General features: G+C 45.4%; 1 protein-coding gene across 1 annotated transcript; it reads left to right on the top strand.

The window, feature by feature from the left end:
* The first annotated feature begins 21,054 nt into the window (after positions 1-21,054).
* KLHL6 (kelch like family member 6) lies at positions 21,055-50,678 on the top strand. Its single transcript, XM_024216839.1, has 7 exons — positions 21,055-21,328; positions 26,896-27,061; positions 33,631-34,080; positions 37,305-37,542; positions 43,285-43,487; positions 47,243-47,456; positions 49,624-50,678. Exons 1-7 carry the CDS (start codon positions 21,069-21,071, stop codon positions 49,923-49,925), a joined length of 1,833 nt encoding a protein of 610 aa, XP_024072607.1. The 5' UTR covers positions 21,055-21,068; the 3' UTR covers positions 49,926-50,678.
* Positions 50,679-55,792: the final 5,114 nt, after the last annotated feature.

Genomic DNA, 55,792 nt, shown 5'->3' with positions numbered 1-55,792 from the left:
AAAGGAATTCAAATTTTCCCGGGGCTTTTCCTGTGTGGCTGGTCAGAGCATCCGAGCTCGGACTGCTGTCCAGAGCGTCAACAGAGTGGTGCACTGTGGGATAGCTCCCGGAGCTATTAGCGTCGATTTCCATCCACACCAAGTCTAATTCGATATGGCCACGTCGAATTTAGCGCTACTCCCCTCGTTGGGGAGGAGTACAGAAGTCGAATTTAAGAGCCCTCTATGTCGAACTAAATAGCCTCGTGGTGTGGACGGGTGCAGGGTTAATTCGATTTAACGGTGCTAAATTCGACAAAAACGCCTAGTGTAGACCAGGCCTGACTGAGGTAGAGGGGTACGACGTGCTAAGGCTGTTCCACGCACTGATGGTGGCCCAGCTATGAATTGATTACACCTTTTATAAATTGACTTATAACCTGGACACTTTTCAGTTGATTTGACATCTTAACAATATTTTGAGTAAGCTGAGTGATGATAGTGCTTTAGTGACCCATGTTCAATGTTTGCTTAAGATGTGTTTTATTTCATTCATATCTTTCTTTATGTATATTGTGATTTTATAACATTTTAAAATAGTTTTCAATGTAATTTTATGTGAATAAAGGTGATTTTCATGTCATCTCTCTTTCCACACACACGCACACCCATGCACACCCACACACACCCCTGTCAGAAATTACAGCTGCTTGTCCTGCAGTAAATATCTTGTTGGGTTGCTATTAGCTGCTGTTGGCCTTTATTATTGCATTACCAAGCTTGTTTGGCATTTCTCAAGCTGTCCATAGCATTTCTCTCAAAATAAGTATTTGTATGTTGCCTAAGAAGTTGAAGTCAATGATTAATAATTACTCATTTCTATAATGCTTCATTAATTATTATTTTTCAAAGATCTAAGTAGGTGCTAAGCATGTAGGCCAACATTTTCAGAAGTGACCACTGATTTTGTGGCTGGCCAACTTGAGACAGCTGGACATGACAACAACAAAAATCAAAGCACATTAATGATACTCCTTTAGCAATTTTTTTCTGGTTAATTATTGAAACTAATACTTGCCTGCTTTTGCACAACAGTATAATTGGTTGACTTATACAATCATAATAAATAGGTAATTCCAAATCAAACAAAATTCCCAACCTGACCCAGTTTGAGGGTACAGTTAGGGTACAGAAATGCATTGAAGTAATGGGATTTAAGCACCTGCTTTGCTGAATTGGGGCCTTAATCTGAATGATTTCTGGGTCCAAAATATTTCCAAAGAAAATAATGCTCTGCTACCCTCAGCTCCCTTCAAAATACAGGGCCAGATCCTAGTCACTTCTGGACTTTACTCTTGAATAAAGCTTTGTAATATGAAGAAAGGAAAGAAAATAGCAGCTACACCAATCCTAGAAAAACACATTTAACAAAAGTGGGAATTTTGCAGGCTCAAATGCTGTAGTTAAGTCAATGCACCTTGCTGCTTTTAATATACAGAATTTGTGTTTTACTGTCTGATTCTACTCCTTCCTCAGATCTATCCAATACAAAAGCAGCCTCATTAGGCAGAAAAAGTGTAAAAATAGGATTAGTGAGACAGTATGGATTTCTGACAAAAAACACTACTTTGTGCTAGCACATTGTTTACTGCATGACTTTTCTACTATAAATGTGATCACTATGGTGCTGAATCTTTAGAAGGAAATGGAAAATAAAATATTATCACTAGGTATCAGAACTCTTTGGCTGTTTAAGCTATAGAATATTAACTTTTATGTACAGGTGAGAGAGGGGTTTTTAGTAGTTTTAGAAGGATAGGGGAAGTGAAATGAGGAACAGGTCATTACTGTAGACAGGAAGCAATAAAAAGGCAAATAAATGGCTGTGTTATGTCTTCTTTCTTTAGGTGGTTGTAGTTATATTTTTGTTATTTCTACAAACATTTTTTTGAACAAACAAAATACAAAAAAATCTAATAGTGTCCATCTCTTCTCCAATGAGGAAAGGTAAACAGGGGGGGGATCTGTCAGCCTGGATAAAATTCTCAGACTTTTCAATCTCTCGTTGTAGACAGCTATCATGGAAATGGACCGTCCACTAGAAGACCTTTTTTTTTTTTTTTTTAAAGCTCTCACTCTTACTTTTCAATGGGGAAAAAAAGGGTGGTATTACTTTTTAAAAAATCAATTTAAGTTAGGAGGAGAATTTTTATAGCATTTTTTAAGTATGGGGGACACAGATTAGAAGTGACGAGCCCTCAGAAATTACAAGCATTTTCAAGCCTCTCATGATTTTTCGGTCACCATTCTTTCTGGAATGAAACTCCTCCAAATCACACCTAGTCAGAAACACCTCTGATCGCTTCAGAGCATCAGCAACACTCAACGTAGCCAGCTGGCCCTGGAGACTCCTGTACTCCTGGAGAGATCTTAAATTTAAAAGTTCAGAGTACTTGCAGACCTCCTAAACTCCATAGTCTTTCCTTGACTTCTGCAGCCATCCTAGTGCTCCTGTTTACCTCCCTACGGGCTTCTTAAATCCACAAGATCTGGTATAGTCTTTAGTGGAGTCCCCATCAGGACCATAGTTCCTACTGACCTACTAAGGTTCTGCTGAGAACCTGTGGACTTCTGAAGGTCTACAGGGAAGCCAAGGTGGGTGGGAGGCAGAACAGGAATTAAGCCGTGCACTTGTGGGCAGGCATTCTCATATATTGTATGAAATCCTATAGCTTGTGTTATGCAGGAGGTCAGACTAGATGATCATGGTCTCTTCTGGCCTTGGAATCTATGAATCTATAATATCCATAGAATAAAAGCCTACATTTATGCTCTATTTAGGTTACTCTAATTAAATTAAAACATATAAATAATGCCTTACAATCTGAGAAATATAAAGTTAAGGAATTCTCAGATAATTTTCTTTCTATGCCCAGAAATATTTCAACCTTTTTCAGCAATTCTACCTTTAATTTTTGTATCAGTACATGTCCTTTAATGATACTAACTACTGAATTACAATATATTTCCAACCATGATCAGCAATAAGTCAGAATTCTGTATCATCAAGATAGTAATATTTCTATTATTTTGATAATTGGTAAGATTTACATTTCCACAGTGTATCCCCCACAAAGAATAATATAAAAATGAGTATGTGTATATATATTAGGGCTGTCAATTAATCGCAGTTAACTCATATGATTAACTCAAAAAAATTAATCGTGATTAATCACACTGTTAAACAATAGAATACCAATTGAAATTTATTAAACATTTTTGGATGTTTTCTACATTTTCAAATATAGTGATTTCAATTACAACACAGAATACAAAGTGTACAGTGCTCACTTTATATTTATTTTTAGTACAATTATTTGCACTGAAAAAAACAAAAGAAATACTATTTTTCAATTCAACTAATACAAGTACTGTAGTGCAATCTCTTTATCATGAAAGTTGAACTTACAAATGTAGAATTATGTACAAAAAATAACTGCATTCAAAAATAAAACAACATAAAGCGTTAGAGCCTACAAGTCCACTCAGTCCTACTTCAGCCAATTGCTCAGACAAACAAGTTTGGTTACAATTTGCAGGAGATAATGCTGCCCGCTTCTTGTTTACAATGTCACCTGAAAATGAGACCAGGCATTCACATGGCACTTTTGTAGCCGGCATTGCAAGGTATTTACGTGTCAGATATGCTAAACATTCGTATGCCCCTTCATTCTTCGGCCACCATTCCAGAGGACATGCTGATGATGCTCGTTAAAAAAATAATGCGTTAATTATATTTGTGACTGAACTCCTTGGGGGAGAACTGTATGTCTCCTGTTTTGTTTTACCTGCATTCTGCCATATATTTCATGTCATAGCAGTCTCAGATGATGACCCAGCCAGCACATGTTTGTTTTAAGAACACTTTCACAGCAGATTTGACAAAATGCAAAGATGGTACCAATGTGAGATTTCTAAAAATAGCTACAGCACTCAACCCAAGATTTAAGAATCTGAAGTGCTGTTCAAAATCTGAGAGGGACGAGGTGTGGAGCATGCTTTCAGAAGACTTAAAAGAGCAACACTCCGATGTGGAAACTACAGAACCCGAACCACCAAAAAAGAAAATGAACCTTCTGCTGGTGGCATCTGACTCAGATGAGGAAAATGAACATAGAATCATAGAATCATAGAATATCAGGGTTGGAAGGGACCTCAGGAGGTCATCTAGTCCAACCCCCTGCTCAAAGCAGGACCAATTCCCAACTAAATCATCCCAGCCAGGGCTTTGTCAAGCCGGGCCTTAAAAACCTCCAAGGAAGGAGACTCTACCACCTCCCTAGGTAACGCATTCCAGTGCTTCACCACCCTCCTAGTGAAATAGTGTTTCCTAATATCCAACCTAGACCTCCCCCACTGCAACTTGAGACCATTGCTCCTTGTTCTGTCATCTGCCACCATTGAGAACAGCCGAGTTCCATCCTCTTTGGAACCCCCCTTCAGGTAGTTGTAGGCTGCTATCAAATCCCCCCTCATTCTTCTCTTCTGGAGACTAAACAATCCCAGTTCCCTCAGCCTCTCCTCATAAGTCATGCACTCCAGACCCCTAATCATTTTTGTTGCCCTCCGCTGGACTCTTTCCAATTTTTCCACATCCTTCTTGTAGTGTGGGGCCCAAAACTGGACACAGTACTCCAGATGAGGCCTCACCAATGTCGAATAAAGGGGAACGATCACGTCCCTCGATCTGCTGGCAATGCCCCTACTTATACAGCCCAAAATGCCGTTAGCCTTCTTGGCAACAAGAGCACACTGTTGACTCATATCCAGCTTCTCGTCCACTGTGACCCCTAGGTCCTTTTCTGCAGAACTGCTACCTAGCCATTCGGTCCCTAGTCTGTAGCTGTGCATGGGATTCTTCCGTCCTAAGTGCAGGACTCTGCACTTGTCCTTGTTGAACCTCATCAGGTTTCTTTTGGCCCAATCCTCTAATTTGTCTAGGTCCCTCTGTATCCGATCCCTACCCTCTAGTGTATCTACCACGCCTCCTAGTTTAGTGTCATCGGCAAACTTGCTGAGAGTGCAGTCCACACCATCCTCCAGATCATTAATAAAGATATTAAACAAAACCGGCCCCAGGACCGACCCTTGGGGCACTCCGCTTGAAACTGGCTGCCAACTAGACATGGAGCCATTGATCACTACCCATTGAGCCCGACGATCTAGCCAGCTTTCTATCCACCTTACAGTCCATTCATCCAGCCCATACTTCTTTAACTTGGCAGCAAGAATACTGTGGGAGACCGTATCAAAAGCTTTGCTAAAGTCAAGGAATAACACATCCACTGCTTTCCCCTCATCCACAGAGCCAGTTATCTCGTCATAGAAGGCAATTAGGTTAGTCAGGCATGACTTCCCCTTGGTGAATCCATGCTGACTGTTCCTGATCACTTTCCTCTCCTCTAAGTGTTTCATAATTGATTCCTTGAGGACCTGCTCCATGATTTTTCCAGGGACTGAGGTGAGGCTGACTGGCCTGTAGTTCCCCGGATCCTCCTTCTTCCCTTTTTTAAAGATGGGCACTACATTAGCCTTTTTCCAGTCATCCGGGACCTCCCCCGATCGCCATGAGTTTTCAAAAATAATGGCTAATGGCTCTGCAATCTCATCCGCCAACTCCTTTAGCACCCTCGGATGCAGCGCATCCGGCCCCATGGACTTGTGCACGTCCAATTTTTCTAAATAGTCCCGAACCACTTCTTTCTCCACAGAGGGCTGGTCACCTTCTCCCCATATTGTGCTGCCCAGTGCAGCAGTCTGGGAGCTGACCTTGTTTGTGAAGATAGAGGCAAAAAAATCATTGAGTACATGCGTCGGTCTGCTCTTCTTTGGATCGTTATCGAGCAGAACACATCATCAGCATTGACGCTTGTCCTCTGGAATGGTGGTTGAAGCATGAAGGGACATACGAATCTTTAGCACATCTGGCACGTAAATATCTTGCAGCACCGGCTACAACAGTGCCATGTGAACGCCTGTTCTCACTTTTAGGTGACATTGTAAACAAGAAGTGGGCAGCATTATCTCCTGCAAATTGTAACCAAACTTGTTTGTCTGAGCGATTGGCTAAGGTAGGACTGAGTGGACTTGCAGGCTCTAAAATTTTACATTGTTTTATTTTTTAATACAGTTTTTTTGGTACATAATTCTACATTTGTAAGTTCAACTTTCATGATAAAGAGATTGCGCTGTAGTACTCATATTAGGTGAATTGAAAAATACTATTTCTTTTGTTTTTTTACAGTGCAAATAATTGTAATAAAAATAAATATAAAGTGAGCACTGTATACTTTGTATTCTGTGTTGTAATTGAAATTAATATATTTGAAAATGTAGAAAACATCCAAAAATATTCAAATAAATGGTATTCTATTATTGTTTTAACAGTGCGATTAGTTGCAATTAATTTTTGTAATCACTTGACAGCCCTAATATATATATATATAGGTGTGTGTGTGTGTGTGTGTATATTGTGGTTTAATTATGGTACTTACATTTATCAAAAACTTTAGGTATATGGAAGTTGTGAAATACTGCATTTGCTCCATCCTTTGTTGCACTGTTTTCTTAGTGTAGAGTCAGAGTTAGGGTTATAGGCTCAAATCCACAAAGGTATTTCAGGATTTAATGGAAATTAGGAGCCATAGATACTATGGATGCATGATGATATTCCAGTAATGAGCTCATGAGGAGCAACAATGTAACCCAAGGTCAAGTCCCAAAGTGTGTTAGATTCCTTGCAAAAGGGGGACAAAAACAAAGGAGACACTCTTCAGCAAAAACACTTATTTTGCAACAGGTTATTATAAACTTTCTGGAACTTGTTTCTTTTTGGAAGTTGTATAACCAAAACACCCAAAATCCACAATTATCTAAGAATGATAATCCGTTTTCATTGTATTAAGTTGTTATGATTATTTGTATTTTCATAGTGCCTAGGAGCCCCTGTCACTGGACCATTCTGTTCACTGTCGAGTTGAAGGTCTTTAATGCATAATGCAGTGCTTAATAAAATAGCTCTACAGGTAAAAATAAAATGAAATAAGCCATAAGTAGAGAATCAGACAGACAGACACACACACACTAATTAAAAACAGCAATTCTACCAAGAATTATCTGTTTATTTTTTTAAATATCTTAGGCTTCATGGCTGGACACGCACCCCTTCCCCTCTTTGCTCCTGTACTTTCCCCCAGCAATGACACTGCTGCAGCTTTCAACAGCCAGTCACCACAGTTACAAAGCTTGCAGTTTTCATTCTTTATTAAATCAAAAAGGGAAGCCAGAAGCATTAAATAGCCAAAGATTTGATTGTCCAAATAAAAAAAAGCTGACCAAGCGTGTTAATATCTGGAGAGCTGGTCTCCTTGTTTCTCAGAGAATGAGGCTGGAACTATGTAAGTGACCCCGAGTTAACTAGCACCACAAGTTAACTTCACTCCTACTGGGGACAGCAATTAAATATAATTAATGATGATGAAATTGGAAGTTATCATTAGTCACAGGGGCTCATATTAGCCTGATGCTATTCTTGTTGAATAGGAAAACTTCCATTTGGCTTCAGTCGTGTGAGATTGGGCTCCATGTGACCTTTTTCTTTGGTTCTGGTCCATGTGTGTTTGCACCAAGGCAGATTCAAGCATACAAAATAGAGAAGCCTGAGGTGAGTCAGTCACTGGTGTGCAGGCCTGGATGTTGCTAAGTGTGATGTTCTGATAGCAAATGGATCATTGCATTGGCCTCCCCTCTTCTTGCCTCCTCAGCAAATTAAGGTAATTGTAAATGTGTCTTAATAGCCTGTCTGAGTTGAAAACTTTTGTTATAAACTAATGAAATTCTATCAGCAGGCAACGACAGATCCAGCATTTCTGTGACACCATTTGAGCCTGTGGTCACATCTCCGGGCCAAATGAACCCCCAAAATCAAAGCAACATACAGGCAAAGCTTCTGAATTTCACTTTTGATGTGAACTCATCTGTCAGGTAGGTTTGCTCAGAACTAGCTGAGGTTTACAAACAGTAATGAAACTTAAAACTCAGCACAGGATTGATCTGCAGGTCTGCCATGAAATCTGAAACTGGGTATGTTTCCTGTGGTTTGGGGTTCCATTTCCAACACTTCACACAGCTGTTTATCACACAGTAGAAAAGATTCACAAACTGAAGTTTCAGTTTTATTAGTATCCCTTTCCCTCATTTACATCATACTCCCTCTTGAAATGTCAGACCTTCAACCTGGAACTACGGTACTTCTGTGCCCTTTTAACTCTCCAGCCTGGGCTGTCTCTCACAGTGCTTTGCTAGTGACAAACAGCAAACCCCTCCAGGCGCTGTTATCACTCAGCACAACTGCATGTGAAGCCCCACACCAAGCTAGATTGTACAAATGCTCCCTGAGCCACTAACATCCACAGAGAAAGGCACCAGCAAATCTCCCAAGCCCCAAGCCTTGCACCCCTGGAATATACCATCTTGCTCCGCTCAGAAACCTGAGGAGTGTAAATTTATTACCCCGTCTGCCCTCCCTCAATGTGGAAAGGAGGCACACTAGCCTTTGTAAACTTAGCTGAGATTTCCCTGCACTTCAAGCAAAACACACTGTTTTAGGTAAAATATAAAACAGATTTATTAACTACAGAAAGATAGATTTTAAGTGATTTTAAGTGGTAGGCACAAAAGGTTAGAGGTAGTTACCAAAGAAAATAAAAGGTAAGTGCACAATCTAAATCTTAAACCTTATTACACTAGGCAGTATTTAGATCAAGCAGTTTTTCTCACCCCACTGGATGTTGCAGGTAGGTTATAGTTCTTAATACACAGGCTTCCCCTTTATGCCTGGGACCAGCCTTCTCAGTTTGTCTTTGTCTTCCAAGCGTTCTTGCTGCTTCCAGCATGGGCGGGGGGGGGAGGGAGAAAGGCCAAAGCATGATGTGACTGTCCCCTATTTTATATCCTCAGTCTATGTGCCTGGAAAACACTAGCCCAGACATGTCCTGGTGGGCTTTGCTTAGGGTGACCATCCGTCCCGTTTTTAATGGGACAGTCCCGTATTTAAGCTCTATTGCAGGTGTCCCGCCTTTTTTTTAAAAACGGGCAAACTGTCCCGTATTTTCTGCTCCCCCTGCTGGTCAGTCAGTGCAGCCCCAGCTGTGTCTTGTTTGTGGCTGGCGCCCGCCCTGGAGCTGAAGCTGGAGACGTGGGACTGAAGCCCCAATCCCTGGCGCCCGCCACGGGGCTGTATCCAGAGCCGCAGGGAGGCTGAAGCCCCCAGTTCCTGGAGCCTGCTCCAGGGCTGAAGCCCTGATTCCCAGCGCCTGCCACAGGACTGGAGCTGGAACCGTGGGAGGGGGGTCTGAAGCCCCGATTCCCAGCGCCCACCACGGGGCTGAAGCCAGAGCCGCGGGGAGGACTGAAGCCCTGATTCCCAGCGCCTGCCACAGGGCTGAAGCCAGAGCCGTGGGGTGGGGAGTGGGGACTGAAGCCCTGATTCCTAGCACCCGCCGCGGGGCTGAATGCCTGAGCCCTGGCAACCTCCATGAGGCTGAAGGCAGGAGCTGCAGGGCTGAATCTTGGATTTCCGGTGCTCTCCATGGGGCAGAAGCCCCCTGAGCCTATGGGCAGAGTTGGGGGGCACCGGGAATGTTGCCACCCCAAACTGCAGTGCACGTGAAGGCGTATCCCGGGGGCAGCTCCACACCCCCCACACCTCCTTCTCTCTCTGCCCTCTGGTCAGTTTGGAGGCAGAAAACTGGAGCTGGGCAGTGTGGGGCAACTGCTCCTCTGGCTGGTGCCATGGAGCAGGCAGCCATGGTGTTCCCACCTCTCCTGCTAGCTGCTCCTCAGCTCCCAGCCCCCTTTTCTCACGCAGCCGCAGCCGGTAAGAGCCGTATGGGTGGGGCTGGCAGAGCCCTCAGGGAACAGGGACTGCTCCCTGCACCCTGAGCTACCCCCTGCCCACACACAGCCCTAGCTACCCCCCTCCCTGCACCCTGAGCTACCCCCATGCCTGCACACAGCCCTCAGCTACCCCTTCCCTGCACCCTGAGCTTCCTCCCGCCCCCACACAGCTCCTAGCTACCCCTCTCCATGCACCCTGACCTGTTTTCAAACTTTTTGAGCTGAACTCCCCCCCCACCTTTGAGTTATAATATTTGGTTGTGCCTCAATCCCGTCACAACCAAGACAGGTTGGGTGGCCTCCTGAGGTGAGTCAGGGGGTGAAGGTGGCACTCCCTCACCGGATCTGCCATGTGGAGCTGGCTTGAGCCCTGCTGGCCCCTGGCCCCCCAAAATAGAAGTCATACTACATCTATGCCTAAGGCTGCCACCCCGGGCCCCTGAGGCCCCCCTTTCCCTTCTGGGCTCTGGAGTTTTAATAGCATGTTGCGAGGGGGGGGGTACTACATTGTTCTGATTGATTGCTGTTAAATACGAGCAATTTTGCAAGGTGTCCTGTATTCAGCATAGGGAAATATGGTCACCCAGCTTTGCTGAGTCACAGGGTTGAGCAATCCTCCATTGTGTGATGCTTGGGCAGCCCTATTACAGTATTTTAAATCCCTTGTTTATAACTCTCCTGTTGATTAATGGTCACTTAGCATCTTCCTGGGAGTGGATCACCACCTAGCAGTGGAGGCTCTCAAACTTACAACATATTTTAGTAACAACCATACAGCAAAATCTCATAACTTCATACACACTAACGATATACATATTTTGACAGAACAATGGGTGTCAGCAGATCATGACCTTCCATATGATATCTTACATGGCATGCTTTGTATGAAACATATCATAATTATATGGCAGGGTGAATATAAGGGTTCCAGGGTGCTGCTACAAGGTAGAGTGGCACACAGGTAAGTTTGCTCAGAACTGGCTGAGGTTTACAAACAGTAATTAAACTTAAAACTCAGCACAAGATTGATCTGCAGCTCTGCCATGAAATCTGAAACCGGGTGCGTTTCCTGTGGTTTGGGGTTCAGTTGTATCAGCATCCCTTCCCCTGATTTACATCACACTCCCTCTTGAAATGTCAAACCTTCATATATTTCATCACAAACTGCAAGCACCTCCATTTACAGCTTTTTACACATACCGTCTTTTATTCATATGAATAGGGTGACCAGACATCCTGTTTTTAAAGGGACAGTCCTGTATTCAAGCCCTCCTGAAGGAATCCTGACTTTTTTTTAAAAACAGGCAAATTGTCCCGTACTTTCTGTCTCCCCCTGCCATCAGTACTGGTGGGTACTGCTGCTGGCCGGATCCCTGCTTGCCAGCCGTCCTACCACCAGCAGTGAGTGAGGGTGTCCAGTGGCCGATGAAGGGGGTGGGTGTAGAAGGCTGATGGTGGGGCGAAGATGCAGCGCACACGGCCAGCCGCTCCCCGTGCTGGTCCGTCAGCTCAGCCCCCGCTGCGTGTCAGCACTCAGCCAGCAGGACCCTGCCCCCCATCCCGTTTCTGGATGATACTGGCTGCGCGCTGTGAGCTGCGGTGACTGGTGAGTGCGGGCAGGCGCCAGGCAGCAGCCAGTTACATTTCACCTCTGCTGCCCACCCATCAGCCCTTTACGTGTTCCCCCTCTCACTGTCCTCTCCCTGCTTTGCTCCTTCGCCTCCCCAACCCCACTGCTCCTACATATCCCCCCCCTGGCAGGGCGTGCCTCGCTCCCAGCACTGTGCAGAGAACCAGCCCCTGGTCGGAGTTCTCAGCTCACCAACAACCTGGCCGGCAGCCTCCTTCCTTCCCCCACTGCCTCTGGCTGGGTAGGCACCCTGGGAAAGCCCAAGACACTGTGGGCTGGGGCGCTGACCAAGAGAAGCCGAGCCCCGCATGTACCAAAGCCCCGCACAGCGTGGGCACAGGACAGGGCAGCCTCTCTGCCCCTCAGCTAAGCTCTGGAGTGGCGGCGGGGGGCAGCGGGGGGGAGGGGGAGAGGAGAAGCTGAGCCACGTCTCTGGCCAAGTTTGCTGAAGCCCCTGCAGTCAGGTTCCCTGGGCCCTGGTGCACAATGCATCCATAGGGCTTCACCCCTTCCTGCCTGCGATATAGCCGGGAGACAAGAGGCGACTGGGTTATGTCGGTGGTCAGCAGCAGCCTGGAGGTGTTAGCTGCCTTTCAACATGTGTGGGCAGGAAGGGACAAGCTGCTTCCAGCCACAGGGGACAGGGGGGAGTGGGGGAAGAGATGAGCTCTGCAAAGACATGGGCCAGGTCATCCCTTCCCCCTCCTCCTCCCCTGCTGCTGGAAGCAGCTCCCATCCCTCCTCTCCTACACAGTGACGAAAGGCTGCTGCTGGCCACATTCTGGTGTGAACCCTGGCAGAAATCTGAGGAGGGGGACATGTGATCCTACATGCTCCCCTCAACGTGTTGTCTCAGGAAGACGTGGTGCCAGGTACCAGGAGAGGTGGGTCTGTCCCAAGGGCCCAGCCAGGCATGGAGGGCGGAGAGCGCTGGGTGGGGGTGGGGGTTGTGTGTGTTACCCATACCCTGTGTAAAATCTAAAGCCTTAAAGATAAGAAGGTAAATTAAAAAAATCCAACTACGCCGTATTTATTTTTAACGGGGGCTCAGCCAACTTGATGTTAATTTGAACGTTTGTAGTACATAGTTCTGATTGATTGCTGTTGAACTTGCATGAATACGAATAATTTTACCAGGTGTCCTGTATTCAGCATAGGGAAATATGGTCACCCTACATCCGAAGAGCTGCAATCCCTGTTCTGGTGAACGTGGTCAACTCAGTCACTAAACAGGTGGCAAAGCTGTACTTACTTTCCTTATTGGAGCTGTCTTTCTGATATTTCACTCTTGGGGCCAGAACCAGACTTCAATGAAAGTTTGAGGTGCACAAGGAATACAAAATCAAACCATTCTTGAGGACAACAGTCCTCTTTTTTCTGAGTGTGAGCTTTTTTTTGAGGTTTTTAAGGTCAGGCTTGACAAAGCCCTGGCTGGGATGATTTAGTTGGGGATTGGTCCTGCTTTGAGCAGGGGGTTGGACTAGATGACCTCCTGAGGTCCCTTCCAACCCTGATATTCTATGATTCTATGAACTCTTCCTGTCCACTTATAGAGATCAGAGGTGTCATTTATTTGGAGGAAGAACTATTCACACATAAGTGGCCATGCTCCAGCAACTGAGAGAGAAACAGCTGCTTTCAAATCCAAATAGATGCCATGGCAGCAAGCACTAGACCAGCATCTAGGGCTGCCAGTTTTAGTTGGATGTATTCCTGGAGGTTTCATCACATAACATAATCTTTAATTAAAGATTAATCTTTAATTCCTGGACCCTTCAAGACAATCCTGGAGAGCTGGCAACCCTACAAGTGTCCGAGACAGCTTGTTATTTATGTATTTAAATAAATGAAAGCAGGAGGGAGCTTGATGTTAAAGAGAGAGCCTGTTTGTGACTCACATAATGCAGAAATTGTTTGAAGAGCCACCTTTATGTTGAGGACTAGTTTAAAACAAAAGATGGCTGCACTCTTTTTTTAAAAGTGGCCCTCACTTTAAGGGTCTCATTTCTCTTCCTGTTTGCAAGTAGAAGGCCCACACAATTAGCCTCTCATATCACAGGGGATGGGGACTGCAGTGCTGCTCCTTCTCTTTTAAAGACCCAGTGCCCTAAAAGACCTAGGGAAGGGGAGAATCTATGTCTCCTCCTCAAGAATCTGTAGCAAGTCAAAGGAATAGAGAAAAGAACCTCCTCCTCCCAGGAGAAGGGACAGACCACTCTGTGGGGAAGGCTGGTAGGTAGGGACATTTGCTATCATATATTTGGCCCACGTTTCTTATTACTGTTTCCCTGATCTACCTCTGCATACCCCTGTTCTTTCCACCCACTTGTTGCATCTTCTCTTAGATGGTAAACTCTTCAAACACAGAGTAAAAGACTTTGACTGTACAGAACTCAGCACAATGGTCCTGGTTCTGAATGTGGCTTCTGGGAGCTACCGTGCTACAAGTAAAGCAATTAATAATACTATTCTGCTTCTTTAAATGTGAAAACAATATATTTTATTTCTATAGCAGCATTTCTCCCCACCCAAAGTGCTCTGAGTGCCATACAACTGAATAAAACAAACACTGTGCAATAAGAACCTCTTAAAATACAAGCATAAACAAACAGATGGGAAGGAAAGGGAATATAGGTAGGGCTGGCAATGCTAACTTATACTTTAAAAAAAAAGTTGTGCGCTTTTCAAAAGTGAGGAGGAGGGGCCAAAATGAGGTACAATTTGGGGCAGAGCGAGTTAGGGCCCACACCAACAAAAGCACAATTGCCTGACAACTTCAGACAATGACCAGAGGAATGGTGCAGATACTATCTCAATACAAGGTTCAAGAATCGGGTCATAAAATGGACAGTGACTCCAGGTTAGAAAGAGTAAACTATGAAAGGACACCAAGATGACTCAGACAAGCCAATTTACTAGTAGTTTGTATAAAGCTGGGTCCACAAGTTTCAGGTGTAATTTTAAAAACAATTCCCTTACAAAAATCCCATCAGTTTCCCCCTGGTTAAAATGGAGACTTCCTATTTTCAGTTAGTGAATGTTGGGTCAAACCTATCGAAAACACAGGCAAGGAACTCAGCAGCTCTCCAGTACTGACTGGATCATCTCAGTTTCCACCAAATTAACAGGTTCATTTAAATGGCAATTAGTTAATTCATGAGAAAAGAAGGACTGCAGCCAGAGCAAGTTATGAAGGCCAAAAAGAGACAGCTCTTTTTGGAAGCCATTACTAGAAAGAAAGCACAGAAAGAATGGGCCAGGATTAAGGAATATATCACTGTAGTGGTCTAGGATCTCATAACAGGGTCTCGTTCATTGAAATTACTGGTGATCTGTTAAACCATTAATAACCAGCCTGCTTTAAAGAGATCAAAGCAAAACCACATATCTGGATGGCTTCAGATATCTTAAAAATGGCTCTTTGATTATTTTGTTCCGTTAATCTACAGTCATCTGAAAACACAGCATTTGCCTCTCAGCTCTGTGTTACTGCCTGATGATACTAGTGCCCATGCAAGTAATGACAAAGCATGAACAACCAATCACTTAATTTGGTGTGAGTCTTTCCTCATGGACGAAGGGATTCTGGCACTATTAAGCACCTCTATAAAGGCAGACTCTTACTGTGATGAGGAAAAGAGGAGAGCTGCTTGGTAGAAAAGATAAGATTTGTAACAGTTAAAGATACAGCACATGTGTTGGCAATGGCACAGACAGAGATAAGAATGGTATGGAGATACCATTCAATGTTAGTGCAATTCAACATGGCCGAAGCTGCTAGGGCCTTCCCTGTGTCACCCATAATGGTTGGTGAGCTAGTAACATCACTGTTCTCCACTGACATAGCTATGGCATGGTTTCATTTTGTAGTGTTAATGGGACCCTAACCCAAAGGTCGTATTCACTGTTGCTCATCCTGGCAATTTAACTACAAGTCTTGCAATGTTTGGTGTTTTTCTTAAAGCTCCAGCTCCTGGGCTCAGGTGCTTACATGAGAATCTCAGCTTTCATTTTAAAAGAAAATAAAGTTTCTAGCCCTCATGGTATAGAGAAAAGCATGACAATGGGAATCCTAAAGAGAAATAAAAATAATCTAACATTTATTATGGTTAAAATATCATGATTTTTAAACGTGATTTTTATGGGACTGACTCATGATTTTTGAACACGTGGAGCTGGCAATACTGCATATTAGTGACACGGATTGGGCCTAAGAGGAGAGGAATTCACAGCCACAAGAAGCAGCAACAGCAACAGCAACAGCTGCATTTCTGCTCTGAGATCACGAAGGAGCAAATAAAGAATGAGTAGAATTATGCAGAAATGACAGACAATGAATGCAGCAGATAGGGGAGAAGAGGAGGGAGATTTCTGGCTTCCTTTCTCTCCACTCTTGCAGCCTGCACAAGGGCCACCCAAAGTTTAGCCCTGTCTCAGCACTATTGTTCATTTCCTTCCATTTGTAAAGTCAGGCTCCTTTAATACCATGGGTCCAATTCTACAGACCTTGTTGGAAGGAGAGAGAAAAACAACTAATGCATTTTGGAAACCTAAAAATGCTCTAAAACACCATTTCTGTAAATAACATTGTCACAGATTCAAGATGTGCTTATCAAGGTTAGAAACAAGTGTCATATCCCATTGAAATGGAGGATTTCCCAGTTCCCCATAGCTATAAAGTTCCTATTTGAGATTTTTCAAAGCCAATGACAGGATTTAGCCACCCAGCTCCCATTACTTTCAATTGGATTTTGTGGCTAAATCCTCCAGCTAGCTTTCAAAATCTTTCGCTCTGTTCCTAGTCCTTGGATCTTAAACCTGTCAAAGTCTAAGGCCTAATATTGCCTGTCCTGCATCTCAGAGCAGTAATTTTGGGGGAAATCTATTCCACATTGGAGAGGAAAGAATGAAACATCTCCTTGGAGTCTGTTTAAAGAAGCTCAGAGGTTTGGAATTTTAGTGGTAACTCTGGCAGAGATGGATTGGTGGACAGAGTGCAGGCAGGGCCGGCTCTGGCTTTTTTGCCGCCCCAGGAGCCGGGGGGGGAGGGCGGCCGGAGCCGGGGGGGGAGGGCGTCGGGGGGGAGGGCCGCCGGAGCCCTGGGAGGAGGGCGGCGAGCCCCGGCGGGGGCTCGGCTCTCCCCCCGGCAGCCAGAGCGCCGGGGGCAGGGTGGCGAGCCCCGGCGGCCGCGGCGCGCTCCCCCGCCCCCCCCCGGCGCCCGGGGGGAGGGCGGCCAGAGCGCCGGGGGGAGGGCGGCGAGCCCGGCTGTGGCCCCGCTCTCCCCAGTGGCCGGAGCGCCGCGCTGCCCCCCTCCAGGTGCCGCCCCAAGCACCAGCTTGGGTGCCTGGTGCCTGGAGCCGGCCCTGAGTGCAGGTCAGGCAATCAAAGCAATGCAGTTCAGTTTCAATTAAAAGCACAGAATGTTTAAAAAGCAGATTTTTAATAGCAGAAGTCTTACAAACAAAATAGGTTTCTCAATGTATCACTCTTACCAGTCTTCATCTTCTTGTTCATGAAGGCCTCCAAAGAGAAATGCCATTCTTAAAGTTCTTCCCATTAGGGATTTCTAATGTCTAAGCATCTTCAGGCCTTCTCTTTAGAGCTGGACAAAAAAGTGTGTGTGTGTGGGGGGGGAAATCCAAACATTTTTGAAATAGTTTCCATTTTGCAGGGTTCAAAACCACACACTTTTCCCCTGAAAAATTTCAAAAAAGTTTCCCATTTTAATTCTCTCCCTTCCTGGCACCAATACAATGAATTATGTAGAGGGTTGGGTTTTTCATTTTTAAGTTTGCTACTGTTTGTGACACTTCCTCAACTTTGGAAAAGCTTAAGTAGCAGAAGGAAAAATGGAAGAAAAAAAACAACAACCAAAAAAACCCTGGATATCACTCCCTTTATTGTATTCAGTGTCAAAAAGGGAAAGTTTTCCCTTTCCCAACCAACTCTATCTTTGACCTTAGCACAGACTTTGGATAGAAGGACAAGTGAAGAGCTCAGAGTGTACTCACTGCACTGTGTAGCAGTGAGTCTTCTGACTCCTTTCTTCCTCAGCTTGCTCCTATCCTGCCCCAAACCCCTTGTGCCCTGTGGGGCACAGAGTTGCATACAGTTCAGCTCCTGGTGTGCACTCCATAATCCTCTCCTCTCCTGAGGGGAAGCCACACCCATGTTGCTGTCAGGTACTACAGAGGCAGGAAGAGAATTTGTCTCTTACTTGGTAACTAAAAATAAAATAATTCTCAATGAGACTCTCCTGTTGCTAGGGGAAATTAGTGAACTTCTGGTGTATTTACTGAATCAGAGAATGTATTAAATGATGACTCTTCAAAAGAGCATCTGGAAAAAGGAAACTAACTCTGGTACTGGGTAACTTTTCAAATCTTCCTCTACTTTGGAAAAGCTACTGTGGCAAAAGAGAAAAGGAAGTAGAAAACCCCCTAGACATCATTCATCCTATTGCATTCAGTGACAGAAAGGAATAAAGAAAAAAAAAAAAGGAAACAAGGGGGAGGAAGGTGAAAAAACAAAACACTACAATTTCAAAAATTAGAAATTTCAAAATTCAAAATTTCAAATTCTAAAATATTTTGGTTTTGACAAAAGAATTAAAAAAATAACACCCTCCAACAACAAAGCTTTTCAGAAAAGTTTTCAGTTTTGGAAAAAGTCTTTTTTTCATCAAAAAATACTGTAAATGAAAAAATTCAGCCAACTTTACTTATTTGGTTCTTGTTCCCTCTTGGCTGGACTTCTGGGCTCCTCTGGTGTCCCTGATATGCTAAAGCAAGAAGACACACTGAATGTATGAATCTGTTCCATCAGTTGCCTGACAGCTTGACTAAGACGGGGACTCTAGGATGTAGTGATTTAATGCTCAACTAGTTCCATGCTCAAAATGCATCCAAGTATCTATCATTCCTGCATTATCCTAGGGGCAGATTTAGCCTCCCAATTCAGTGGGTGCACGTCTCCACTTTCTTGCCTTGCCGAGGGGGAACCAACCACCTGCAGCAGTAGCCTACGCTGTGACACAGCATCCCTAATCCCAGCCCAGTGGGGAGGGGAGGCCCTGGGGAAGGAGAGGTGCTGGAGACTGAACCTGCCCTGCACTCACTCCACAGCTGTGCCTCCTGTCCTGTGGGGCTGGACCCAGCTCCTCACTCCAGGTGTTGTGTCTGGTGCACAGGGCCAAAACACCACTCACTCAAATTTGGCCCGGCCAGCCCTCCGTCATGATGGAGGGGCAGCTGGGCCAAGCCTGGGATGGGAGCCCCATGGAAGTGCACCCTCTGCACATTGGTTAAACCGGGACTGATTTCTGTGGGTGCAATTGTACCTATGGACCCCCAGTAAAGCTGCCACTGTATTATCTCCTGTGTGAATCTGAAAAGGAAAAAATACTTTGGGTGTCTATGTACCTAGAAGATAGTGTAGTGTGAATACTTCCTTTTGGAGGGATTGAGGGACAGTTCTTTTGGCAGTCCTTTAATGAATGATGATTTGAAACCAATAGCACTATTTATAGTGAAATAACAACACTCTGTGTGTGTATCTATATATACAGTTATTGGTATTACCGTAGCACGTGTGAGCCCCAGTCATGGACCAAGACCCCCTTGTGCTAACTGCTGTACAAACACAGAACCAAAAGATGGTCCCTGCCCCAAGGAGCTTGCAATCTGGGTATAAGCCAGGAGACAATAGGTGCGTATAGGCAGATGAGGGAACACAGTGAAACAACAATGTGTGTGCATAAGCTCTCCAAGTACTTTACAAAATATTAAGCCTTAATAGCCACGAAAGTTAGGTATTATACCCATGTTACAGGTGGAGAAACTGAGGCACAGACAGGTTAACTAACTTGCTCAAGATCTAATGGCATATTAGTGGTAGGGTTGGGAATAGAATCTACAAATCTCAAGTTCCAATTCTTTTCTTTACTTCCTTTTGTAGATTTATCATCATTATTCAGAGATTTGAGTTAAGTGTCTCTTATCCAAGGGTATGAGTCTACAGTGAAGGAGGACAGCTGAATAACAATTTAAAGGTTGTATCACAAAGAAACTAATCAGCTATTCCATGGTCCAGCCCCACAGCTTCATAATAGCAAAATATAAACTGAGGAATTTACAAAGTGAAAAAACACGGGGTAACTCTTTATTGAGATTTTCTTGTGCTTTATGGGCCAGCTCTTCAGTCAGCCCAGTTCCATTGATTTATTTAGATTTATAAAAATGCTTAAAAAAGCACCTATCCAGGGGTTGGGGAGGGAGCACCACATAGCTCCACTCTGCTCCCAGCTCTGCTCCGGCTCTGCCCTCAGTTGTGGCCCTGGCTCCCAGCCCTGTGCCCAGCCTGCCCCCAGCCACGGCCCCCGACTGGTGAGGCCATGGCCCTGCACCCGGCCCCGCACCTGGCCCCGGCCCCAGCTCTGTTCCCAGGCCCAGACCCACTCCCAGCTGAGGCCCCAACCTCAGCCTCCTTACCCCTGTCCATGCCCCCCCCTCACCTCCACGGAACAGCAGCCCCGCTCCCAGTCCTGGTTCGGGAGGGGGGGCGTGGACAGGGGTAAGAAGGGGCATGACCCTGAAAAGTGTGGGGACCACTGCTTTAGACACTCTAGATATAGTTTAAAAATCCACCCTAAGTGCAGCCATTTTAGATAACCTACCATAGCTCTCCCTCAGAGAGTTCCTTACCCCTACAACTGCCGTCCTCTCCCTCAGCCCCCATTTTCAGATAGCTGAAGGGAGAAAAAAAGAGATAAGACACAATTTACCTTAAAGATCATCAAATATGGGCTCTTTGACACTGTCCATTGACTTTGAGAGAGCTATGCCAATTTACATCAACTGAGGATCTAGCCCCATATATCTCTTGTTTATTCAAATGCTTCTTCACATAGAAACTAAAAATGAAATATTGCTGATGTACAGCATCTATTACCTAACGAGGGGCAGCAGTACCCATCAGCTGGTATTTTTTAATATGTGAGTATAAAGTAAACACGTTATAGATGGCAGCTCAGGTATTAGCATTTAAAATGATAAATTGTATAATTGTAAAAGTGAGAATTTATGTCTGACAACAGAAGTTTCACACTGGCAGCACTCACTGCCAGTGGATGGGACCTGGTATCCATAAAGTGCACCTTTCATTTTGGATAAGTAGATCCGGATAATAATAATAAAGGGACAGTTTCAGGATGGGAGAGAGGTCTTCCCCATCACCTGTAATCTTCTCACATTCAGAAGCATCTTAAGTCTTTTCTAAGCATGTTGATATTGCCTGAAATTCACAGACCCCCCCCCCACCAGCCTTTGTTTGTGTTAACAGGATGAGAAAGTGCAAGGCTTCCTGTTATGTGTGTGTGACAGCTGTAGATAAGCGGAGAGCCCTGGACAGGAAATCCGCTTAACTTCGGCAGTGTAACTCATCTGAAGCTTAGGAACTCTTTTAGAGAGAAGCCCCAACGGAATGACACAGTGCTGGTTTAAACATGGGGGACATGGTGGAGAAAAGTTCTGAAGAACCTCTGGTCTCTTTGGACAATGAGTGCTCCAGGAAGATGGGGGAACTTGTGGAAGTCTCAAGCGGTGACAAGGTTAAGTTTGATGACACTGGTCTCTCTATGGTGCTTCAGAATGGCCTGGAGAACCTCAGGCTGGAAAACTCTCTCACGGACGTCATCCTGTGTGTGGACAGCATGGAATTCTCTTGCCACCGTGTGGTCCTTGCTGCAGCAAGCAATTATTTCAGGTAAGGCAGTTTTAAAAACAAAAGCCTTTTTCACTCAGTACATTTAGTCTGGGAATTTCTAAGGAGCCTAACATTGGGTGCCCAGCTCCTACTGACTTTCAGTGGGTTTTGGACCCCTAACTCCTTTACCTCCTTTGATAGTTGGAGCCTTAAATTAGGAAAGCAACAGTGTCAAACACTGGATTTTTATGTATCAACATTTGTCACGTCTACTTGAGACAGACAAACGGAAGGAAAACAGTTGGCGGGTGAAGCGATGGAAGAATAAAATCTTAGCCAAATATTCTGAGCATTGTTGGTGCTTACCCCTCATTGAATGCATCTGTGTATAAGGCAAAGAGGAAGATTCATTGCGATCATGGGGTAGTTTTATTTTAGTGTGACTTCATTTCTGGAAGTTGTCTTCCCCCCCCTCTCCACTACTACTATGAAGTAGAGCACACATTCTATAAACCCGTTGAGAAAGAAAGAGGATGTGTGTCCTATTTCCTGTCTTTCCCAGGATTACTGTAAAATCAGTTGAGAGATGGGAACCCCCTATGTGGAAGAATTTTTAAAAGACCCAAAGACTACACCTTTAGTTCTTTTAAAACCACAGTGAACTGCCCACTTTATGCTATTCACTGGAAGGAACAAACTTGAGACCTGTGGAGAAACACAGTATTGGTTATCACACATTTTCCATCATCATTTAGACCTTCACATTTGCATGGCTGGGAACTTTTTTTTTTAAACTGTTGAGATGGCCTCTTGACTGACTACAATGGAAACTGGAGGGAAACAAATCTGCGATCATTTGTGATATGAGTAGGAAGTGCCAGTTTCATGGAGGCTTAGTAAATTTTACTCACAGAGATCACAAGAGAAGTGCTATTTTAGGCATCTGATACTAAAGATAATACAAAATAATATTTACATGTGAAACTCATGCAGCTAAAAGCAGTGCCCCAGTGTTTCTCAAAGTAGTGCCATATGGAAAAGGGAAAAGAAACAAACAATTAAAATATGAATTAAAATAATGTAACTGAAAAAATGGTTAACTGTTAAAAAAGTATTATGTGTTATCGGGGGATTACAGATCCCTCCAGCCAGAGTGAGCCCCAGTGCAACACGAGCGGCTGTCAGCATAGCAAACAGCTGATTGCTGTCAGCCAGTCACCTGCTGTTGGCAGAGGACTTTGGGAGGATGAAATGCCCCTTGGGTCTATGATGCCCCCTCAGCCCTTTGGGACATGTCACAAAGATGACCCAATAAAAAGAGAGTGGATACTGGCAGGGTGCTGTCATGTTAACAGCAATGACAAATACCCCAAGAAACTAAAAGCCTATGAGGCCTTTGTTGATGTATCTCACAAGCGTTCATTGGATGTTGCATGTCTGCAGGGAGCAAATAGATTCCAGAATTATTCCTGTGCTGGGATTTCACTGATTTGTCATGCTGAATTGGGGTCTTTAGGTCTGTATAGGGCCTAGCACATTTTGGGTGCTAACATAATATAAATAATTAATAGTAAATTCACACTTTAAACAGGGGTTGAGCGGAGGCCAGGGAGAGGTATCAACCTTTAGTCCTTCCTCAGTTATTATTGAAGAGCATACATAACATAATGCTTCTGATGGAGTCCTGTATCCTGAAACATGCCTTAATTCTTCACTTCTGCTGCACAAAGTTAATGATGCAAAGAGGGCACCAAATCAGAATAGTAGCATTTTACACCTGATTTGCACATGGCAGTGAAGAAACAGGTCCACAGAGGTTAAGGTCAACATTTTCAGAAGCACCCTGTAGTTGGGGGAGCCCAAAATTTGCCAAGGTTTTCAAACATGGGTGCTTAATCTTACACTTGCAAGTCCAAATTTAGACACCTAAGGGCTTGATATTCAAAATTGCTGGGCACACTGCAGCTCCCATTTCCTGGGTATCTAAATTTGGACTTGAAAGCCTTACTTTAGACACCCATTTTTGAAAATCTGAGTCCGAAGCAGTGGCGTGCCGTCCATGTCTGCCAAGTATGCCCTGCATTCCCAACCAGGAGTGCACTGTCCCGCAGGTGGCCTGCAGGATGCTTCTGTCTGGCCCCCATAGAGGACACCATTTTGTAGAACAAAATGGGATCCTCTGCATCACATGACCTAGCATGCACCGTATTCGTGTGAGGTCACGCCGCATGGAGGATGCCATTTTGGACAGCCTTAGGCATGCAAGTCAGTTGCTGCACACCTTACTGTAGCTGTCATGGCATGTCCCTAGTCCTAAGGCTCCATTTATTTCCGAGAGGGGCTCAGCATCTCTGAAAGTCAGGCCTCTGGTGGCTCACTGGGTTGGGCACCAGAAAAGAGAAGCATCCCTCCTTAGTGGCCACTTCTGAACATTTTGGGCTAAGTGACTTGGCCAAGGACACAGAAAATCAGGGCCATGGTGGGGATTAGAATCCAGGCATTCTGACTTTAAACCATGTGCTCAAGCAATGAAAGCACCGCTTCTCCTGCATGTGTACATCTGCAGTATCTATACATGCACACAGATATATAAATACCTACAATCATCCCCCCACGTAATTATGAGGAAAATCCTGAGGTATATGTTAGCCCTTCAGTCCCACAAAGGGGAGTTCTGCACCAGCCTGACCCATCCCAAAGAGCCTGAAGACAATGGCATGGAAGGGGGTGAGGAGCAGGAGCTCTGCAGTTGGAACCTCCAAAGCAGACAGGAAGCTCACACTATCTACAGATCCTGAACTTCTTCTCCTCATCCCTACCCAGGCCCAGTGGAAGTTACTGCCCTGGGGGTACAATGGACCCTGCAAGTGTGGGGGAGGCAGAGTTGACTGGGGATATATCTCTCCATCTGTCAGTCAAGTGGGGAGAGACTGGCCACAGTAGGGGTGCTGTAGGAAAGGCCAGCACTCCTTTTTGTTACATCCCTTCCCCCCCACTCCCCTCATAACTTTCAGGGAAGAGTGATGTGGTGTTGCCCAGTGCCTTTCAGTTCAGGGTCTCAGCACACATCACAAACAGTGAACAAGTCTCCTGCCCACCTCCCTCATGAGGCAGATGAGGGAAGTATTACCACCCGCATTTTAAAAGATTAGAGGACAGGTACAGAAAGGTTCAGCAACTTGTCCAAGATCAGTGAGTCAGTGTCACAGCTGGGGCAAGAATCCAAAAGCAAGGTCCTGAACTCACCTATGGGAGTGGAAAGCCACTGTAACTCCACTGAGTTACTCCAGTTTCATGATGATGATGTACGTGAGATCAGAGCTGTGCCTCCCCTGACTGTCAGTGCCCACTTACCACAAGACCGCAGTCACAGATCTATGAGATAAAGGAGTGAGGGCACAGAACAGCTGCATCCTAGGACAACAGACAGTTTCTCACTCACATGAGAAGCATTTCCACCACCCACACTTGCAGTATGTGCCCCTTAATTTTTTACCTTTTTGTACAGAACTCCTCTCTCTGTAGTGTGTGCCGGGTGCTTTTGTTCTCAAATGCCTGCCTGCTTGCAACACCCCAGATTTAGTCTCATCAGAGTGCAGCACCCCACTATAGCAAGACAGAGTGAAAAATACAGATGTAATGAGGGCCTAATTCCTGCTCCTGTTGACTTTAATGGCTGTTTTGCCATTGACTTTACTGGGAGAAAGATTGGACCATAGTAGAAATCAGTGAACAGAAAAATGCTAAATAGCTGTGATGTCAGTGCAGTGAAAATGAGAATGTGGCCATTCCTTAAAATATCATATCTGCCCAAGCCTTCTGCTCAAAGGCTGTGTCTTCCCTACCATACACAGCAGGATAACTAATGTGGGTTGGCTACCTTGCTGTAAAATCCCAGTGGAGACAAGGTGCAGGTCGCTTTTACTGCAGTGTAGCTAGGAGGGGTCAACAGCATAGGCCCTGCCTGTGGCTCACCTCACCTAGGTATTTTGAGGTAAAAACTACAGCACCTTGTGTCCACTAGGGTTTTACAGAGCGATAGCTAATCTATGTTCGTTATGCCCCCAGAAACACACACCTTTTCAGGCCGTGAAGACTTTGGCCCTCAAGACAATTATTCACTTCTCATGACACACTGTCCTCCTAACATTGCACTATATGTAGTCCTCACTAATCTAGAAAGATTTGGCATTCAGGGTTAACAGCAGATAGAATTACATTTGAGACTCACACATGTTTTCCTCTGGCTCTAGTCAAAAGCAGGCTCAGGTACTTCTAATCTTACTGTTGTGATTGCAACTTCTTTGGAATCTGGCACATGGCCTCTAAGTGATATCTGAACTCAATGACCAAGATCAGGATAATCAGCAAGTATTTAAAGTCCATAACCAGAATTACATGGGAGTGAGAAACCATTCACCAGTAGTAAATTCACCTTACAGAAGAAAACTGCTGGAAGAGAGGCTCAAAAATAAAAGATGGATTAAAAGATTAAAGGAAGATAAATGTGCATGATCATCAAACAGCAATGAGGAAGCAAAGTGCATCTAGATGGCTCTTAGGTAATTCTGTGGCTTATATCCCTCACAAAATACTCTGTTAGGATTAAGATTGTGCAAGTGTCTTTCTCTTCAAACACAACATCAGTGACCTAAGGAAATTGCCATTTAAGGCAATAACAACAGCGAAGCCAACCACAATTCAGAGTCATTACCATCCACATACCCTTATATCCAAACACACAGACTTCTCAACTCCACAACAAACTCCATGATTGGGATTTGCCTCCTGAGGGGTAACAGTATATGTGTTTGGAACTATATGATGGGAAGTTAGAGTGAGGAAAAGGTTGTGAATGAGACTGGGGTTTAGTGCTGGAGAGTGAGGCTGATTACAGCAGCTATCAATGGGGCTCCCACCTGACACCTGCTGCCCACTGACTCCTCACCTCTAGTGCAGAGGCCAGTTCACTGGCCCAATGACAAACCTGTCTCCTTAGTTCCATGGGCCCACCTCCAACCCCCAGCCCTGTAACTCGATGCCTGTCCCTCTCCCAGGGATGGAAGATGATGAAGTTCCTTGTGTCCTCTCCTCCTGGACCAGGCACAATTTAGCCCTTGATGTTTGTGAAGTGTTTTGGTAAATGTAGATAAAGTATTATCATCATTATTACCATTATGATTTAACAGATCTATTCTGTCAATTTCATTTCACCTTCTGATGCACTGGCAGGCCATTATTTTAAGAAATTTAGTCCTGAATCAAGTGTCTATTTAAAAAACTTCAGTCTATTTCTGCAGACTGTATGTTTTACATTTTACAGAATAGACAGTGTGACCCTTTAGCAGCTCTATACTTTTATCATCAGATATTCTCTGAACTGGGCTCCATTGTATAATAACCATGCAAATATATATTTTAAAATCTAGCACTACAATGGTGTGAAAGTAATTGACAAAGAATTTTCTTTGTAGTTTTGCTACAATATTAATTGTGTAAATACAAAGCAATCAGAAGGATCCTGCATTGATAGAACATATTGATACTGGTAGGTTCAAACCTGGTAGCTATATTTTTTCAGAATGTGTAGTCCTTCTTGGGTAACCAATGAACAGCTCTTGTTTCAGGGCCATGTTCTGCAATGATTTAAAAGAGAAGTATGAAGAAAAAATCATAATTCAAGGAGTTGACGCAAAAACCATGCAGATGCTGTTGGACTACACTTACACAAGCCAGGTGCTGATCACAAAGCAAAACGTACAGAAAGTCTTAGAAGCCGCCAGCCTTTTTCAGGTTAGTGAAAAAGCACCTTCAGCACATGGACTAATGGAAACACATTGTTTCAGTCATTGCTGCCAGGAGGATACAATTCAGCACACATGATCAAAGCGCTACATGCTTCTTTAATTTGTCACACCCATTAGAGATCTTTGGCTTCATGTTTATTTGTATCATGGTCGCATCTAGGAGCCCCAGCTATGGACCAGGACCCCATTGTGCTGGGCGCTGTATGAATACAGAACAAAAAGACAGACCCTGCCCCAAGGAGCTTCAAACATGTGCTGCCTGAAAGCTCATGGTATTATACCCTTAGTGGGACTACATTCTAATCATAATGCAGATGGATCTATAAATGGGCTGCATTATTCAGCAGGTCAGTCTAGATGATCATAATGGTCCCTTCTGTCCTTAAAATCTATGAATCTCACAAATATAAAGCTTTGTGCACTGAGATTAACCAATTACCTTTAGAATAATAGGAGCTGATATTTACAGTACTCTGGAGAAGTGTGCTTGTTAGGAAACTACCTCCACACAGCAAAAAGTAATTTAATTTTAATAAAAGGCAATTTTTACTTCTCGTCCCTCTCTCTCTTCTCTCCAACCCCATGGCCTGAGTGGAATGGCCCATGAATGTTTTCAGCATTCCAGTATTGCAAACCCCCAGCATTACAAAATCAGAACATTTAAAAAAAAATGCTGGCCTATTTTTATTCTTCTTCTTTTTTTTTTGATCTGTCAGGGTCAGTTTTCAGGCTTTACTCTGAAACCTCAAGGGCAAGACACTTTTTTTTTAATGAAAGTTGAAAATCGAGGTTTGGATGTAGTCACCTGACTACATCCGCTGGGGCTTTAAGTAAAACACCAAATATCCTGAGACTCGTGGTAAAATCCTGAGAATTGATAACACTGTAGTACCCTCAGTTCCGAATTAGAATGTTTAACTGACAGTATCAGTCCTGGCACTGGCCTTTATAAGAAATTCTACTATATCCTGCAAACCTGCTGCAGCACTACTTCACACTGATGGGTTCTGGACCGTTACTGGAGAATACTCCAGTTCTTTATGAGGGTTAACACAATATGACACTTTTTTGTCTCCCTTTTGGTGTTGTCCAAGCCCCCCAACAACCTCTTCACCCTCCAAGTCTGTCTCAGGCCCTACCCCTTATCTCACTGCAACGTATAGGACTATGAGCAGCTGGTGGTTTTATCTGCGTGTTGCTGTCCAAGCCTCGGCTGCCCCTCTGTGCTGTGATAGAAAGCTCCTTGTCACCCAATCTCATTCAGCATTGATCTTAGGGCCCCTGACAGCCTCTCCCCATCCCTCACTGTACCCAGCATGCATCACACCTCTCTGTTAGAAGGGCTGAGAGCAGGTGTCCTTTCTGCTCCCAACAGAACAGCTAAGAGGTAGTCAGAGAGCTGCTAGAGAAGCTGCTGCTGTGCAGAAGCAAAGAAAACAACCTTATCACCGAGGGCAGAGGTGGCTGAGGGTGGTCCTCATCCTCACTACCCTGGGTGTCCACTCAGCCTTGGGGAACTACAGTGTCCCCAAGAAGGTGGAAATCGATGTTTTGTGGGATTTTTTTTAAATTAAGACTTAAGTGAAGGTGCAAAATCCAGATGGCAGGGTTTGGAGCAATGGGGAGGGGGCAATTCTGGTTCAAATAATTTTGACCTGTTGAAGATTTATAGTTTTCTGCATTCCTTGTGTGTGATTTGCTTTCCCCATATGCACCACACACTTCTGCAACCTTCTGTCAATGGATGCAACCACACAGTATACTTAACAGTGCTCTCCACCCACTCATGAGCCTTTTAGGACCAAAATATAGAACATCCTACTGACATCACTTCTGTGCACTTGTGTGCATATGTATGCTACACTTAATAGCCTATGTATAAATAGACTGAGCATAGTTCAGTGGTTAGCCCACAGGCTGGGGAGTCAGGAGTTCTAGGTTCTTTCCCAGCTGTATGGGTGACTTGATGAGTAATCTTGGGCAAGTCACTCATCCTCGTTGTACCTCGTTTTCTCCCATCTATAAAATGGGGATAATACTTATCTATCTGCCTTATGGGAGGTAGAAAGGAGGGGAGGCTGTGAGGGTTAATCAGTATTTGCAAAGTGCTTTGAGATCTTTGGAGGAAAGCACTACTATAAGTGGAAAGTATTAGTATTAATAGACAGTGATAGCCCAATGAAGAAATTCAATAGCACTGGGACAGACAAGGTAACATTGAAGCTACAGAGCTCTAGAGTGGCATCATGGCAGACTGCTGACATTTTTAGAACAAAAGCTGTAGCAACAACCACAGTATTTTGATTTTTAATGTAGCCCTGTTCATTAGTCAGTTGCGTTTCTCTAATCTCTTTACCACATGTAAATGCAAAACAGGAACCAGATATCTGTGACCAATGCCTGTCATTTTTCAACTTTAGTAAACAGTCTACATATGTCAACAGGATACAGGTCTGCCCAGAAAATTCTACCCTGATTACTTAAACAAATCTAAATACGATTGCATTTAATTGTGGGTTTACTGTGTTTCACTTCTCTTTCTCCTTCAATTACAGTTATACAACGCTCCCTACAATGGAGAACAATAAAGTTAAAATGGCCAGTCATTGCCATTAAATAGAAAAAAAAATGAGGACACTACTTTTAATTATTCATAACATCTCCTTTTATTTGTCTTTTCTGCACTTCATTCTTTAACAGAATGATGTTAAATACCAGGGTGCTACTCCCCTTTTAAATCAGTGAGGCAAGAAAAAGCAAAGCACGAGGAGTTACTTGCAATCACTTGTGCTCAGAAATGGTTGTCCATTTGTTGAGCTAATCACCCGGAAACTAATCTTGTTCACATCGTAGTCAGTGGATATGGGGATTAACAGGATTGGGGCCCTAACGTAATGGTAATTAGCAAAAGTCAAAATGCATCCATCATAGCAGTTCTGATGCTTTATTTCCAGAATCTTCCTTTTGATTTAAAGGGACAATGTCAACTAGAAAATTGTATTTCTGTCTGATGTTTTTTAAATCTGTTGCAATGACAACACTTAGAGGTTAGTGTTTTCCTCAGGGCATCTACTCTGTGCATTTGACAGCCCATTTTGTCAGTCAAGGTCACTGTTTTGCTGATGTTTAGTCTTGCTTCCTGTCTCATCCACCAGCAAGATGACCAGGGCCAGCTCTAGCTTTTTGGCCTCCCCAAGCAAAAAAAAAACCAAAAAAAAAAATCGGGGCAGCCAGAACGGAAAAACAAAACAAAACAAACCTGTGGCGTGGCCGGAGCACGGGTGCAGGGGGACCGGCTGGGGGGGGAGAGGGAGGGACCGGGCGGGAGAGAGAAAGAAGGGGGCAGCCGGGGCTACAGCAGGGGCGCTGCCACGCGGCCCCTCCCGCTGCGCCGCCTCCTGCCGCCTGCCGCGAGGGCTCCGCTCCGGTCGGCGGGGAGGGAAGGAAGAGGACTGCCCTGCAGGGCGCTCTGGTTCTCTGCGCCGCCGCCCCCTACAGGGCGGCCGGAGCGGAACAAGAACAAAACAAAACAAAAAAAGCGGCCGTGCCGCCCTAGGATTGGGCAGAATGCCGCCTCCAACAATCTGCCGCCCCAAGCACCAGCTTGCTCAGCTGGTGCCTGGAGCCGGCCCTGAAGATGACATCATGCTCACTCTGGGCTGAGATGGGAGCTCCCTTACACAGTGCTGGGGGAGCTCACAAGCTTGCTCTTCCATGGACCTAGCAAGACTTCCCCATGACTAGGATTATTGGATAAAAGTTTCCCTGCAAGGGCAGCAATGGAGGGAGCACTAATGTAGGCAGGGTGTTGGTCGCCACCTGCATTTCCACCCCCATGTCATTGAGCCAATGGGCAAGAAATGCCTGCAGCCCTGGGAGACTCGACTGCACTAACTCTCCAACTGGCGGAGAGGAACTGGTGGCAGCAATGGTGGGGAATTTCTCACAGAAGTCCAGTGTAAACACAGCCCAAGTGGAGGTTTTTACCAGTAACAAAGCAGCAGAGCTGCTACCATTTCTGAGCTTAGGATCAGGAAGGTGATTCCTTTTCTTGGGACCCCTGCGAGAAGCAACAGGAGTCAGGGAAGGTGGTGACTGGGAGAACCCCCTTCTTTACTTCCCAGACCTCTGCTTGTGGCTGGAGAGCAATGGAGACAGGGTGGAGCAGGGAGCACTCTTTATTCCTGGATGGGGCCAGGACGCAATTAAAATTTTTTGGGGGCCGGGGGGCTGAGGAGACATGCTCTTCTTTCCCAAGCCTCCTGCAAAGGGAGCAACAGGAGTCTGGGGGTGGGGCAGCGCAAGACAAATCTTTCCACTCCCTAAGACTGTGAAGATCCTAGAAGGAACTCAGAGCTGGTCTACACTGAAAACGTACACTGAAAAATCCACACCCCTGAGAGACGCAGCCTAACCTCCGGTGTAGACAGTGCTAGGTTGATGGAAGAATTCTTCTGTCGACCTAGTTACCACCTCTCAGGGAGATGGGTTCACTACAGCAATGGGAGAACTCCTCCCGTCACTGTGGTGTCTACACTGAAGTGCTGCAGCTGTGCCGCTGTAGCGTTTTAGGTATAGACATGCCCACAGTGATGGTGGTGCTGCTGTTGATCAGGCAGGCACAAGTGCGCTGGGGAAGGTGGGGACCTGAGGAACATCTGCTAATGTTGCTCTTTGGCCCCATCTATTTTTCCCTCCCTGAAAAGACCCTTCGGAACATCAGCAAGGAAGCAGAGAAACCCTGACACATTTTTAAAAATTAAAAATAAATAAATCAGGGCATATTATTTAAAGGGCGCTCTCTTGGAAACTGGGATTTATTTTTAATTAATCAATTTAAAACTCTTCAATTTGACAGTGTCCCTTTAAATTACAATGATTCTTGCATGGTTAAAACAGAGCTGAAGCCAGGTAGGAGAGGAAGCCCATATGAAAGCACTGCTGTAAAACAAACAGCAGTTTCTGAATAATGGGTCAGATGGTGGTAAATAAGGAAGTGTTATTTACTCCTTCTCATAACAGAAGAACTAGGGGTCACCAAATGAAATTAATAGGCAGCAGGTTTAAAACAAATAAAAGGAAGTATTTCTTTGCACAACGCACAGTCAACCTATGGAACTCTTTCCTAGAGGATGTTGTAAAGGCCAAGACTATAACAGGGTTCAAAAAAGAACTAGATACATTCATGGAGGATTGGTCCATCAATGGCTATTAGCCAGGATGGGCAGGGATGGTGTCCCTAGCCTCTTTTTGCCAGAAGCTGGGAATGGGCGATAGGACATAGATCACTTGATGATTACCTTTTCTGTTCATTTCTCTGGGGCACCTGTCATTTGCCACTGTCAGAAGACAGGATACTGGCTAGATGGACCTTTGGTCTGACCCAGTATGGCCATTCTTATGTTTTTATGTACTCCATGGGTATAACTGAGATCAGAATCTGTTCCACTGCAGACATTTTTTTAATGCCTCGTGAAACACTGTCAAATAAAGTTCAAAGACTGTATGGCTTCCTCCACCCAGATCCTGGCTGTAGTCCCAAGGGATGTTTAATTTGATGGCCTCATCACCAAACCACCACAAAAGTGACAGAACTGGATCAGCATGGGATGTGTTACTCTCACAGATCCATCTCCCTCTCTCCCTCCCTCCCATGACTTAGAGGCCCTATTTATATCCTTCTCCTATGCCACTACCAATGGCTGGAATTCTCTCCCTCTCCCTGTGAGCCAATTGGCCACCTTCTGTCCATTCAAATCTCCCTCCAAACTCACTTGGGCCTGGATTTTCAGAGGTGGTGAGCACCAGCAGTTCCCACCAGCTTTAACTGGAGTTGTCCGCACTCAGCACTTCAGAACACTAGTCCCTAAAACACCAATTTTTGTATCTCATAGGTCCAAGCTGTATTGTCTGCGCCTGATTTAAATCATTAGCTGCTCACCAAGCATACTCACCAAGTAAATAAACAACTATAAGGGCAGGAAGGATGGTCTAATGGATAGGGCCCTGGACTGGCACTCATGAGACTCAGGTTTAATTCCTGGGTGAGCCACAGACACCCTGTGTGACCTTGGGCAAGTCACTTAATCTACTCTGTGCCTCAGTTCCCCATCCACAATATGGATAAATACTTTCCTACATCACAAAAGTATTGTGGGAATAAACTCACTCATGACTATTAGGTGCTCAAATTCTGTGGTACTAAGGGCCATATATGCTACCTTTGATTATCCTCCTTAAAAGTCTCTTTTGTTATGATGCCTACAAAAACACTGGGCATTGGTTAGGCTGCTGGTGCATTGCCTGAGATCACTGCTTGTCATACTGTATTGTCTCATTCTTTCCTTGTGCTCATCAGTCTGTCTGTAACTGTATATTATCTAGGTGTTTTATACTCAGGTTGCAAGCTCTTGAGGGCAAGAATCTCTCTTTGTTTTGTGTTTGTCCAATGTCTATCACAAGTGGGGCCTGGCCCTTAACTGGGGCTCCCCCATGCTACCACAATACAAATATATAATAACTGCACATTATCTTACATGCTCCTTGTGTCTGTAGTTTCTGCGGATGGTGGATGCTTGTGCCAGTTTCCTCACTGAAGCCCTCCACCCGGAAAACTGTGTTGGGATTCTGAGGCTGGCCGACACTCATTCTCTGGAGAAGCTGAAGCAACAAGTCCAGAGCTACATTATCCAGAACTTCGCTCAAGTGCTGCACTGTGAGGAATTTCTGGAGATCCCCGTTGACGTTCTCTACAACACGCTAAAGAGCGATGACCTCTATGTCACCGAAGAGGCACAGGTTTTTGAGACTGTTATGAACTGGGTTAGATACAAAGAGTCTGAACGGTTTCCTCTCCTATCCTACGTTCTTGAGAACGTCCGACTACCCCTTCTGGACCCTTGGTATTTTGTAGAGACAGTTGAAGCTGATCAACTTATTAGACAGTGTCCTGATGTCTTCCCTCTGCTTCAAGAAGCAAGAATGTACCATCTGTCAGGCAATGAGGTAAGTAACAAATGAAAATATTTAGTAAACGGGGGATGCAGGGAGCTGAACCAATTCTAATTAAGGAATATTTCAGATTGACAATCACAGAACTCAGTATGGATTTTGGAGGTGGAAAAATATATTTACAAAATAGGTTCACAAATTAGTACTTCTGAAAAATAAGATAATCACGATCAGTTACCCTGGAGATTTAACTGTGAAATCCGAGAGGTTTCCAGACAGCTTATTTTAACATAAAAGCATTTAAGAAAATGTTCATGAATCTCTGAAAGGAGAGAGAACCCCTCACACGCAATTCTGTCTAATATCAAACTAAGGTTAATCAATATTCCTTGATGTGTTCCCTAGTAAAAAGGCAAATCAAAGGTATTACTTTGGACATTACTTTCTTATTTAAAATCATCATCTATAACATCAAATACTGCTAAGCATTCCAATGGATCACTTAGGGTAAGCAGTACCATACCTGCATAAACAGTTATCTATGTCTACTTCCCCTACTAAAATATACTCACTTTGTAGTTGTACTGTTGAGCCTAAAGGTTCAATTGTCAATAAAATTGTTATGGGTTTGATGCAGGAATTCCTGGGTGAAATTATCTGGTCTGGGTTATCTGGCCTTAGAATGTAGGAGCTGTTAAAATATAAGAGAGGAGGAACAGCCTGACTGGAGATACATATGAGCTAGGTTTGTTAAAGCATCCCCTGTGTTCTTGAGATGTGTATGACCATCTGCCCAGGCCTTCGCTCATATCCTCTACCCAGATGGAACCTCTTGAGTATGTTATTCTTCACATCCCCTCCTAAATAACGGTTGTGTGATGTTATGGATGTAGGCTGACTCGTGTGCTCCACCTCAAAGATGGCTTTGCTTAGTGTTGGGTGACGTGATTCCCATTCATAGCGTGCTGTACTCTGCCTGTATACTTGGGATGGGGGCTATATGAATCAAGTAATGATTCTGGTAACTTTTAAAAAACCTGCTGCTGTATGTGTGTGTGCTGTATACCCTTATGCTTATCAGAGTGTGTAGCACATCTGCTCAAGCAGTGCTAGCTGTCTTTATAGTACAAAAAAGGCTCAAATGCAGGGCCGCTATTCAAATTTGCTCTGAAATGATCCTGGTTCCATGCATAGGGCCAGCTAGACAGAGGCATTCAAGAATTTCAGTGTGGGTGTGAGAAGGTGCAGTGTCTACCTTTATTAGTTACCAGGGAACCTTTTAGGAAAGGAAAAACCTGCTGTGAAAAACATAGGTTTGATCTCAGGGACAGAATCCTAAACAGAAGTCTGTATAGTCTATTCATTAGCACAGGACCCTGTGACATACGTGTGTGCCTAACCTGCAATCCACAGTCCCATACCCCGTTCCAGCCCATCTCAGTCCAGGTGTAACAGGCAAAGGTGGAAATGGAATTCCCTAATTGATCCCTCCCCCACATGGAAAGTTATGCTTCAGTCCTATTTCCTGGCCCACAAAAGAGGGTCATCAGATGTCAAAATTTCACAGCCGAGAATGAGAGACCATGTGCTTGTGCTTCCCCACAGCCTGAGGAGTGCCAGGAGAGGGCAGCAGTCCTCTGAGGTCTGTCACGGGTGCATAGATAGTGGTGGAACCCTGTCTTTGGAGGGGAAGGGGATAGATAGGCTCCCTGGCTAGGAGCCTGCATAGGGCATCGCAAAACACAGGCAGGCCCCGACTCCAAATGTGCTTAGCAATTCAGGCCAGCCAGCAGGTGACCCAGTGGCAGTGCCTTGTACTGTCTTGCTAGAGATCTGGGTTCAGTCTTCAGTCCCAGTGTCTGGCTGTCTGAGCCAGCAGTCAATGGCAGTGCAGTTGGGCCAGTGCAGTTGTGCAAAGAGAGTGCCACTCATCATGCAACAGGTATTTCCCTGGATGCTGAAGGGGCAGAATGTGTGTGCTCTTGAAAGTCCTGTCCAATGCTGATGGCTGAGACAAAGGACTGTGAGGCTGGCAGAGGGGTTAAAATAGGGATTATGAGGCATCTGCAGAGCTCTGAGACTTGCTGACAGTTTAGTAAGTTATACTGAGCAAATACAGAAAGGAATTTTACATCTGCATGACCCTGCTTTTTAATTTAGATCGTTTATGCCAGTTTATAGAAACACACCATAAATTAGTTTTAAAAGTCCAAGAAAAACATCTAATACTGTTTGACAGGGCAGAAATTTCAAATAAATGATAAATTCCTGTATGCTATAAAAAGCTTTCCTTGAAATTTCCACTGCATTCATTCCAATATGACTAATGGCGTATCTACTAGGAGCAAAGGATGTCATGCCACCTGCAATTCAGTGAGACGCAGCTTATCAGTAACACCTCTGAATTTAGAATCGTGCCTAAATCCCCTTGTAAATATTCTCCTAGGAACAGCACAGCGCTTTGACACTTTTATCGTCGACACAGAAACAGTTTGCTAGAATCAGTCTCACTCTGCGACTGCAACAAAGGCAGCATTTTAGATTTGTGCACTGTTTGTAGAGAAGCAGAGTAGTTGAGTGGTCAGAGCTCTAGCCTAGGACTTGGGAGCATACTTCCTGTGTGACCTTGGGCAAGTCATTTGGTCTTTCTGTGCCTCAGTTCTCCACCTGTAAATTAAGGATAATAGTACACCCCTACCTCACAGAAGTGTTGAGAGAATAGATACATTAAAGACTGGGAGGTGCTCAAATACCACAGTGATAGGGGCCATATAACAACCTAAGACAGGCACTGACTCATTTTTTCAGGTGGGTGCTCCACCCCTGCTCTGCCCTGATGCCCTGCCCCCACTCCACCCCAGGCCCCACCTTCTCTCCACCACTTCCTGCCCCCACTCTGTCCCCTCCCCTGAGGGCCCACCCTCACTCCGCCTCTTCCTGCCCTCTCCCTGCAAATCCTGCCAGTCCCTGAACAGCTGATAGGCGGATTGCCGAACAGCTGTGGCTGGTGGGTGCTGAGTACCCACTATTTTTTTCCATGGGTGCTCCAGCTCCAGAGCACCCTCGGAGTCAGCACCTATGGATAGACAGCTGTGCTCCTGGGGCTGGTTAATACCGTGTGAGAGGAGACTCTTTTCTATGTACTATAGGCAAAACTTGGCCAAAGAACTGAATCAATGGGAGGTAAATTAGTGAGCTACTCACACCATAGGGTATAATGCTGTTTTTAACCACACGTGACACATCCTGAGTATTCAGTCTATATTTCTTGTGTCTAGATTATTTCAGAAAGAACCAAGCCCCGGATGCATGAGTTCCAGTCTGAGGTGTTTATGATCATAGGTGGTTGCACAAAAGATGAAAAATTTGTTGCAGAAGTAACTTGCCTGGATCCTTTGAGGCGGAGCCGTTTGGAGGTGGCAAAATTACCAATCACAGAACAGGAAATGGAGAGCGAGAATAAAAAATGGGTGGAGTTTGCATGTATTACGCTAAAAAATGAAGTCTACATATCAGGTAAGGAGCAAGAGAAGAGAACACAGGAGTCTCATAAACAAGGCAGGGGAAATAGGTACAGCTTTTATGAAGACCAGCAGCTCTCAACCTATCCAGACGATGGTTCCCCTTTCAGGAGGCTGATTTGTCTTGGGTACACTAATTTCACTTCACTTAAAAACTACTTGCTTACAAAATCAGAAATACAAATACAAAGGTGTCACAGCCACACTGTTACTGAAAAATTGCTGACTTTCTCATTTTTACCATATTGGTATAAAAAAAATCAATTGGAATATAAACATTGTACTTACATTTCAGTGTGTAGTATATAGAGCAGTATAAACAAGTCATTGTGTGTATGAAATTTTAGTTTGTACTGACTTCACTAGTGCTTTTTATGTAGCCTGTTGTAAAATTAGGCAAATATCTAGATGGTTGATGTAGCCCCTGGAAGACCTCTACGACCCCCAGGCGTACATGTGCCCCTGGTTGAGAACCACTGATGTAGAACATATACTATGCTTTGTAAATTGACATAAATAGCTAGTGTTAGAGCATTTCAGCCATTGCCTTTGCCATGGTTGAGGATAGGGTGACCAGATGAGAGGAAGAAAATATCGGGACACCGGGGGGAGTTAGGTGGAGGGCTGCCGGCGGAGCAAAAAAAAAAAAAAAACTGCCAGCGGCGCGAAATATTCAGACAAACACCTAAAAATCGGGACATCTGGTCACCCTAGTTGAGGGACAGGCTCCTGAGAAGCACCAAGTTGAGTAGTAGCAGTGCTGAGCCTCTTAGAATATTAACATGGGTTCAGTTTTCAAACAAATGCACAACTATATTTGCATGGATTGATGTGCATGCCCAGTGTTGGCACACCAAAGTGTCAGGAATGATAGTTACAGAAAGGCCTCTTACAGCTGCATATGCAGCATACAATCAACAGTAGCTACCACAAAGCTTTTCTGGAAGACCCCAATAGGAGTTCTGCACGAATAAGCAACAGTCGATAATTTGCAAACAGTAATAGTAATTGTGTTACTTGGGATTGAAAATCCTATTTTCAGGAGCACTTCAATAGTGCAGAAGGTGGGACTCTAAAAAACAACCATTTACTGAAAGCAAAGTTAATCGCCATTACCACCGTAAGGCCCGAGAGTCCTTGTACAAGGCAGCAGTGTGAATGTGTGATTGTGGATCACAGTTTGAATGGATTCAGAAGAGAAATTTAACTTCTATAAATACCCGCTCCATACAAACCCATATGAAGACAAGGAAGACTCTGGCTTGCTTAGGGGATTGGCAATGGAATACAGAACCTTTTATTTCAAACTCACAAGTTCAAAGGCAGGTCAGATTGGTAGTGACTCATTACCAGCTGACAGCTGTTTTGATGACCTATTGGAAATGAATTTGGTGATCTCATTCCGTTTCCTAGGGGAAAGGTGCCCACTGGTTCAAAGCCACCCTCACAACTGCCACGTCCTAGTTGCCAGTCCAAGCGCAGAGGTTACAGAGTGAATGGAGGCTACAGGTTTCCCCAATGTGGGATGAAGGGTGGGGCTGTGCAGGGAAGCTTGCTCAGCCAATGTCCTGGTGCTGTGGGTAGGAGCAGGAGCGGCGAAAGGGTTTTTGCCACCCTAGACGGCAGTGCTCCTCCTCTGAGCATTCGGCGGCGGGGGTCCTTCTGCTCCGCGTCTTCGGGGCACTTCGGCGGCAGGTCCCGGAGTGAGTAAAGGACCTGCCGCCGAATTCCCGAAGCGGAAGGACCCCCCACCACTGAAATTCCGCCGAGGGCTGCAAAATGCCGCCCCCCCAAATCCTGCCACCCTAGGCAACCGCCTAGGGTCGCCTAGCGGAAGCGCCGGCCCTGGGTAGGAGACATCATTTTGCAGAGTTCTCAATCAGGCACCTTTCCCAAACACAACCTTTACTTCAAAAATGAGTGAAGTAGAACAGGGGGAGGGGGAAGGTGGGGGAGTCAAATGGGAACATTCTGCCTAGAAGATGAAGCTGGTCTAAAATATCTCCCATTGCAGTCTGTGTTTAGGACTACATGGATTTTAACAAGCTCGCTCCAACTTAGTCTTTATTAAATCTCCTTGTTCTGGGGCCAGGATTCATTCTCCTTCACTCCCCATTAGTTTAAGGAAAGGAAGTTCTCTTTTCATCCTACCATTACATTCTGCTCTTTCTTCAGAGCTTCTCCCTTTGTTCAGTAGTCCTTAGCGGGGGCATCAAAGCCAACATTCCAACTGGGAATGTTTAACAAACACGTCCCCCCTAATCCTTTGCACCTGTCGCACTCCGAGAGCTCATTACTGCCTGCCTTTAATCTCACAGTCTGTCTCCTTAGCCCCAGGCAGGGGCAGCTCTATGTTTTTTGCCAACCCAAGCTCGGCAGTCAGGCGGCCTTCGGCGGCATGCCTGCAGGAGGTCCGCTGGTCACGCGGATTCGGCGGCGTGTCTGCGGGTGATCTGCCAGTCCCGCGCCTTCGGCATATCTGCTGCCGAAGCCGCGGGACCGGTGGACCTCCCGCAGGCATGCCGCCAAAGGCTGCCAGACTGCCACTCTCACAGCGACCGGCAGGCCACCCCCCGCGGCTTGCTGCCCCAGGCACGCGCTTGCTGCGCTGGTGCCTGGAGCCGCCCCTGGCCCCAGGCCTTCTGCCTCCTGTCATTTGTGGCTTCTTCTCCCATTCTTTCTATCCCCTTTAGCTGCTCTGCCTCTAGACAAGCCTATCCATGCCCTGCTATGTAAGAACTGCTTACTTTGATCAGACTGGCACTCTAACTAGCATCCCTCCTCCCCTTCATCTACTCACTTCCTTGACCTCTTCACCTCCTTGGTCCCCTCCAATCTGCTTTTCACTCTTTCCACTCCAACAAAGCTGCACTGGCCAAGGTTATTAATTGTTTTCTCCTAGCTAAATCAAAGGGGGGCACTTATCTATGCTTATTCTTCCTGATTAGCCTGCTGTCTCTGACACTGTTTATCACTTTCTACTTCTCTATTTTCTTCCTTCTCTTGGGCTCTATGACTTGGTTCTTTTCTACCTTGCTATCCACTCCTTCAGTATCTCTGCATCCTCATCCCTCTACCTGCTGGTTTCCCTCAGGGTACTGTTGGAGGTCTCAGTCTTCTCATTTACTGCAGTTACTGCTCTTAATGAAGAGAGAATATCAATGCACAACTTCCCATAAAGCTTGGGACAAGGCATTTAAATACCTCCAGTTCTCTCAAAAATCTCGCCCTCCCCCATGATGTAGACAGAATTCAAAAGCATGGTTTAGTTCAGATTCCTGTCAGGGCTATTTTCTAATGCAGGAGAGAACAAACTGTAATGTAAATGGGAAGGTTGCGACAATATGTGGTTGGAACACCTGCTGTCTCTAATCATTACTGCAAATAAGAATGCTGGCATTCTGCATTCAGACACTTCACCTGTTTGAGTGCAAATAAAACAACATATATATGTGAAAAATTCATAGACACAAAGGCATTACCAACGAATCTTTCTAGCATGCTAATTATCTCCTATTCAATCTGTTATTTGGCCCAGCGATGAGCTCCATCAGTTTGCAGTGATCTGGCTGTGGTACAGCATACAAATGAGTGCAGCCAGTTCGGTAATGGAATATGAATCCTCCTTGCAATGTAGTAACTGGTGAAGTGATTGCGTAGCTGGACTGTAGGTTATGCAGTGAAGCCTCTCAGACTGTGCAGTGGGTTTCACACTCAACTAGTTCTGTTCGTATTCCGGTTATGAATAAAAATGACACAGAAACTAATGTACTGGCAAAAACGCTGCAAAGTTTTTGAATGAGTGAGACTCATTTGCAAACCTATTCTGGGGATTAAACTATTGGGCCTGATTCTGATCTCCTGGTGTAAATAAGGAGCAATTTCACCGAAATCAATCTACGCCTAATACTGCTGAAGCCTGGGCTCTGAGACCCTCCCCTCTTGCCAGGTTTCAGAGCCCAGGTATGTCTACACTCCTATTTGTAGTCCTGAAGTGCAAGTCCGAGTTACTTGGCCTGAGCTCTGAGGCTCGCTGCTGCAGGTTATTTATTTTTTTTGCAGCATAGCCGGCCCCAGAGTCAGATGAAGAGAAGTGAGATCACAGCCAGGCCCCTTTCACGTTCAAGAAACAATGGACCCAATGCTGAATTTTTCACTGTGAAAAAACTCCCGGGCAGACTTCAGTGGGACAGTTTCATGGGACAGGAGTACAGGATCAGGCACCGTGTTTGTTCTTTGGAAGTCAGTGGACCAGCTGGCTAGATCGTCCCTATGTAATAGCAGCTCCACCAGTGCAAAGCTGGTTTACCTTTCCACAGCAGGACCTTCCCGGCCCAGGGGGATTCTCAAGTGGCTGAGGACTATGTGATACAGAGCCTTAATTTTTTAATTGATATCATGTTTGTTTATTCACCAATTCTCAACAAAAACAAGGGGATATGATTGTTCTCTATAAGTACGTTAAGGGGTAAATAGCAGGGAAAGTGAAAAGTTATTTAAGCCAAAGGAAAGAGCTGGCACAAGAGCAAATGGATATAAACTTCACATCAACAAATTCAGGGTAAAAATTAGAGGAAGTTTTCTAACCGTCAGAGGGGTGAGGTTCTGGAGCAGCCTCCAAGTGGGAGTTGTAGGGGTAAACAGCTTAATTAGTTTTAAGAGAGCTGGAGACAGTTATGAATGCAATTGTATGACAGAGTTGCTTGAGATGGTGGGGCGGGGGCTTGCTTCTGGTTTATGTCTTATGTTCCTAAAGCTCATGCTTCAGGGTTTCAGCTTGCCCCTTGAAAGTGGTCAGGAAGGGCTCCCCCTCTTCCCATTTATTATGCTGTTTTTCCTCCCAATCTCCTTCCTCTGAAGCATCAGTGATGACCATGGCTGGAGATGGGACATAGGACGGTGTGGGCCAGGTTTCTGAGCTGGTACCGACCATTCTCTCTCTCAGGTGCTTGGCTGGCTGGTTCTTGCTCACTTGCTCAGGGTCTAACTGATTGCCATATTTAGGGTGGGGAAGGGACTTTCCTCCAGGTCAGATTGGCAGTGACGTTATGGGTTTTTTGCCTTCCTCTGCAACGTGTTGGTGTGGGCCACTTGCCAGGATTATCTGGCTATGGCTCACTTAATAAATTTCTTGCCACTGAGGGGGCCTCAGCACTGGTGCACATTGGTCCCTATTCTATGCCTGTTGCACATAATAGTCTAGTCTCTTGTGGGTCTCATTTGAGTTGGATTTAGTGTGTGGGTGCTGGGGGGTCTTGGTGGCCTGCAATATACAGGAGGTCAGACTAGGTAATCTGGTGGTCCCTTCTGGCTTTAAACTCTATGTCTAACATTCTACAATCAGCAACAGGTCTCATTCCTGAGATTCTTCTGCACATCATTACAAGCAATAGGCCACTGATTGTATATTAAAGTTACAAATGCAAAAAAAAAGTGGTAGGACAGCTGAAGCATGAATAGTGATTTATGTCTGGGAAAGAGATGGCTTGTAAAATAACCCCCAGGAATTTCTCTGCCCTCTCCAAAGTATAGCAATGCAAATTTAACTAGATGAGCTTTAAGCATGCAAGTTGTCTTCCTCTAAAGCAAGTACTATTCTGCTGGAGATGTGATTCCAGAGCAAATGCCATGAACGAATGGTTTTTGTTTCTTGTATGACAAATAGAACATACTAGAGGTTCTGAGCAAATTCAGGTCCTGCCAATTATGTCACTTACATGTATTGTGTACCTTGCAGGTGGGAAAGAAACACAACATGATGTCTGGAAATACAATTCCTCCATCAACAAATGGATCCAAATTGAATATTTAAACATCGGGCGATGGAGGCACAAAATGGCTGTGCTAGGTGGCAAAGTATACGTGGTTGGAGGTTTTGATGGCATACAGAGAATCAACAGCGTAGAAACATACGATCCTTTCCATAACTGCTGGTCAGAGGTAAAATACAGCCAAACTCTTCTGTTTCATGCAACACTAATGAAACAAATTGAAATCAGGGAATTTTGTTAGGTATTTATTGTACCTCAAAATAAATGAGCTAAATTCTAGTATATACACACACACACATATCAATCTACTAGTTGTGTATTCAAGTTGAAAATGCAGACTTCAAGGGAAGGAGGATCAAAGTAAGAATCAGTTCTACCATCCTGACTCCTGCTGAACAGTTTCTTATTCTACAACCATTTCCTTGAAATCAATGGGATTACTCACAGAATAAAATAATACTCAGCAGGCATCAAGGTGGCAGAATTAGCTCTAAGTCTGTGGAAGACACCAAGCAGGTGTAAAGGAAACTACTAATCGGTTAGCTCTAGAAGGGTACATGCAGATCAGCATCTCATCATTTCAACACAAGTGTAAAACAGGGTTGGGGATTAGAAATAATCTCAGAGGATAAACATTATATGGGTCATCTAAGGAGACATCGGAACAAGGAGAAGTTGCTGGCAATGGTGAAATGCAGACCCAGGAAACCAATAGCAGGAAGGTGCATTACAGCTGCACTGTGCAGTGTAGGTTTGAGAGGACCTCAGTATTTGACTACATGGAAAATTACTACTGCTTTGCATTTTTATTATGCTTTCATCTGAGAATCTCAAAGCACTTTACAAATGTAAAGGACCTGATTGTGTTAAAGCCATGGCTTGTGCTGGAGAGGGGAAAGGAGCACATTGCATTGTAGTGGGAGCCACCCGGAGGAATTTTGGCCGACTCATTTAGAATTCCTTTTGGGCTCCCCAGGGATCACACATTGTAGCCGCAGCTCTGCCACCCTTTCAACGGATGCTGGATGTGCATCCCCTACAGCAGCCCACATCTGCTGAGTGGGCACCGAGCCCTCTTTTGAGTCAGGGTCAGAGCCTTTGCTCATCTACGGGCTTGTGCCTGACCCTTGCAGAGAGATGCAAAGGTGTCGGAAGGCTCCTTGCATGCTCCTCTACTCCCTGCCCCCCATTTTTGCACCCACACAGGATGGACAGCATGGAGGTTTGGTTAAACACTGAGATGGTGGTAAGAGTCCAAAGAGACAAGGAGGGCCAGCGGGTTCAGCTGACTAGAAAGGGAGTCAGATCTGTGGCTACTTAGGAAAGCAAAGATGGATAATGGGATAGGACTAAAATTTCCAGGATGATAAAGACGAGGGTGGACATAACCCAGGGTAAAGCCAAAGCACTCAGAAGACAAAAGGAAAAGCAAATCTGTGCTGGGCCTTTCAACACAGAACATGTTGTGCAGCACAAGCGGCTCTGACCAAGCCCACACTGAAGTAGAGGAGCTGTGGGATGAGAGCTTTCAAGAGGTCCTCTTAGATAGAGTGACCACTTCACTTATGTAAATGTACACTGCCCTGAAAGTAGTGGTTGCACCTGATTGTGGGTAGTTGGTAGGGTGGGACTGTATTTTAGGTCTGTATCTCAAAGGGCCAGAACAGATGTTAAACTTCCTTGAAAAAAGAAACTGCTGTAAGTGTCAAGTCCATTTACGCTCAGAAATGGTCACTTGTTCTACTTTTCTTCTTTCGTGCTACTCCTTAAGGGATGAAAGAAAAATGTTTTCTATTTAAGGAAAGCTGTGCGTGCTCAGGTTTTGCTGTTCATACCATTACTATATTTGAGGAGATGAATTGACAGGCCCAGTAAATCACACCCAACCACTTCCCACACAAATTGGGAACTGGCCAGTTGTGTAACCTGGCTCTTTTGCACAACGAAAACACAGGCAATCAGGTTATTTCAGGTGGTAGCTGGCTTCCTGAAACCTGCTGATGCTCCACTGTAGGTCAAAGAGAGCTGAGGGTAAGGCTGGGCTAATGGCTTGAAGCCCACAGGCTAAACTGAACTCAGCATGATAAATTCAAGCTTGATGAAATCAAAGCAGTTACCTTGCACCACAGTAGCCTGCATCCATGGGTGGTGGGTATCATAGGCTGGGGGAGGCTGTGCCTCCCCAAACAGCCAGGCATGGCCCCACCCACACTTGCGCCCAGACCCTCCTCTGTGGCTCTCCCTATGCGGTGGCCTCGGCTCGGGCTGTGCAGCCGGGAGGGCCACGCCACCCGCCCTCCTGGTGCTCCGGGGCTGGGAGGGTGCTAGCCTGGGGCAGGGGCTGGCAGACGTGGTGGGAGTTCTGGGCTCTGGCAGGGCTGGGGCGGAAGGGGTGGCGCTGGGGCTAGCCTTCCCCAGATGGCGGTTCATGTGCCGCCCATGCCTGCATTGCATCATCATCACAGTCTGACATGGCTCCAGAGGAGCTCTGCTCTCCAGAAGTATGTTCCCCTGCTGCTTCCCTATGCAGCTAAGCTCTTCTCCAGCCACCCACTTTCCATTCCTAGCACATGGGGCTAGTATGACAGTGCACTGAGGAGGACGACGGAGGATGCAACTGTTTCAACCTCTGAAAACAATTACCTTACACATACTGCACCAACTTAATAGTCCCTCTAGCTAGGGTACCTGTGGAGTTCACCCATTTTCTAACAGGTTTAAAAGGAAAACATTTAGTGATGTCAGTTTAAAACAAGAGCACAATAATCCACTCAGACAGCTACAGTATTTCTATTCAAGCGAGCAGAGGAAATTCTCCTGCCATTGCACATGGTACATTATGTAACTGGAGATGCACCTATAGGGCTCCTTTTACAAACTGCACCTCTCCGAGTCAACATGGGCCACAACTCCCCAGGAGAGGACAGATGATGTGTCCACTATTGCCCAGTCTCAGGGATTCCCCTTTCAGAGACTGTATCTACAACGGGAGCTGGATGCTGATACATCCCAGGAAATAAATTGGACTGAGGGTGGGCCCAGCCGCTACAGTAGGGATGTGCCAGATTAGTGCATCTCCAGCTGCTTAGCCATGCTCCTCCGCTCCCTCCCCACCACAATGGGGCAGCATGTCCACGCACCACTGCAATACAATCCCAAATGCTGAAGCTGCACGTTATGGACTTTGGCACCCTAACTTTTCGTATCTGAACAAAGTTTACCCTTTGCAAAAGGGACACCATCAAGGCTGACAGGCCTAAAATCAGACCTCTCTCTTTTGCGTTAGATTTTAGGCAAAGCATGTGCTCATCAGGACACCCCTCCCATTCTGTTTGCTCCCGCTCCATTCCTGCTAACATACAAGGTCTTGGCACTGCAATTCCGCTCCCCATGGTGATATTGTTTTAAAGTTGGTAGCTTCTTGATACACTGGGAAGGAATGGATTGTTTCAGACCCAATCAGGACCCCAGCCAGAGCTAGTGGCCCAAAAGTCAGACTTCCAGGGAGTGCCCTAGTTGGAGCCAGTAGCATAGCTGGGGGGGGGAGCAGGGCAGCAGCCGCTCTCCCACTGAGCACAAGTAGCGCCTTTTCAATTTCTTGGCGCCTTTTTAATTTTTAATCACCCGGCGGCGCTTTTATTGATGGGGCGGCGCTCCGGGTCTTCAGTGGCACTTCGAGCTCCCTGTTGCCTGTCTTCTCTCTAACAGCTGTACAGACACGCAGCTCAGTGGTGAGAGTTCCTCTCAGGGTGAAGGCATGGCAGCTTCTAGGAACACCAATGAATGGTGGGCTCTTCCAAGAGACTACAGAGCAATGCATGACTATTTACATTCAAAAGAAAAGAAATCACCAGTCTATAGGACATGAAATCCAAATGACTATTCAGTGGGTTGTTAATGATTTGTTTTTTAATGGTGACACAGGCAGCTCCCCTCATGGTCAATGTGAGCTCCTTTGCTGCAGCCAGCTACAAGAAGAAGCTGTATGTGATTGGGGGAGGACCCAATGGAAAACTGGCTACGGACAAAACGCAGTGTTATGACCCAGCTACGAACAACTGGAGCTTGAAATCACCCATGCCAGTTGAAGCAAAATGCATCAATGCTGTGAGTTTCCGTGACCACATCTATGTTGTGGGTAGGTAAAGCAGTGATGTTCTTTCTTCTCTAGACTGAGTGCAGCTTATTTTTGACTAGTTCCTGGAACCCTACAGAGAAGCATAATCAAACGATCATTACCGTGTGCTCTTCTTTAAAGATTCTAGATGAGGGATGGGAACCCAGAACACTCAGACACTGTCATGCCTACTCTAGTCTACAGTTCAATATAGATGCAGACAGTTGGTTATAGGAAATGTATTGCAGAGGAGGTGCATATCGGGTTGTGAATTTTGCTATGGACTTCAATGGGATCAGAGCCAGGAGGACACAAAGCTCCAGCTCCCATCACAAGATTACATTCAGGGTTGATTACATTAATTAGCAGATTTGCAATGTAAATTGAAAGAGGATCAGCTAAACTGTATATGGTCCTTCAATGTCAGTGGGAACACTCCAAACTCTCATTGCAACTTCACTAGCAGCCGAAGACTTCAGTATGCACACATCTAGGGATATCTATAGGAAGATGGGTTACTGCAGAGCACTAACCAGTCTCCTGTGCCAGCAGTGCCACTGCAGGAGATGAGGAAGTGCTGCTGCATCTAGTTCATTGCAGAGATGCTCCCTTCCAAGCAAAGCCGGTAGAGGATGGGGGAGCCATCAGTGGAACACAGAGAAGCAGGAGGGTAGGAAAGGGGGATACTTAAAAAAAATACAGTAATGTGATTGCTTTTCTGCGCAGACTCCAGCTACCTCTCCTAGCATGGGTACGCAGGGCAGAGTACTACTGATTCAGGCTGAAATTCACTCCATGCAGAGGCCTAGCACAAGGCCTGCGGCATCACTGAAGCCCTATTTTGTGGCCTTAAGTAGGATTTCAGAGGTGCATATAGAGCCTTGGGCTGCCCCTATGGACTGGTATGCAATTCACCCTCTCTGAATAGGATGAGTGAGAGAGAGACAGCGGGTCTCACCACTATGTGGTGAGTTAACATCCTTGTGCCTCTGAGTTAAAATTCAACACCAACAAGTAGCGTAGGATCTTGCCCACAAACCAACTGTTTCAACCTGTTATAGCATGCTAATTACATCACAGAAAGTCCCCAAAGTACCACAGGCTCTGAAGTGAAAAAACCATATGACAGATCAACTCCCCTGCCCTCCCTGGCTTTTGGGGAAGATTGGCTAAATAAGAAAAGCAGCAAGTGAGAATGTTTCCCTCCCCCGCTAACCTTCCACAGCACCAATTAAATCAGAAACCCAGTACAGTTTTCATTTGGGACAGAAATCAGCCCAACACTGAGGGTTCGGGAGGCACCTTGTGTGTTAGGCTGATTTTGTCACAACTGAATCAGGTTGTTGTACAATAGAACTGTTTATAAATCTCTCCCACCCCTTTCCCTACATGAAGGGTTCAGGACATTGCAGGACAATAAAACCAAGACTGTCAGGTCTGCCTACCACTTCTAAATACAGCAGTTCTGGAGAAAGCGCACCATTACTGAAAACAGCAAGGCAGGAACCCCAGTGCCTTTTAAATGTAATGGTACCATTGTCTTGAGAGGAAATATGGCTCATGGGCCTGTCTTGGATACTTGGAGATTAGATGTCAGAATCCCTTCAAAAAGAGGTTGAAAAATGAGAAAGGGTTCGACTTACCCTCCATGTGCTGCCTTACATTGACAGTCTACTGCAGCTCAATCTGTTTAGTTTCTTCCAGAGAAGGTTAAGAGGTGAACTGATCATGGTCTATCAAATACCTACAAGAAGGAAGAGATTTCTGATAGTACACAGCTCGTTAATTTAGCAGAAAAAGTTGTAACAAGATCCAGTGGTTGGAAGCCGAAGTTAGAGAAATTCTGACTAGAAAAAAAAAATGAAATTGTCTTAACAGTGAGGGTAATTAACCATTGGTACAACTTTCCTAGGGACATGGTAGATTCTCTCACTGGCCTGTGTTATGCAGAAGGTCAGACTAGATGATCACAATGGTCCCTTAAAATTGATAGAGCTATGAAAAATAAGTGGCCCTTTGTAGGTCTTTCAGAGCAGTCTTGTTTTGCCCTGTAGTCTTGTTTTGACTTTACCTTGGGGGTAAAGTGTTCTGATAAGTGTCAGTGATGGAACCCTGTTGAAATGTCTTATTTGGCTAGGAACTAGAGGAATGAATGGCAGGAGCAAACCAATTTCTGTTTCTGTTGCAGGCGGAGCAATGAAAGCGCTGTACTCGTACAGTCCACTTCAAGACACATGGTGCCTAGTGACTCAGTTCACTCATGAGAGAGCAAGTTGCGGGATTTCCCCTTGCAACAACAAGTTGTTCATCACAGGGGGCCGGGATGAGAAGAACGAGGTCATCGCCACGGTGCTGTGCTGGGACCCCGAGATCCAGAGGTTAACAGAGGAGTGTGTCCTACCTCGTGGGGTGTCCCATCATGGCAGCGTCACCCTCAGGAAGTCCTACACACACATCCGCAGGATAGTGCCTGGAGCGGTTTCTGTGTGACTTTGGGAGAGAAAAGAGAACCACGGATGATATCCAAATACCTCAGTTCCCCTAAGGAGACAATGGCCAAGTAGACTGCGTTGAAAAGATAATTTTAAATATAAAGAGTGTTGGGTGGAACCACTGCTACTAGGGTCTTTTCAGGAAATAGCTGTACATGTGCTCGGCCTCCTTGAAATCAGGAGGAAATCTCATTTCCTCTGTACAGGACATGCCTTAAATTATCTTAATTCCTTCCCCACCCAAAAAATAATGGGATAATCTGGAGTTTACTCTTGATGTACAGAACCTACAGTCATACAAGGAAACATGATCGGTAGGTGTGTGTCTGCCTCTTATCCTACTGCAGGTAGGATAGTCATGCCAAATTTCAGCCCATTCCTGGCCTCATGTTGCTATATTATTTATTACTATTATCTTCAGACTACTGGACTTGCAGCATCACCCAAAGAAAAGGAGAAGTTGTGTAGGGAATGGAAGAGTTGCATCACTAGCAAAACTCATGTGGCTTCCTCGCAAGTTACACTTCTTTTCAACAGACGGCAAGTTACATGCAGCCAAAGAATGTCATTTTAAAAAAGGTATCATCCTTCCATTTCACATCACCCAAAAAATCCAACCCAGCTGACATCCCTGGCTGACAATCCCAGCTGAGATACCAAAGACAGAATGAACAGAGCCTAATTCTCTCACCTCTACATGTGGACAAATTCTAATTTGATTCCATTGTAAGTTTATTGTAACTATTTTCCAATAAAAGCCACAACAATGTATTTTGCCTCTGGATTTGTTTACTCTTCTAGCTAAAATAAATAAATAAAAATATCCCTATAAAATTAGGCCACAAACAACCCAGAATGACAACTGATAAACAAACCTAGCAAGGATAACAGTAACAACAACGATCCCGTCAGGTAGGAGGACACAGGATGGGACAGGTGTTCCTACCTGGTGGTATGGACTGTGTTTAAAGAGTGCAGGATACCATTTGATCCTCCCCTGCCAGTGTTTAAAGACAGAGTTGATCAGATTCAATCTAAATCCTTGTTTCTGTTCAGTGATTGCTAGATCTGAAGTCACTAATAAGCTGGTCTAGGGGGTTGAACCTTAGACCTGGTGCGGTGAGAGTTGTGATAAAAGACAATGCAGAGGATGTAGCAGATGAAGCAGCAGTGAGTTTCTCCACTCTTCACTAAGAGCTGAAATCACTAAGAACTGGGCTCAGCGGCAGAACCCCAGAGTATAGCATCGCCATGAGAGGCAGAAGCTGCAGAGACGACAGTGACAGCTGTGGGCATTGGCAGAGGCATTGCTCACCTCCTGGTTTCAGGGGTGGGTGGTGAACCCCATGATGGCACTCCCGAATTCTGGGACTTCGCTGACCTCGAACAACCCACTGGGATTGTGGTGCAGTGAAGGGAAAGGGGAGTGCCATGGTAAGGGGATGTTCGTCCATCAGACTCTCACACCTCTAAGTGGGAAACTGAGACAAAAGACCACTGCCCAAGCTACTGTGGGCAGGTGTTTACTTATTGTTTGCATACTTTTGAATCATGGTCAGGATGTTTTCCCAAATTGATGCTGTGTTCCCTCTCCTTTTAATAAAAGTTCTCTTTTTTTATACACAGACTCATTGCTGGCGAGCAGGGAAATATTGCCTCTTCGAGGTGCCCAGGGATGGTGCTTAGTTTTCCCAGATTTCTGGCTGCGGGCTCAAGACAGTACTATCTTGTAAGGTTAAGAGAAACCCCTAGATATTGAACCTGGCCCTTGCTGCCCCACCCCACCTGGCAGAAGGATTATATCTGTAATTCACTCACCCCCTCAACAGAGTCTAGATTTATTAAACTTCAAGGCTTACCTTTCTAGGCCCATCATTTCTCCAAGGGCACTGAACGCTGATGGCATTCAACGGGAGGTTGGTTGCTTTTCGTGGGCTATTGTTTTTGATCTAGAGGTTACTGGCCATGCAGGCTGTCTGTGTTTAATTCTGTTTGGGGGCATTATCCCTGTTTTTCTATTTAAATTTACTGCAAGCATCAAGAGTTGCAGGCCCCAAAGGATAGTCTGTTTTAGGGATGGAGCACTGCATGGGGAGGAAGCAAGATTATATACCCAGATAAAAAGTTATGTTAATATCCTTGAATGCAAAACAATTCCCCCTTGTCTTTGTTTACCTTCCGCTCTGTTGTCCTCTCTTGCAAAAACTCCCCCAACTTTCTCCTGAGTGCTCTGATTCTTCCCCTTGCCCAAATGTCCTTGTCTTCCCACACCCTGCCTCCCAAATTCCACTAGTGCGGTTTGCTCACAGCATCACCTAAGCAGGAAGAGAAAGAAATGCACCAGCTGGGCTGAATGCAATGCTTCCTCTCTCCTTGCAGGTCACAGAGCAGAGCTAGTAGAAGGGGTAGGCACTGGGACTTAGCTGGAGAGACATTCAGAGGGGCAGGACCCTGCTGGCAGGGACAGTGGCATTGTTCCCCTTCCCAACTGGCTGGAAGCTAGGGGACAGGAACCATCTCCTCAACTCCTGTCTTCCCCTATGATTGTGCTCATAGCTAGGACTTTAACTTCTAAACGAATGGGCAAATATTTGCAACATGTTAACGTTGGGATCCTGGCTGCTCCAAAGTGGATTGTTCCCTCCACTGTAGTCCCCCACCCCCGTACATTTGGATTATGTCTCTGAGCTGCTTCCATCTCCATTTTCCCCAGTAGGTGGCAGCATTACACCAGGCTTTTGCTTCCTTGTGGGTTTTTATTTCCTGGAATGCAAAGGAACAGAACAATCTGTTGAGAAGGAAAACAATTCTAGGGATCTGGATGCGATTTCCAGGAGCTTGAGAGATCATGTACACAAAAGGCAACAGGCAGCACTGAAGGTGGGCCAGAATCTCTCAATCACAGCATACTGGCCAGTTCTTCAGAAACAAAAACAACTATGGAAGGGGTCAGGGCTGGGTTGGCTCCTGGCCAAAGGCTGGGAACATTTTCAGATTGTTTTTCCCCTGCTGGAAACAGCCAAATCACAATTAAATCAAAAGATACAAAACACGGAACAAAGCAAACATTTTGTGAAATACTATATTAGCAACTACACTGGTAGCCACCATCCTCCGGATTTAAACATCTTCTCTCCCTGTCTACTCCCCCTCCCCCCAAACATGCTGTGCCCTTTGGTTTATTTCTGCCCATTTGTCTGGTAAACCCGCAGCTGCCTAGGATGCAGAGATATCACGGTGCTGAAAGCTTGCTTGGAACCTCGCAGTCACAGCAGGGGAATCCTCTTGCTCCAAAGACACAGGCCTCACCCCTGGAGCTAAAGGAGACACAGCCTCTCCTAGTGTGAGCAGCACAGCCTGGCCCCAGCTGAGCAGTTAGCTCTGTCCCAGGGAAGGCAGCAGCACGCACAAGCACACACAGGCCAGTTCACTAGAGTATTTCCCCTCAAAGTCTGTTAGCAATATTTATTTTCTTCCTAAAATCCCCCTCCTCCCCTCAAGACTCCCCTTCTGCAATCCCAACTCTCCCCCAGTATTTTCACCCTTAATGTTTTCTTCCTCCTTTTCTATTGCAATCTCTCCCCCCTCATCCCTACTTCCTCTGGTCCCCTTCTTTCTCCAGGTCCATGGAAGCTCTCTTCCCTCCCACTGTTCCTATCTCCTCTGCCAGGTACTGTGCTCTCTGAGGGAAGAGGCAGCAGCACCAGGCTGCATATGGTAAACCCTCTCAACCCCCTCACCCATATGGCCCAGGATCCAGTTGGCGGGGGGGGCTGCCTGTCCTTCAGCCAGCTGGGCAACACTATAGCCAAGCACACGGACTTGGCCTTACCTTAGTGTAGGCATTGTGGCTAAGACATGGGTCTCCCATATTAGAGCTGGGCTCCATTCCCAGCTATGTCAGAAGTGACCTTGCAGGACTTCTGTAGTCCTCACTTATTGTTCGCAGCCTCTTGCTGCTGGGATACTTCCCTCACTCTGAGGGCAGGTGCATGAGGCCTTGCTCGATAACACAGGCTGTGAAGTACAGAGGATTCTTAATGCTGCTTGTTGAACGAGGCGTGATTAGGATTCCTGGCTCCCAGCCTATCGCCCCTTCTCCTAGGCAAAGGGTATTTTTATAGGAGTAAGTGGTTCAATGTGTGGGAAGTCCCCCTCTAGTGGGGACTTTTCCATTACTGCTCCCAGTCCTCTGCTAAGTGCAGAGAGAGCTTCCCGCCAATCCCGCCTGGGCTAGGGGTAGCTCAACTCCTCCAAACATCTTAGCTGGTTAAGGGAAGACTCACTAGGCAGGGGGACCTGACATGGGAAGAGGCAGGATAAGCTGGAGTCTTCCTGTAGGTGGAGCAGCATGAGCATCTGACAAGTGACATGGTACCCCAGCTAGGAGCTCCCCAGCTGCCCCTTGGCTCATCCTCCCCTCCAGGGGGAAGACCAAAAATTAAAACTGTTCATACAGTAAAGCTCATAAAATCTGCTACAGTGCAGGAAACCGCACTGGGCATTACACTTTCCCAGGTAGCCCCGACCCTACCCAGATCCCATTTTCATTTCTTTTGACTTCAATACAGATCCTCCCATCCTGATCAAGGAATGATGTACAGCCACACCCAGCCACCCACCCACACTCACGTTGCTTGACTGGCAGCTGATCTGCTGCTTAGGAACTTGAGTTCCTTTCAGATACACTCTCTGGTCCATTTACACTCTGCACTGATCATCCTGCTATAAAAGTATAGATAAGATAGATTAGATGTTCCCATTCTCATCAGTGTGTTGCATCCCTTCACCACAACATGATGCAACTACATGTCGTCACATGAGGCTGAGACCTGCAACAGACACCAATCTGTGCTCCTTTTTGGGTCTCCTTCCATGGCACCCCTCAGTTCAGAAGCTGTGACGTGTCTCTGTTTAACTCACACTATGCCATTCTGCTAGCAATAGCAACATTTGGTTGTTGAATAAATCAGTTGTGTAGAAAGAAGCTTCCAGACAAATCCCAAAACACTAATTCATTTCTCACTCTGTTTAGCAGACAAAAACAAAACAAACCCCACAAAACACTATTTTTAGCAAGGTTTAGCCTGTTTAGTTAATGATTCTTTAATTCTTCACTGGTATAATGACAGGTTGCCATGGGGAAACATCCTTGTATTAATGTAGCCCCTGCCACAATTTGGTTTATGACTTTGCTATTAGCTTAGCTCTCTGTGTGTCAACAGAACATTATGAATGCACATATGCAAGGCTTACTGAAATGGATCGATTTACCCTCCATGTGCTGCAGTTTGATTCTTAACGTCACTGGGGAAACTAAACTATTTTACAAAGGATTAGAGGATGAGCTGGCTATTTACTTTTCTCCCTCCCACTAATGGACCATATTTTTGTTATTGCCTTGAAAGGATGCTTTGAAGCGACACAGTAAGTAACCCTTTCATTCGGATGCACATTTTCTTTCAGCAATGGTGCAATTTTAGGGCTCAGTTCTGCTCCCACTGAAGTCATTGAGATTTTTGTTTTCATCTTATTAGTAGTATCACAGCACCTAGGAATGCTAGTCCTGGAGCAGGACCCTTTTGTGCCAGAAACTGTATAAATGCCCCAAGGAGCTTGCAATCTTAGTAGAAGCAGGCCCTTAAAGTAATATTTGTCCATTTGTATGCAGGGCCGGCTCTAACTTTTTTGCTGCCCCAAGCAGCAAAAAAAAGCGCCGCCCCGCCGAGCGCGCCCCCCCCCCGCGCCGCCGGAGCCCCCACCCCGCCGAGCGCCGCGCCGCCGGAACCCCCCCTGAGCGCCACGCCCCACGCTGCCCCCCCGCCGAGCGCCGCGCCACCGGAGCCCCCCCCGAGCGCCGCGCTC

Source organism: Terrapene carolina, unplaced genomic scaffold, assembly GCF_002925995.2.
Source record: "Terrapene carolina triunguis isolate 2854851 unplaced genomic scaffold, T_m_triunguis-2.0 Scaffold88, whole genome shotgun sequence".
NCBI lineage: Eukaryota > Metazoa > Chordata > Testudines > Emydidae > Terrapene > Terrapene triunguis.
This window is presented reverse-complemented; position numbering and strand designations above follow the sequence as displayed.

What these genes read in the sequence shown, in the direction of transcription:
- KLHL6 (XM_024216839.1), top strand. Translation starts at nt 21,069, where the DNA reads ATGGGGGACATGGTGGAGAAAAGTTCTGAAGAACCTCTGGTCTCTTTG. An exon ending in GCAGCAAGCAATTATTTCAG is followed by an intron (nt 21,329 to 26,895) that starts GTAAGGCAGTTT and finishes CTCTTGTTTCAG; the next exon opens with GGCCATGTTCTGCAATGATT. An exon ending in AAGCCGCCAGCCTTTTTCAG is followed by an intron (nt 27,062 to 33,630) that starts GTTAGTGAAAAA and finishes TTGTGTCTGTAG; the next exon opens with TTTCTGCGGATGGTGGATGC.